The sequence below is a fragment of the Glycine max genome, chromosome 6 (genome assembly GCF_000004515.6).
Source record: "Glycine max cultivar Williams 82 chromosome 6, Glycine_max_v4.0, whole genome shotgun sequence".
Lineage (NCBI taxonomy): Eukaryota > Viridiplantae > Streptophyta > Magnoliopsida > Fabales > Fabaceae > Glycine > Glycine max.
In genome coordinates this window covers 48956314-49026955 of record NC_038242.2, presented here as the reverse complement: position 1 = coordinate 49026955, position 70642 = coordinate 48956314, and the positions used below count along the sequence as shown (strand labels likewise).

Here is a 70642-nt window from a genome sequence, read left to right as displayed (position 1 = left end):
GTGACAATTGTGTCAAATATATATATAGAGGCTTCTCTATCTACTAGAGGTTAGTAAATGGATTTGTAAACATGAAGATTTAAAAAGAATAAATAATGAAGAAAGACATTAGTAAATGGACTAGTAAACATGAAGATTAAAAAAGATGAAATAAAAGGCAGCCATGTGGTGTGGAAATGGTGAGGGAGACAGAGATGCCTCAGTTTGCTTGTAATAGGATTCTTCTAATGTCACTTTTAAAGCACTGCTGGTACTCTTCTTTCATTCTTTCTTGAAGCAACACAAAGCTGCCATTTAGACCAACTGTGTAGTTTGGTGGCTTGCTCTAGATGCTTTGTCACACAAGTTAAAAAAAAAAAATGCCTTGGCTCACATTCACACTCTCAATAAGCCAAGGATTCTTTCTTCTTTATAAACAGGAGTAAGGCTATGTGATTATGTACACACAATAAAGAAGGGGGACAAATCGTTATCTCATTCTAAATTGAAGGTGCTCATAAGTTGCAAGCTAGTGATCAACCAAAGGAATTTTAAAGAATTTTTCATTTTGAAACTTTGGGGGTGACCATTCCACTATACAAAGTAATAATGACAATATTCTTGGCTAATAGGGGCTTATGATATATAATTATAAGAGCATGATTGTCCCGCATTGCTCTAATCAAGCTGTACTATTTGGATTTTCATCTTGGTACCGCGAGACTCAATGTGTGCCATGATTCAATTTTCATAAAGAGAACTATAAACAAATTTGAAAGTGTGCTGAACAGGCTCTAGGACCCACAAAAATTACTTGCCACCCACCTTTTTTAAGATTTTGCTAATCATTCCAAAGACAAAGAAACCTAAATCGCACTGCTTTAACACGTTCAAATTCATGGACCAAGCACCAAAGAAAAAGGCTATACTCATCTATATAGTTCTTTTACTTTTAGGGGTGGGCATAATTAAAAGTTGGGTTAGTTCACCAAAATAACCCACCTTAATATGGAATCCTTCCATTCCCCTTTTTTTTAACCCCCCCCCCCCCCCCCCAAATGATTGATCTCCCAAAACAGAATAATCGACTTAATTACAAGTTGAAAGAAAAAAATATAAATTAAGTACTTTTAACAATGTGATTTTCTTGATATATACTTCCATATAAACAAACAAGGGCAGACACCAATCGTTCGGTATTAAATGAGGCCATTTGGTACTAATTTATTATCAATTATGGACATGTGAAGTCAATGTGAATGTGTGACCCACAATCCTTAATTGTACCCTAGGGCCTTTTATAAAATGCCACCATTGAGTATTGACTACCCTTTTCATGTGGCCTACTCTTTAATCCACTGCACTGTGTCTGTGTCTACAGACTAGTGCACCATGAAGCTCATTTGGGGTGGGGTGGGGGGCACACCACATTTGATTCAATGGCACATAGTCCTTGTTCAGATTCTGGATGTTCCTAAAGACTGGGGCAATAAGGGCATTTCATTTGTGCAGTTTAACTGAGTGAGAGTGAGAAAAATGGAGTAAGTAAAAGGCAATGTCATTATCAATCGCTACCATGAAAGTACTGAGTAATTTTCAGTAGTGAGGAACTACACCTGTTGCAACAAGCCGTTTTTCTAATGAAAAAGGCTATGCAAAAGAGTAGTATGATTTTCTGACTCACTCTTTTAATTGGTCCAGTAAATAAATGTTTAGCTGAAACAAATAGTATACCAAAGTCACAAGGTAATGGGTACACAAATCTAGTAATTCAATTATTTAACCGTCCCTTCAATTTCGATTTTGGATAAAGGATTTCAAAAAGTAATTGCATTTGTGAAAAGTGATCTTGGATTAATTTAGGATAATTACCAAGTAAATATATAGATTTCAGTTGAGAGAGTTCAAAAAACATTTTCTTCTTTTATCATTTTATTCATTAAAATTCAGAATTGTGCATGAAAATTTGCATTTTGCAAAAGCACTTTTTAACTTTTTATCTAAATATAGTAAAAGCAATTGCACAAGTAAAATAATAAAAAAAAGAAATTTAAAGGTAGATGAAATCCTTCTAAACTCTATAAATTTTTATATTCTTTCTTTGCATTATGTTTTTTCCACATTAATTTCTAAATGGTGACTTCACCATAAGATGTGACGGGTTCTTACTTCTTAGTATTTTTCACAGCTCAATCAATGCTTTAACTTTTCTTTACGTCTCATTTTGTAGTGTAGACATGTGCCGACAAACTACAGCCACAGTAAAGGGCTCTCCTTCATTGACCATTCTTGCAAAGTTTTTCAGCCAAGAAGAGCCAATTCGTCTATGCATAAATCACTATCTAACTTTTGTATTTTATTTTCAACCCAGAAAAAAAAACACTTTTTTTTCCATGGTGGGGGACAGACACATTACATAGACATAATCAAAATGACATTTTTATAATTGTCTCCAACAAATCCAAATTACCATCAATGACATTTTTATCACCATTCCATCTTACCTAGTAGTACCCAGTGGCTAACACATATGGCCACGCTGTCACTGTTATTTCAGCTCTAACATTAACTCTAGGAGTAATTGTATGCCACAAATAGGGAATTAAGAGGAGTGGATTGAGTAAATTTTGAATGAAATTGTAACGGGTGGGTCAAAAATAGATTATTAATGTATCTTGTATTTTGTAAGCTAGTTGAGCTAAGTCACCGAAGTGTCCATTTGGTTTATAAGTAAAATTAGTTAATTTCACATATAATATATATTTAAATATAGACTTAAAAAAATTATACTTTTAGTTCATTTATTTTAAAATAAAAACATTTAATCTTTATATTTTGTAAAATCTAGAATTTTACTCTCTTTGTTCTAAAATAGAGACAATAGTTCCTCAAACTTTTTAAAATGCGTCATTTTATCAAATTTGAACATTGACATGTAAGAATAATTTGATGTGGTTCAAATTTAATTAGTGATCTGTCATGACACCATTTATTTAACTCGTGTTATATAACATAATCTTTTAATAAATAACATTTTTAATTTGATGGAAAGATCACAATTCTACATTATCAAGAAACTAATGTTATGTTCAACAAAAGTCAAATAATTAGTTAAAAGCTAAAATGTTGTCTTGAAAGGTTGAATGATTTATAAGTATTTGATAAAATTATATGGTAAAGTAATTGAATAATATCAAATGACAAAATTAAACATATTTATTTGATATATTTATACAAATTTTAATTTTATTTTATGGATAAAAAATATTTTGAGATGTTTAAAGGGGTGAAAAAATACAACAAAATTATATTTTTGTGGTGTATTTTATTGCATCCCTTTTACACAGTCAAAACATATTTTTCGTTTAAAGGGTATTTGGGAATAAAAAACATTTTGGAACACGTGAGGGCTGAAACTAAAGACGTTCACAAACAGATCCAATCTAATAATATGGATCATAAAAACTCATTCAAAAAATAAAGAAAAACCGAACAAATCAAAAAATTAAAAATCAAAATTTTTTATTGAATTATACCGGGTTTTGAGTTTGATTTTAGAAATTGATCCAAATTAAAATTATACATATGTATATATTTTTATTCATAAATTTATAATATCACTAATTTTTATTTCTTATATATTTATAAATTATCATATAACTTATTTTTATTTATGAAAAATATATTTAATTAAAGATGTTTTTACCGATTATTTGAGCTAAGATGGAAAAATATTCTATTATTGGTTATAAAATAACATAAATAAAATATTTGATATTTTAATTTAATTTATTATATTTATTATATGTCTTACCTTTTATTTAATATTTTTAAAAAAATTAAAATAGGATTAAAATAAAAATTCAATCCAATATAAATCATTTTAAATTGGATCAGATTAAATCATAATAAAAATTTAAATTAAATTAATTAAATGATAAATTAACACAAACAAAATAATTATATCTTGAATGAATTTATTTTTCAAAACCAATCCAATCTCTTAAACTACAATAACATAGTCCGAATTGGGCCTTTATCCTTGAAGGCCCAATTGATTTAACCAAGTGCCAAGTGTCAAACATCTGGATGTGCCACGTAAGCTAAGCAAAAAACACTTTGCTTAAATGAAATGAAACTCCGCCGCCGCTAGCATGAGCGGTTACCGCCTCCACCGCGCCCTCAGAACAAAACCCAAACTGAAACTCATCGAAGAAGAAAATAATGACCAACGCTCACAGGATGTGCGTAGCATTCACCGTCGCCACATTATCCACCGCTGCCGCCGTCATCTACGTCCTCTTCGCCGCGCGAAGGCGCAAGCAGCACAAGTCCTCGCCGTGCTATTTACACTCCGAACAGAAACCACAGTGCGCCGCGTTTAAGCGCGTCGTAGCGGATAATTCCTACACTCCGTTCAAGCACCTCATCAACGACGACGGTACATTCCACACTCCGCACATTCGTTTATCTGTATTTGATTTCCGAGAAATTTAAAGGAAAATGTGAAAGAAAGTTCACGTTCTCGATCGTGATGCTTAGTCGCAGTAACTATAGGAAATACGTAATAGCTTTTTGTTTTCGCGTTTCGCATGCCTCCGATTATTCGAAGACTTTTATGTTTTATTTTTGTTTCTGTGTGAGCGATTTTTCTATCACGAGGTTAGTAAACTGAAGTAGCTTAGTTGAATTTGGTTATGCTTCTCGGAAATTTTGAGATAGGGAAATGGATTGAGGTTGGAGGAAAGTTAAATTTGAATTGATGAGTTTTCATAATTTCATTATGTAGATTTCTTTAACAAAATTGGCGAAGAATACAGAAAAGGCTAGAAATTCATTGTTATAAGTTTCTGTTGGATTTTTTTTTTATCTGCATTGATTGTGTGTGAAGGTTATGAAGATGAAGCTGAGTTTAGTTGTTTTCTTACAGAGAATGCTTCGAATTCACATCCATATGAGGCAGAGATTACGGCATTGTTAAAAAATCCTCTGCCTGAAATTGAGCTTGGAACTGAGATCGCAGACTTGGAAATGAAGGATTCATATGTTTGGGTTCATACTGAAATGCAGTTAAAGGAGCTGGTTGATGTGTTGAGCGAAGAGAGGTTCTTTGCTGTGGACACGGAACAACATAGCTTACGATCTTTTTTAGGCTTTACAGCATTGGTTCAGGTAATTTTGTGCAGTTTTTAACTCCTTGTCTCTGACTGCATTATGCCAGGAATTTGATGTTTGATAAATTTGTTAATGCATTTGTCTTTGTATGATGATATCAAGCAGATTTCTACCCGGGAGAAAGATTATTTGGTTGACACAATTGCCCTGCATGATTTTATGGGCATTCTTCGCCCCATTTTTGCCAATCCTTCAATTTGTAAAGTATGTAAGTTATCGGTTTCATAAATAGGATTTAGAAATTTGGTGGGGGAGGGGGGATGCTTGCACTAACATTAACTACTTCAATTACAATTTCAATTTTTAAAAAAAAAATAGAAAAAAGGGTTATACAGTGACACTGTAAAATGTTTTACACAATTATCGGATCGCAACTCATCATGTATGGTAAGTTTGTTGAGTTTTAAAATAACTATCTTGAAGTAATTCAAAGGATGATTTGTGATTAGATGATAGTATAAAATTGTTTTACATTACCAGTGCATAAGCATTAAACTCAAAGAGAAAAAGAGTTATACATTGACAATGTAAAAAGTTTTACATAGTCATTCATTCACAATCCATCATGTATGTATGGTAAGTTTGTTGACTTTTAAAATATAGAATAATTCAGATTTTTTTAGGCTTAATTTTACTTTTGGTCTTCAGGTATCATAATTGTGCAATTTGGTCCCTTATAATTGTGTAATTTTGGTCCCTTGAGTTGCTATGTCAGCAAAATCTGTTAAATATTTAATGGAATACCGGTGAAGCAATTGTGATACCTTGAGGAGCTAAGTTGTGCAATTGAAATCCAAGGGACCAAAATTGCACAATTTGTGATACTTGGGGGACAAAAAGTGCAATTAAACCATTTTTAAAAATAGATAGATAGGTAGATATTTGGGATAAAAACATTATCTGTTGAAAAAATATTTTAGTTTATTATTGTCAGTGTTTTTGTCATCCAATTCTATTTATTACAGTTTTTCTCTCACTCAATGGAAAATTTGTGGATAGGTGTTCCATGGGGCTGACAATGATATAGTCTGGCTACAGAGGGACTTCCATATATACGTTGTTAATCTATTTGATACTTCAAAGGTGAGCTGCCTATACATGTTGCCACTATCATGTCACCGGACCTTGTACTGGATGCCATGTACCATACAGAATTTTCTCCCCATGCATAACAGAACTGGAGAAGTTTGCCTTTTGGCATTTACTTTATTTTATTTTTATTTTTCTAAATCAGTGTGTTGTTCATGTACTGCAGGCATGCGAGGTGCTGTCAAAACCACAGAAATCCCTTGCTTATTTGCTTGAAACTTACTGCGGTGTGACAACAAATAAATTATTACAGGTTGGGCTTGATCATTCAGGGCACTATTTCTCTGTTATAAAGTTTTTGTAACATTCTTTCTAATTACCCTTTCACTTGTTTTGTTGGGTAAACTTCAATCATAATCTTCTTCTGTATGTAGAATTACAATTTAAACCTGTAAAGGAATTTGACCCCTAGCAGTTGAGATTAAGACTTGAACTTATTGAAATTACATGGCAGACTATTACGAATATGTTGGAAAAAGACATTAATTGAATGATAAATTTGTACTAGATCTTATTATTGAACTAATACAGGGAATTTTTTAAAAGTATGCTAACAGCAAATAGTTGAATGTAGCTTAAAACTTGAATAATGAAATCATTTTCACAATCACAAGGGCAGATGTTTATATCAAAAACAAAAGTTACGAAGTGGTCAGTGTAGTAACTGTAATTCAGATGATACATTTATTCTGACTTTTTAGTGGTCATCATTTAAATTGAAATTGAGGTTCTCCTCAGGGTAGAAGAGATTTCTTTTGAACTTTTCCACTGATTCGGAAGCAACCATATGAACAATGAAGCACATTGTGCCAACAATTACATTGGCAATGAATCATTTAAAATCTTGTTACATTGGTTATTAATGAAGTGCATCAATGAATAGAACTTGTGCACCTAAATATAAAATTGAACTTGCAAACTGATAGAAACCTGGTTTCATATTAAGAAAAAATAGGGATAAACCCCAATTACAAGATACAACACTGCAGAACTTCAAGTGTCTGTGCCTCTTGTTAAATTCATGTTGATTAGCTTTCTTTGTTTGTCTTATTATATGCATAAAAGCTGTTTTCTGTCTTCTAGAGTGTAGCCTACTGCCATAGGGGCACAGTTTGTGCTTTTCTCCTTTTTCTCTAAGTGTACTCAGTGTAACTTTTCTGATGTATAAATATAAGAGTAGCTAAGTGTGAAAGCAACAATTAAGTATTTTATTCAAATTTGTTTTACTCTGAACTCCTCTCAATGCCAAAAGACCCCCAATTCTCTCAAAAATTACAAGATGATCTCTCTCTCCACTCTCTTATTTATAGGCAGCATGCCTTATTCAGCCATCTTACCTAACTAATTAACTAATGGATGACTAACTACCTAACCTATTGTAACTAACTGCTGATGGAGGTTATCTAACACAAACATCTTCTCTTTCATGTAGTAATAAGAGACAATGCTATTATGATGTGTTTGGGATTCTTTTAGTTAGTGACTGGAACTGATATTTCTTTTATATGCTTAATTGTAGCGTGAAGACTGGAGGCAGCGCCCTCTCTCAGCAGAAATGGTACATTATGCACGAACGGATGCACACTATCTGTTGTATATTGCAAACTGTCTGATCAATGAACTCAAACAACTGGACAATGGTATTCACTCTAGTCTGATATTGCGAGGAAAGAACGAAAAATATAAACCAAAAATATCCAATTAATTTTAAGCATTTATCAAGTAAACTGAAACTTTGAAAATCTATGCTGTCAACCTCTTTTTCTCCTCCTTTTATATTTTCCCCTTGCTTCTGAAAAATGTGACTAAGGAAATAAACAGATTATTTTATACCAGAGATGTGCGTGCAAGATCTGGAACCCATAAATATGGTATGGTCCTAAGGACTTTGCCATTTTAACAGGATAACTTTAATGACTTCAAGAAATAAGTTTATTTTCTTTGTTACTCCTCAACTCGACAACTCTTTAGGACCTTTTTTTGTTAATATTATTGGGTCTAAATTCCGAGTTTATTATTGTGTCAGAAAACTCTTCTTCCGATGACAAATTCCATTTTGTTCTTGAGGCTAGTCGGCGTTCAAACATGATTTGTTTACAACTTTTCAAGAAAGAGATTGAAGCTTCTCCTGGAGAATCTTCTGCATTATCATTATTTTCACGTCGAGTGAGCAGTCATGGCTTTCCATCAATTTCGAATGAAGCCCAGGTTTGCTGCTTCCTGTACAGATTTGAAGTATTCTGTGTCTCTAATTGGATATATTGTTCTAATGTGATCTTCTGAATGCAGATTCAGAATATTGTGAGGCAACTGTGCACATGGAGAGATCTGATGGTCAGTTATAATATCTAAAGGCTCCTTATTTAGCTACCATTTAAGAATAATTTTATTACTGTAACTGTCTGTCTTTCTTCACTTCCTCGTGAGTGTAAGGACTGCTTTAGTTTGCAAATTATGAGATGGAACAGAAATTCGTTCCATGTTCATAGTCATTTGAGAGATCTCTTCATGCTTCTTGAAATTATGGTAACATCTTATCATGCCATCTGACAAAACAAAACCTTACGAGTAATAATGAACTAAGAAAAAGAAGGGGAATTTTACTACATACGTTGAGGATTGCTTTTTTTTTTTTTTATATGTTCAAATTTGTTATAGTTGAGACTACTTGACATTTTTTTAGTTATTAATTGGTGTGATAATTTTTCGAGTTTATTATTAATAGCAATAGAAATATTTATGTTTATATTCCTTTCTGCCATAATTTATCTCTGAAACAGATCTACAAAATCAAGTGTATTTGATTTAACTTATTTTAAAGAAATAATCACTTTTTTTTTTTACATATGTTTCGAGAGTTTTTGAAAATAATGATTATTTCCCCAGAAAAAAGTGTTTCCAGAGTCCAGAACATGTGCTTGGCTACACTGTCTTTATTATTATAATGAACTAAATGTATAAATCAAGATTGCTTGCTGTACAAACTTTGGTGTAGTGCTGAACATATTCTATTTGATGCCAGAAAAATATTTAGCAACACGATCTGATTATTTTTTTGTGTCCATACTTTCAGGCTCGTATTCATGATGAGAGCTTAAAATATGTACTGTCAGACCAGGCAATTGTTGCTTTGGCAAGTCAGCCTTCAGCGAGTCACTCTGAAATATACAACACCATAGCTCAGGCTGATATCAATATGGAAATGGGTGTCAACCCTCTCATCCCTTCCCCATCTCCTGTTGTTTGCAGTCACCTGAGTGATATCTATCATCTGCTTGCAAACAAGTTGGATAATGATATTTATTCAGTGATTCTACAGAAGTGTCTGGGTCAAAATGGGAGTTGTCCACTTTCTATATTTAATTATGCTTTGTTGGTAAACAGTAACCTAAGACCTACTTTAGCCTATAAACAACCGGGCCCAAAAAATCCTAAACAATATTCTCGGAAGGCTTCTCGAGATTTGTTTGTTAAAAAATTCTCTTGTAAATCTGCTGTTTATCACAATTGCCGGATCTATGCTAATGATGGGAGGCTGCTTTGTTATTGTGATCGGAGGAAGCTTGAATGGTTTGTGCACTTTCACTTAATTTTATTCCATTTGTAATAGACTAAAATGTGCTGTTGGTTTTTCCTTGATTAATGTTCAAATTTCCAGGTACCTTAGTCGGGATCTTGCAAAACTTATTGATGAGGAACCCCCAGCTATAATGCTTCTTTTTGAACCCAAAGGTCGCCCAGAGGACGAAGGCAATGATTTTTATATCCAGAGTAAGAAAAATATATGTGTTGGGTGTGGTGAAGGAAATCACTACTTACGGTATCGAATAATCCCATCCTGTTACAGAATACATTTCCCTGAGCATTTGAAAAGCCATCGTTCGCATGACATTGTTCTACTTTGTGTGGATTGCCATGAAGTTGCACATGCTGCTGCAGAAAAGTATAAGAGAAAAGTAGCTGTTGAATTTGGGATTCCTCTCTACCTTCAGAGGGTAGTTCATCCAGGTCAAAAGACTGAAAAACAGATTGAAGAGAGAGGTGTATCTCCTTTACAATTACGAACAGCTGCTATGGCTCTTCTACGCCATGGACCAAGAATGCCTCTCAATCGCCATGAAGAACTGACTGAGGTTTGATTGTATTTCTTTGTTATTGGTTGCTCTGACACATAGTATTGTAGTGTCCCACCTGATCATATTCAGTTATTTTGATCTAAATGTAGTTAGATAGCCAAGTGAGAATTGATTTGTTTAAGGAAGCCTTTGAAGATAGATTAGATGCATTTTTAAATATAAAATATGGGTTCTATATTGTACATCAGTAGTGATTGTCATTGTTCATTGTTGTTATTGAAGAGCTTCGTCAACTACAGGAGTTTCTGTTTATCAAGTTACTTGTTAATTTACTTGCAGATTATAAAGAGATATTATGGAGGAAGGGAGATATCCGATGAAGATCTAGAAAGAGCTTTGCAAGTTGGCATGACTCCTCATGAGAGAAGACGATTCGAGAAGAAGAGAGGGTTCTCTTTTAAACATTCTATAGGGAATACTGCTACAGTGCAAAAACAGGATAATCATTCTAGTTGCACAGCCGGAATGAGTAATGTGGATGTAGACACATTGAAAGTTGATGCTCATGATGGCTCATATGGAAATGAAGAAACAAGTGAAGTAGATAGAGAACATTTGACTAGAGAAGATGATTTTGAAAATTCCACTTTAGCTTCTGATATTACAGTTAATGGAACTGCCTCTGCAACTTCGAACAGAAATATGATCACAGTTGAAACTACAGACTACAATGAAAGCAGTGACTCTGCCATAAATGTTGATGATAGCTGTCTGAGCAGTAGGCAAGAAAATGGACTTAGTGAACATAATTCAAAACTATCACTCTTGGGACATGGACCACATGGGAAACGAGTTGTAGAATATTTACTGAAGGAGTATGGTGAAGATGGCATCCGGGCGTTTTGTCAAAGATGGAGACAAGTATTTGTGGATGCTGTAAATCCACGTTTTCTTCCCGGTGGTTGGGATGTAAAACACAGGTATGCTATGATTATTTCATCTTCTATCTTTCTAATCACAAGTTTTCATCATTTTGTCATTAATTCATGCTCAATAAGCATCTATTTCATATATTCAATATACGTTTTGAGGCATATTTTTATCAAATCCGTGGGTTACAAGAACATAAATAAATAATTCTCGCCCTCAAAAAAACAACTGAAAGAATATAAACAGTACTCCTTTGTGAACAATGATGAGTCTGGAAATATGGTCATTTTTAAGTTCATGCAAAAGAGACAATTATTAGGTTCATACATCATAGATCACGAATATTGTTGATATTCAAAATCCAGCATTCACATTCTATGGGAGTATATTTACTCGATAGAGTCTTCTCTTTTCTCAAGTCATTATTTATAGGCTTAACTATAGTTTTCTGTGCTCTCATAGTTAGTTAACTGTCTATATAAACTGAGGTGGAACTGTTTCTCATTTGGGTTGAATCTTATAACCTTTCACCTCAATTCTGTTATTGATTTTCTCTCACTGAGATTCATTTAAGTCATTTAATTTATTTATTTTACTTTTAACTTTGTCCAGTTTCTGAGGTAATTGATTATTGCTTAAATTTGTCCTCAAAATTTATATATATGCATATATTTCTTAGTTAATGTCCCAAAAGAAAATTTCTGAATGCTTGTTGTTTTATTGCCATTAGATAGTTATTTGTGGTACGCTTGTAATAGTATTTGGGTATAGCAACTGAGTTTTCATTCCTTTCCCCAAGGCTTTGATTTTGGACACTAATTTTGCCAGTGGAAGAAGGGACTTCGGGAAGTTCAGTGTATACAATCCTGACAAGAGAGGAGCTGCTGCTAGTACGTAGAGACTAGAGTGACCGTACAGGAATTACAAGAAACCTGCATATTTTGGTACTTCAACGCCATCAAAATACTCAACTTCCTCCTCTCACGGCAAAGAAACTACATAAACGTTATCTTCATTTTTTTTGTTAATTTTTTGTTAAAACAATTTAGAATTTTAGTATTTGTCTTTTTGTAACAAAAGTACAAATAGCTTTCAAGAACACTTTTGCCCATGCTATAATTATTCTAATATAAAAACACAAGCTTATGGATTTACGAAAGCAACGTTACATTGTGACTCTTGTTTCAAAGTGTAACCCACAGCATTTAATCGCCTTGTTGAGTGATTAAATAAAAACCAGAGGCAAATTCTAAAAAGAAACCTTACCTACTCATTCCAAGCCTCTACCATATGACTGAATCTCAATTAAAAAAAATTGATGGGTGAGATAAGAATCTCAATTTTTATGATACATCGCGCGCACATATATATATATATATATATATATATATATATATATATTAACTTATTTAAATAGTTACTTTATAAATTGGTTACTTAAAGAATTGATCTTAAAAAAATAATTTTTATGATGAGTCGCTTAAAGAATCGATTTTAGAAGTTAACTTGATTAGTTATTTAAATAATCAATTAAAAAGTTAACTTTTCACATCGATTAACAACAAATTTAAAAAATCTGTCTTTTCTATATTACTTACATAGACATCGATCTTGATGTAAAAGATCTTTTTTAACCGTTATAAAAAAATCTTTTCTGAAAAATTGAAATTTTAATTTCAGCTAACATTTTAAATTTCTTCTGATACATCACACACACGTGTGTGTGTGTGTGTATATATATATATATATATAGCACAAATGAATAAACGGTTTCAATGTTCAGTGGATCAATATAAAAATTTGGCTCGTATTGTGCATGATAATGCGATTTCCCTGCAATTATATTTACCGATGCGGATAAAAAAGATACTTTAGAGGTTAGATTACATATAAACGTAGAATTCATTAAATAAGATGGACTCTACAAATTTTGCAAATGTCTCTTTTCCTCTTGATGCTGTTTCTGTCTGAAACCAGTGTCCGTAGTTACAAAATTTGTGTATAAAACAAGAATCCACTTTAGTCCACCAAACGAGCAAAAATGCCTCGGTAGTTTGCATAGGATTAAAGGAAGCCATAATAGATGATTGCTCTTGCTCCATCAAGCCCTTGATTCTTCCAATAGAAATCTATATCAGAACCATTAAAAATTATGTGAGAAATTTTTTTTTACCACACTAAAAATCAGCGAGTTTAATAAGTATTACCATGGTACGAGCAGTTACAGTGACAAAAGCTGTGACTTGTGGTCAATGCCGTTGAATATGTAGGTTCCGGACATAGGTACAAATTGCTTTGTTATGAGCTGCGAGGAATATAAGTAACGTGATTCCCAACTCAAATACAGAAACAAAATGAATTTCATATTCTTTTTTTTTTATTGGCATATGTTAGTTTGTTGGAATGTTATTTTTGTTAGCAGAGGAGATCGAATCCACCATCTTTCCTCTTTTTCCTTCTCTCTTAATCATCCAACCTCTCTTCCTTTGTTAGCAACATTCATTTCAGACAATTTAGCAAGTAGTATCGCTACCAGAAACTACAGAGAATTCCATTATCATACAGAGAACAAGAGCCTCCATTCGAATGCATGGGCCATGCATTAAGGTGATTATAAGTTGCAAAAACCTTAAGTTCCTTGATATGGATTACTATTCAATGCTTCCGTGCCAATGTTCCATTATGATTCCAGACCACAATAGGGTGATTATATCTATTGTTCAGTGCATATGGCAACTATCGAGGAAAACTTTCCTTGATCATACTATTGTGTGATCTACCCTACAGTATAAACACGGGCATGGGATAAATGTAATTTATGCTTCAACTTGAAGCCCTTTTCATTGGCTCCCTGCTTCTAGACCCTCATTTTCCCTATTTTTTTCAATAGCATGCATATTCACCTTCACATACAACTGATACAAGTACAACATTCCAAGCCGGTTACTGGTTAGTGAGCAATACCTCCCCCACCCTCTCTATGCCTTAGGGGAAAGTAGCGATCATTGCAGAAGATGAGAAAATACAAAAAAAGGCCAAGTTTAGTTGACTTCTTTTTAAGCAGGGTAATTTGTATTTAGAGTCTGTTATGTACTTATGTTAACTTCCATGGCTCGAGCTTATGAAAAAGAAACAACCCTAGACAACAACAAACAAGAGGCTGTAAAATTCTCCTATTAAAAACATAGGCTAAGAAGCAAACAACCCAAGACAGTAAAAAGCTTGCAAACAAAACTACTCAAGATGAGCTAGAATTTCAAACCTTGATCACTTCTTGCGATGCAATTCCTCCAACCAAAGCAGCAACAGCATGAAGCTCTGCTGCACCAAATCGACACATCTCATTTATAAGGTCCTCAGCCAAAGTGGCTCCATTGCATCCCAAGTCAGTAAGTAGGGCAATTGCTGTGCTTTTTAATCGAGGTATATCCTCATCCATTGCACTGCAAGACAATTACCATATATGCAAAAAAAAAATCTCAATAATGAGTCCCGTCATAAAACAGGAAAATATTTAGACCTTCAATGGTGTGAAGCATTACCTGTCAAACTGTCCTGGAAAGCTGTTGTAATTAGCAGCAAACCGGTCAACAGCACGAAGCAAAATATAAATCCCCACAGCAATGCTGCCACACAAACAGGAAACCAGCTTTTCAGCAGAAGTGCAAAACAAATCATTTCCCACAGACTAATTCTTAATATGAAAGCATCCAGAAACGTTAAAATGGCATTACCTGTAATCTTCATCAGTTAGGTACTTCTGTAACTCGGGTAGGTTTGGAGAATTAAACTCATCTTCAATTAGACGGTACCTGCAAACCTACAAAATAAAGATTAGGATCTATACAGAAGGCATCTGTAATAATGCAATTGCTCTAAATATTAGACAAAGGGAAGGAGAGAAGCCACAGGTGGAAAATAAGCATTCCCAATTTACATGACTCATTCACAACAATAACAATACTCTACCACTAAAGAACTTTCTATTTAAATTGAATTGATCAGTAAGTTCACAAACTTACTTTGAGTTTTCTTGCATTTTTACAGAAGCTTTTAATTGTTGACTTTGAAATGCTATTTGAATCTCGACCAATCTTCTTCAAAGTACTTCTCACTAGACGTTCTATTACAAGAAAGTCAGCCTCAGCTTTAGCGTGATAGATATTCTGCAAATTCACATATTGCCTGCAGGAACATCAATATATCTCCTGTAAATAAACTAACAATCTTTATTTTCTAGAAAAAATAAAAATTACTCTGAAAATATGGAAAGAATTGGCTACTAACTCAGTAGAAGAAGTCATGTCTGGTATAGATCCTTCAAGGGGTGCATCCCCACCACCTTCATTTGCAATGAAATCCTGCAAAAGGGTGAGAAATGTGCCATCAAACAACTAAAGTACAGGCAAGAAATCAAGAACAATGACACAAAATGAATAACAGTAGGTTCAAAGCAGCAAAATATGACAAACACATAACAAGTAGCAACTTTCTGTTACTCCTCTAGTAGTCCAGTGTTTCAATTACACCAGTTCTAACTAATTACCATCCAATAAGAAAACAATATAATATTAAATATGTAAGAAAAATTTTCCACATCAAAGTGAAGCAAAGTCGGTTATGCAATGCCAGAAGCACCAACCTTAAGAGCTGTCACCAACACCCAAAAATCTGAAGAATTAGAGTCCACTTCAGCAGAACTATCATTTAGTATCTGTTGCGACTCCAAACCTATGAAAGTACATAACATTAGAGAATAAAACATATTTTTTATTGGACTGCAGATGTAACTGTTCCCACAATATCTAATATTCTAGTTCTAGATGAAAATATTTTTTTCCCATAGCAAGCAAAGTATGGATTTGTCATTTTTCAGAGACGAAGAACTCTCAACAAACATGTTTATAGTAACTTCATTGCAAAACTCAACAAATAGATTTTTGGAACCTTAATATAATAAAATTCAACAGTCTTCTTTAATTTTATTCTGCTCTTACCTTCTCATAGGATCATATAGAATTTAACCCTACAAGCTCTCAAAAAACAATCCATTATTATGCTCCTTATCCAATAAAACAAAACCATAGAGTGATTCTCAAAATGAAGATTGACAAAGGCAAAAAGTTACAATCAATAATCTTAAATTGTGTACTTACTTATTCCTCGGGGAGCAAATACTTTGAATGCTGAATCAATAGCTTCTTTATAATTATCTTCATCTTGTGCAACCATCCCAGCCTTAAGAAGCTCCTACATTGTTCAAATCCAAAGCTAATCATATAACTAGAACAGCAGTAGGATAAAAAGGCTAAATGATTAAACAACAAACCTTGAACTCCTTTTTTTCTTCTCTGGTTGATGGGAGCCTTCCTCCATGGCTTTTGGCCCACTCATCAGCCATCTTGACAAGAATGACAACATATGGTATGTGTTTATGAGCTACAGGATCTTGCACATTCAAGTCAATGTCATCTGCAAATCTGTGGATACACATGCAATGAAAAATTCAAGTGAAACTGGGAAAGGATCACGTCCATGGTCTCAGCTTTACAGCAATTACATAGGTCAACAGGTGAAATTGATGAAGGAAAAACCAGAACTTAGTATATAAGGGGCAAAAGAGGCTGTTTCCAAGATTTGTACCCATGACCTCCTGGTCACACGGCAGCAGCTTTACCATTACACCAAGGGACAAGGCTCACCCTAATCTTTAGTATATAAAAGGAAATAAGCTCCCAAAAATGAAGATAAAACTACTCTCTACCTCTTGAGTTCAGGCCAAGGATTATTTAACCGGAGATCATCCAAAAAATGGTCAGGCTTTGACTCAATCACAGCATGCTCCTAATAAAGCCAACAAAAAGTACTAATCAACCAAAGCATACAAATTGTGGTGATATTCAATAACACCCCAATGTTTTCTAATAAAGGTATTTTCACCTTTGTAGTACATACATATTATGACTGTAAAAGAAAATTACCCAACTTGATAATAAACCTATTGCAATACCAGACATTATTTCCCTTCTCTCTTTAATACCATTTTTCAAATGGTAACATTCAATTACTTTTACTCTCTCTGACACATCAAATATCATCACAAAATTATGTCAGTGACAAAAATTAATAAAGTTAATTCTGTGTTTCCTCAGGCATCAGATTATTCCTTGAACTTGTAACATCATCAAATATAAAATGAATACAATATTATCCATTTACCGAATTACCTTCACACTAATTCGAACAAACCCTGTAAGGCCATATGAGCGAGCAAAGATCAACATAACATTCGCCTCCCTGCAGATTCGGTCAAGCTTTATCATTGAATTTTCCACAAGCTGAAAGTTTATCAAGATTACCATCAATGAGTGCACTTGAAAAGAATACGTAAAACATGTTTTTATAAAAATAAAAAAACTGAATAATAAATCTAGATATATTGTCAATTGATTAATTGATAGGTTTTCTATCAAAAAGATAGACAAAAAATCAGAATTATGAACAGAGGCACAAAATCTAGGCTTATACAAAAACTCCAAGCATTTGGATCATAGGAGTTGTCTGCAGTATAGTAGCATACCTGAGTGGCAACAACCAAAGTAAATTGAGAAAAGAATGATGGATTTGTCTCAATCAATGTTTCTGGAGACTCTTCTACAAATTTTGCTTTAACTGCATCATTCAGCTCTTGAAGAAATGAGCATACACATTTTGCCTTTGACTTCCCAAGACTTGCTTCATCCACTACAAACAAAGGACAAAATGAGAACCAAAAGAGATTCACAAACACATAACCAGTGTACAACAAGAAGTCACTGTACCCAAAAAATTGTTTCCGAGGTCACCCACTTCAACTTTAGATCCGTCGACTACAGTAATACTTCCAACCCCACCAAGAACAAGATTCTTAAGTGTTTCAGAACCAGTAGGACCACAGTTAAGTAAGCAAATACTAGATTTCTCAAGGGCTGCCTGTCCTTGTTCGCCCCATATTCTGCATTTTCAAATAAACATTTGCAATATGGATGAGATCAGAGATGCCTCCAAGACTACCCCAAAAAAACAGCAGGATGAGCAAAAGAGACTGTTTGGCTTGAGAAAACATTTTCTACTTTCATTTTCAATTACAAAAATGCCACCATGTTTTAACTTTATTTCATGATTTTAAAAGTTTATACAAGAAACAATGAAGACAACTTTTTAATTATTTTCTGTTTCTATTATTTCCTATGCAAAACTTAAACCAAACGGCCTTAAGAATTCGATTTAATACTTGAATACATCAAATTCAAAACACACACATGTACGCGAAGACAGAAAAATCACAACAAAAGCAGCACAAGTTAAGAATCAGCACATTTCACTCAACAAGCAACAATTGTGAATATCAACTAGTTTCTACTTTGCAAATAAAAAGCAACTCAACTCCAATTTGCATCTCATCATACACAGAAAAAACTCCACTCCAGTTCATTCACGGTTCAGTACACTTAATCAAATCACCAAATCCCTAACATCGTTAAAAAAAAAAAACAAACAAACGGACCTTCAGCCATAGCAATTCAACTAATTAACAGTCAAAGATTCCGTGCGAACGAACAGCAACACACAACACTCGAATCAATTCAATTCATATACCACAACCAATAATGAAACAACCAGTTTTCCCCGCCATAGAGTTAGTTCGCTAGGGTTTTTTTTAGAAGAAAAAAAACAGTTAGGTTAGCGCGAAGTTGAAAAATTAGGTAAATGTGGAAGTGGCAAGAGTGTACCTGAGTTGGCGATCGTATTTAACCTTGGGTTCTGCCATTGTTGAGTTCAGTTTCTGCGTTCTTTTCTTCTCTCTCTCTTTTTTTTTTCACTTATTCGCTATTTATTGCTTTGCTTACTGCGAACGCTGTGTTGTGTGTATCAGTTTCAGTTTGGTCTGTCAAGGGAAAAGAAAAGGGGAAAACTTGACGCCACCAGTTCAAGAGACGACGTCGTGCGGTGACGCATTCATCAGATATTCAGATTCCTGGATCACTTTTTTTTTTTTCTTTTCCGGCAGGCAAGGACCATGGATTAAGGGAATTTTCTTCCTCCACCCGGCACATTTTTTCTACACCTAATATAATTTTAAAAATTTCAACTTTACCCATGTTTATTTCTTCTTCGTTGTTCGTTCCTTCTTTCTTTTATACCATTCAGTTGCGGATTTTTTTTTCTGAGCTTCTCCTTCTGTGTTGTGGTTGGTTCGATGATCTATGATCGCGGCGATTTGTTTGCATTGAGTTTGTGGTTGTCCTTGTAGTGAGTGTTGTAGTGCAACAGCGCAGGAGGTTGGTTTTTTTCATCTGCAACTTCGATTTGTGCCGTACAAATTAGTAATCCATAAGAAACATGAAGATTTGTAATTCATATGAATCATACCGATTGACAACCGTATAGGTCCAATACTCAGAAAGAAAAAAAAACACAAAGGGTGACAACGAAACTCACAAGGCTCATGGCGACGATAGCGGGACCATGGCGGACACCAACGAGAAGCACACACGGATTGATGAAAATGAACCACAAATTGGTGAAGATCAAACATAGATTGAAGAGAAGAAGATGAGAGAATTTGAGATGAGAAATCCTGTAAGTGTGAATGAATGGTGCAGACGGATTCTCAATCCATATTTCACATTTTAAGCCTAAATAAATGAGGGACAAAATTAGTTTTTCACTCCATATGTTAGGTGTAGAAAAAATGGTGCAAGGAAGAAAATCCCTAGATTTGTTAGACAAGTGGTCTCAGATATCTTAAGAAGTGAGGGTTGAATTAAGATATTTCAAACTACTTCCCCAATTAAAAATCTATTTCACTTTTTATTCAAGTTATAAAATTCCCTTAACAATGAACTTCTCAAATATTATTCAAATAAAACAATTTGAATATGAATATAAAGCAATAATAAACAAAGGAGATTAAGGGAAGAGAAAGTGCAAACTCAGATTTATACTGGTTTGGCTACACCCTTGTGCCTACGTCCAGTCCCCAAGCAACCCGCTTGAGAGTTTCAGTATCTTGTAAATTCCTTTTACAAGTTCTAAACACACAAGGACAATCCTTCCTTTGTGTTTAGAATTCATTTACAACAAAAGACCCACGGTCTCTTAATCCCTTAGAAAATTAGGAGAAGAAGAAGAATGAATCTCTCTAGAAAGAGATAGATTTTACAGATTGAGCACTCAAATAATTCCTTAATGAATTGCAATTGAATTGGCCAAGGAATTCTTAAGAGGATAATATGATTTTGCTCTTTGAGAGGATAAACACTTGTTGTTCTGAAAAACTCTCTAAGTAAATTCGTGTTATAAGTCACATATATATAGACCATTGGTGGTCATGAAAAAACCCTTTGAGAAGTTGTGACTCTTAGAAAGATTTTTCTGAAAATCTTGTCTGGTAATCGATTACAGGAATTGTGTAATCGATTACAGCTTTTAAAATTTGAATTAAAACGTTTATTAACTGCTGGTAATCGATTACCAAAATTGTGTAATCGATTACACAGTCTAAAATTTAAATTCAAATTTTAGTAGCTGTTGTAAAGCATATTTGGCCACTGGTAATCGATTACATCCTCTAGTAATCGATTACTAGAGAGTAAAACCTTTGAAAAACACTTTTTAATTTAAATTACTTGGCCAAACCTTTTGCTAATTCAATTAGGAATTCCCTTCCTAATATACTAGTGATCATCTTGATGTTGTGACTTGTAATCTTGAAGTATTGTCTTGAATTTAGTCTTGAAAAGCCCATTTGCATCAATTGCATCATATCATCATGATCATCATCAAACACCAAAGGCATTTGCATCTACAAGATTAAGATAGAAGAACCCAAGAAGAGTATCTATCTAGGGCCCATGTTATTCTCACTCGATTTTTGCTATTCTCACACCCTAATTTTTTATATTTTAGGCAAAATTGCGTTTTTGGTTCCCTTAGTCGTCTCCAATTTCGATTTTGGTCTCCCTTTAAAAATTTTGTCGCATTTAGTCCTCTAATTATGTTCAATCCCGTAAATGTGGTCCTCAAGTTCAGATTTAGACGTTGACTATTACAAAGGAACGTTGATTGTCACATGTCACATTCTAATTGAACGATGACTGTCACGTGTTACGTTCTGATTAGATGTTGACTCTATGGACGATGAAAATGTATTGTTGTTGTTAACGTTCAATCAGAACGTGACATGTGATAGTCATCATCCAATTAGAACGTGGCACATGACAGTCAATATTCATTTGTAACGGTTAATGTTTAAATCTAGACTTTGGGACCATATTTACGGAATTGGACATAATTGGAGGATTAAATGTGACTAATTTTAAAGGGGACCAAAATCAAAATTGGAGACAACTAGGAAGACCAAAAATGCAACTTTGTCTATATTTTATACTTTTGATAAAAAAAAACTTAATATTTTTTCATGTTTTTAATATATTTGTTTTTCAATTTACTATCTTTTTTTTTTATTTCACTACTTGTCCAACTACCATTATCTAACAGATTGGCCTAAGAGAGTGGGAAAAGTTGGTCTTTATGTCATTAATTACAAGCAAAGCACTCTGTGAGCATATATATGTGGCCATCCTTTTTATTTACACTTTTTGTTCTCAATTCAATAATAGCAACAATAAAATTCAAAGAGAAATTAGTTCCAATGACAACCTAAAATCTAATCAACATACTAAGGCCATGATTTGTCGGCAACATGGAATTAACTAAGGAATCATTCATCATTGTACAGGCACAAGTTTACCACCCATATCTTTATCACCATTCTTATCTCCAATGTTCTCCTTTTTTATGCCCTTTAAACATTAGTGACGATGAACTACCATTGACGAACATCGCACTCACAAGCTTTAGTCACGTTGATTACAACAAATGTAACCTCCATATATAGAGTTCAAGCTAACTAATGGATAAATCCATTTATTCTCCTCCACTACCACATCGGTGTCAAAGCAGAATAGGAGCTTTAGGAGTCAACTGAACATATGTGGTAGTTGTTGGAGCTTCTTGCTAACGATTTTCAACCGTGCCCGAAATGGGGTTCCCCTTACTAGCGAGGAGTTGACATATAAGAGGTTGTTCACCGAGTGGAAGGAAAACTTATGGAAGAGAGGGGAGAAAGAGAAAAAAAGAAAAACTTGTGTATAAGGTACACCATATAACTGTGTGAATGAGATTATAACTGAATGATATTAATTTTACGATATACAAAATTGGACCACAATTTATTTGTTATGAATTTTTCATGTAGATAGGTGTAACTAAGTTTTAAAGTAGTAATTGGAATTGTGTTTAAGTTATTTTTTAAAGGACCAATGTATAATCAGACAATTAGGAATTAAAAATTCAAGTTTATAAAATATAGTTATCAAATGGTTGTGTTGAATGCATAAAATAAAAACAAGTAAAGGGAAGATTGAGCAAACCAATTGTAATAGTATTGTGAAATTGATAGTTCGGACAATCGGGATTGGACTCGATTTTTCCTTTTATACAATAATTCCTAAATTAGTTAGTTAATGACGTATTTTATGTCTGATTGACAGTTGTATTTCTAACCTTAATATCTTGAGTGAAAGACTCTAAGTAATTTGGATTAATGATCAATATCTTGATCAACTAATCCAAATAACCAGCCTTAATGTTTAAGAATCACAAGGAGTTTGTTTGGTATTTACCTATGTTTGAAATCAATCCCAAGTAGGTATTATTCCTCAATTATGAGCATTGAGAGAATAAGAAGAAGATGAATTGGAGAAAATTACATGAATTCAAGATTAGTCCGTCCAACCTTGATAGGTGAGGTGATTAGCTACTTATAACTTGATTACAATTTCAAGAATCAGAAATAAAAATGAGGTAATGAATCTAGTCCAAAGTCCTGAAAAGTAGTTGCCCTATTTCTCATATATCTTAGCTCAAATCGCACTAGCAAACCCTTTAATCGCAACTCAATTCCTTTATATTATGATATGGGCTTAGGCCTGATGCGAGAAGCTTGCTTAAGTTTGTGAATCATCTTGCTCAAGCAAGGCCTTTTGATAAAATCTTAGTTCAACTACTAACTATCTCCGCTTAAGTGAGGCCTTCATGTTCTTCCTTTACTTTATTTATCTTGCTCAAGCCTCTTATGGCTTGAGCTTAAGCGAGGACCTCTAGTGAATTGAAGTTGACTTTCTAACTTGGTTTGCTTAAGCCCCACCTTGCTCAAGCTTAAGCAAGCTCAACTACATTCATTATCTTCATGATTCATCTCGCTCATGCGTTCTAGATGACTCGCTTGAGCAAGGCATGTCAATGTCTCCTCATTTTGATTTTGACTTGGCTCAATTAAGTGCACAACATGCCTCACTTAAGCGAGAAGGCTTGGTTTCTTCACCTGACTTAAATTCTTGCAAAATCTCCACAAAAAACTTCAAAAAGTCTTAAAGACTTAAATTATAAAGTTCCTATGTGATTATTTACAATTCACCATAATCTTAAGGTAAAACAAGGCTTAATATATCATAAATGCTAAATAATCACATCAAATCATATGTGACATTAAGGTACATTTAGTGATTATGACTATTCAATTGACCCACCATAGCCTTCATCACACTTATATGGGTTAATATATTTGTGATGTAATTTAGGGAGCTTATTAGACTACCAATAGGAAATTGACATATCAATGAGTGAAATCTAAATTTATCCGTTAAGAGATAATAAAAATTTTAATAGTCTAAAGTTCTAAGCAATAAACATGATTATATAGCACTCAACACACCAAAATCAAAATTACATCTCATTATTTCATTTGAAAGAGAAACATAAAATCTAATTTAAGTAATCTAATAATTTAATTGAGAAAAATCATTATATTAATTGTTCTCTATGTCAACCGTTAAAAGTTTATTTATTTTTATTTAATTACAACTATGACTATTTATATTGTTGTTATGGATTCATATATGTTTTTTTTTAATTCTTAGAATATTAATTTTCTAATAAGGCGATGATTTTGGAATATTTAAGAATTTTCGTTTGGTGAGTTACCTTTAAGAAATTAAGTCTCTTTGTTTTTTAAATACCAACATGTTACTCCTAATCAACTTATTGAAATCAAGGCAAAATGAAAATGGAAATGGAAATTGGATTGCCTCTTCGCTACCCTGGAAAGTTCTTCACAAATATGTTGAGACACCTCAACCAACATATTTGTACCAATATAGCTAGTGAAATAATTTTAATGAACATGATAATAAACTACTAACAATAGTTACACTAGCAGCATTACTAAATAAAAACCTGAAATAATTCAACCCAAATTTAATGGGAACATTAAAAATGATACTAATATACTAGGTGCATCGAGAAGGACAACCTTAATCCGAGAGGTAGTAAAATGATACTATGATGAATTAGATAATTACTTTTTATATATATCATAAAAGATTATATAATATACTGATAAATTAGATAATTATTTATTGTACATAGGACCACAGATAAAAAAAATGTAGAGAAATGTCAACGTTTGTGCTGGGCACCCTGCCCCCAGGGCCGTGTGTAAGAATTTTAGGGCCGAAAGCAAACCTTTTATTTAAAAAAAATCTAACTTTTTAAAAAGACCGAATGTAAAATTGATAATAACTTTATGTCTTTAAAAGATTTTTTATTTATTTTGAAGATGAAGAAAACTTAAAGACAGAAAAATGACACAGTCAAGAAATAAAAATATTAAATTTTATATAGTATATATATCCCTTGGTCTTTTTTCTAAATAACTAGTAGTTATTAAAATTGAAAATAGGTAAAGTTCACCGGATAGCATTTTCAACAGTAAAATAATTTTAATTCTCATTAATTGATTGTTATTAATATAACATTGTTTCAATGCGATTAACTGGTATATAGCTCATTAATTTATTATTACAAATTTTAAAAACCTAACAAAATTCCACCTCGTTTTATCATAGCAAAATAAAAAAAATCTTTTTTTTTTTAAAAAAGAAACAAAAAATTAAGATTACGCAACCTATTTGAGAGAGCTGACTTAGAAATAATCAACGTTGTATATAGGGCACTTTGCATTAGACAAACTAAAATTAAATGTACTTTGTCGTCTTTCTATTAATCTGATTTGGTTTGATATATAGGGGCATCTAATATAGAGGTTAGTTACGTCTACGACAACTTTATAATTGATCCTAGAAATAGAATGAATTATCAATTACTCAAGAATGCATAAATATTAAATGATGCACGATTCTTTTTATTTTTTACATTTAAAATAATTTGTAAAGTCAAATGTAAAATATGTTTTTAAATAATCTTAATTAAGAATCACAATAATATTATCACTGACATTTAGCTTTTGAAATTTAAATAAAAGAAATAACAGACAATAAAATATAATAATAATATTTAATTAGTCAAAAACTAATTCAGTTTGATTAAATAAAACGTGTAAATGAGTATTATAAATCTTTTAATGTTATTTTTGATTTTTATAGATAAAAAATTAATCAAAATTTCGATTTCAATATTATCATTCAATAATTCTTTCAAAGTATTTATTTGATGTGCCCCAAAAATTTAGTAGTACTTTTTTTTTTTCATTTTAACTTATATCACTTATGGAGCATATAAAAACATTTATACACGTTAATTATGGGAATAAAATTACAAATTATGGACATAAATAATAAATAGCAATGCATTAATAATATTATTTTTATATATTTTCTTCTAACCATAAACGTTATAATCATTTTCTTAACTTTTAAATTATCCTTTTAGTTAAGGAGGTTTAACTTCTTAATTGATTGAATAAAATATATAAATTATTGTAAAATTCTATCTTACATTTTCTAGAATAAAAGAAAATCCTTTTATTCTTTATCATTACTACAACTTTTTTTTTTAGTCTTTTATAGTTTAGAAATCTAATTTTAGTTCTTAAATTTATAATTTCTAGCCTTTTAGTTATGATCGTTTAAAAACTGTTAAATCCATATCCTTAAAAACTATTATAAAATTAAAATTATCTATTTTTTTCACAGTTTTAATATAATTTATATATTAAAAAATATTCATGATTATAAATTTTAGTTATATAAATAAATACTTATATTATTTATTACACAAACTAAAATATTAGCTAAACACTTAAACTCAATTCTTCATAATAATAAACATTAACAAGCTCTCAACTCATCGTTACATTAAATATAATTATTTTTTTCATAAATTATGGAAACTATATTATGTGTCACACAGAGATTAAATAAAATCATAAACAACGTTGATTCAAAGTATCTATTAATTTCTCTTTTTCTATGCACTTTTTTTATTGATTAAAATTTATTAAAAAAATACATTTTTGATAAATCTTACTTTTTTTAACTAAAGAGTCTCTATCTTAATTTCATATACTTTTAAAAAGGGTACTTGGTAGACAAGTAGCATAGTTTATGTCACCTCACAGTAGTAGTTAATAGAACTCAGCCTCAATGTTGCCATTGCTATAACATCCCAATCAATTGTCATCACGAAGGCACGCAGCCCTAGTTCAAATTCACACACCCTTCCATCTCTCTATCGTTGTCGTTGCAGCAAAAGACGCCACAAAACAAAACCGCCACCACCCATCCTTATCCTTCCTGCCTCCGAATGCGTGATCACTGATCGTCACCAACATGTATATAACAACGGTCTCTTCGCTCCTCAGAGCAACCAGGCCTAAACTCTTCTTTCCCTCTCCTTCTCCTTCTAGAACCTTCGCTTCCCGCACTTCTTCCTTCTCCGCCGCTCCTTCCCTCCTCCGCTGCTCCGTTCCGCGCTGGAGCCACCGCCTCCATTCCACCTCTCCGCTCTCTCCCCGTCCTCCGATCACCGCCGTCGCTCCCGTCGTCGAACGCTTCCATCGCCAAATCGCTACCATGGGTGCTTCACAACTCCTTTCTCTCACAATTTTTGAAGCGTTTCCTTTCTTTTAATTTTTTATTCTTAGGAATTGAAGAAAATGTGAGAGAATTCATAACAACTCACGCACCTACTCAACCAAGTCACTCAGCTAGACCCTTTGGCTTTTATTTTATTTTTTTGACCTCTTATTTGTTAATTTTTCCATTTACGTTTTGAATTTTGCATTTTCGTATCTATTCTTTTGTATTCTGTTTAGCTTTCCTATTCGAGTATGCGTTGACCGTTGTAGTGATTTCCCCCCCCAGTTTTTTAAAAGAATAAATGATATATCCACCTTCTGTGTAAATGTTTTTTTACACTAAACCGTCGTCTAATCATACACTATCATATATGATAATATTGCCCCACCTTTGTATACGCTCATGATTCTGACGAAGATTTGTCCAATTTGTCCCTGTTTTCGGTAGAGGCAACTTGGTACAAATATCATGGTCAACAAAAAAAAAATGATAAGATCGTTGACTTTTACAGAAAAAAAAGAAAATTTCTTATTGATAGCCATTAGCAAGTGTAAAAACTTTTACATGTGACAGTGTATGTCTATTAAACTCTTTAAAATCAAGGATATAATGTATCTCGTTTGGTTGAGTGAGTAGTGTAATTTGCATTATCTTGCTGTCATTGTGTGAATTTATATTTATAATGCGCGAGTATGTTTCTAATGTCTAGTGCTGAATTTTGTGTTCTATTATTGTTCATTTCAGCCAATGAAAATCCTTTCAAAGGAAACTTGACCAGTCTCCCAAAGCCTGGTGGCGGCGAGTTTGGAAAGTTCTACAGTCTTCCTTCTCTCAATGATCCGAGAATTGGTAATTTGCTAACTTTGCTTAGCCTGATTTTGTTCATGGTTTGAACATGTTATTTGTTAAATGTGATGGAGTCTTGATTAAAATACATGATGTTGGTACTTTCATGTTTGTTTTATCTTGTGTTGTGTGTGACAGTTTTGTTACTGATGGTATCAACTTTTTTGCCTGTATAAAACAGACAGGTTACCATATTCCATCAGAATTCTCCTTGAATCTGCCATTCGTAATTGTGACAATTTTCAAGTCAAAAAAGAAGATGTTGAGAAGATTCTCGACTGGGAAAATAATTCTACGAAGCAAGTTGAAATTCCTTTCAAGCCCGCTCGTGTTCTCTTGCAGGTATCTTGTTAACTTCTGGAACCTGGATATATTGAAATAGCTATGCTAGGCATGGGTGATAATGAGTAATATGTTTTGTTCTTTTGAACTTATTTCCTTTCCCCAGGATTTTACTGGAGTCCCGGCTGTTGTTGACCTGGCCTGCATGCGTGATGCTATGAATAAGCTTGGCAGTGATTCAAATAAGATCAACCCTCTGGTATGCTTCTTTCGTACTCTAGCATGTGCTTTTGCTCTGTATAAATTCATTGATCACAATCACCAAAGAGATTTCAAATTTTTAACTCTACATCAGGGAGTAATACATGTACTTTGAACTCATAATTCCTTCTGTAATATTACATCTTATTTGTTATTCACAATAAAAAAAGTTTTGAATCTCCTTCATTTAAGAAAAATTAGCTTTTATCTAGATGTAGCCATTTATGCCATCTTTTTATTATAGCTGCTAAAAGTTCTGTAATTGATAGTATCTGAAAAATAATATATCTAGTTGCCCTAGTTTATTTTTATAGCTTTTGGTGGAGTTTGGCAATCTTTTTATAAGGGTCAGAACTAATCAAGATAGAACTAGTATCTTAAATGTCAAATTATACTTACATGTCTAAAATTTGATTAATTTAATGACAAATATTGTGTGGTGAATCATTTTTGAAATTGTAGACAGTAGAGGAAGAAGAGGAGACTAGTGGGGAAAACTTCATATAAATAAAACATGATGGAAATTCTTCTAAACTAGTTTGACTTAAATGTACTTCAAAGTTTGAGTGACTACCCGCACAAAATTTGTCAACTAACTCCATTTTCTATGTAGTTATTGGGTTTGAGAAAACACCGTATTAGACATATTTTTCTTATAGTTTATGCTTGTTAGAAGTACTCTAACTTCTAAGCTATAATTGTGGACAGGTTCCTGTGGATCTTGTCATTGATCATTCAGTTCAAGTTGACGTTACAAGGTCAGATAATGCAGTGCAGGCCAATATGGAGCTTGAATTTCAGAGAAACAAGGAGAGGTTTGCTTTTCTTAAATGGGGGTCAACTGCATTCCTTAACATGCTTGTTGTTCCTCCTGGTTCGGGTATAGTACATCAGGTAAGTTTGGAAACAAAAATGCAAAATGATTTCATGGAATTTAATTGTTCTTTTTATCATTAATGTTGGGGACTTGTGGTTGATGTCTGGAATTCCAGGTCAATCTTGAATATCTTGGAAGGGTTGTATTCAACAATGAGGGCCTACTCTATCCTGACAGTGTAGTTGGGACTGATTCACATACAACTATGATAGACGGGCTTGGTGTTGCTGGATGGGGAGTTGGAGGTATTGAAGCTGAGGCAGCAATGCTTGGTCAGGTAAATTACCCTGTGATCTTGATATATAAACATGTATTGCCATGAATGCCAATCTTAATTCTATTCAAAACACGACTGATTAATGAATTTTGATGGCGTATATGACTCTCTAGAAGTGTTTATTTATTTTCTTTATCTTGAAGTGTGATGATTGATTTGCTGTGTGCTATGATACTTAACAGCCTCTGAGCATGGTTTTGCCTGGTGTTGTTGGGTTCAAGTTATCTGGAAAACTACACAATGGTGTTACAGCAACAGATTTAGTTCTAACTGTGACTCAAATTCTCAGAAAGCATGGTGTTGTGGGGAAATTTGTTGAATTTTATGGTAATTAAATTCTCTTGAGGCCTACTGTTGCATATTTTTTCCTTCCTTTTTCCAACTTATAGTGATTGTCCTTGCTGATTAATAGTTATTTGCTTTGTTCTCTAGGTGATGGTATGGGTGAATTATCTTTGGCTGACAGGGCCACTATTGCCAATATGTCTCCTGAATATGGTGCCACCATGGGCTTCTTCCCTGTGGATCATGTTACATTACAGTATCTCAAGTTAACAGGAAGAAGTGATGAGACTGTAAGTACCATATATCAAACTCATTTATTATATTCTGATGTGAAGTGCTTATAGATCTATTGATCTTCATTTTGTCTTGATTCAGGTGGCCATGATAGAGTCTTATCTCAGGGCAAACAAACTGTTTGTTGACTATAATGAGGTAATATTAGTAGAATGCCATTGCCCTATACACTTATCCTTTTTAACAAAATGACATATGCATACATATATGTTGGAGGTATACAATGCTAATTTATTTTCAATAAATTCAGCCGCAACAAGACAGAGTGTATTCATCATATCTTGAATTAAACCTTTCTGATGTTGAACCATGCATTTCAGGACCAAAGAGGTAAGATCCTGTATCTTTCATGTGTTTCCCTGTATTGCTATGTAGGTTTTATTTCAACTTTTATCCTATTAACAATGTAATAATTCATACTAAATGATATTCTTTGTAGACCACATGATCGGGTACCTTTGAAAGAAATGAAGGCCGACTGGCATGCTTGTCTTGATAACAAAGTTGGGTTTAAGGTTAGTAATAATGTGATATTAAAAAACCTTATTTTTTTATGTTTTGGTCTTATAAGAAGAAAAATTAATTCTGTAGTCTATATGTTAAATTAACTGTTGATAGTTGTAAGAAAAATTGCTATTTCCTACCCATTTGTTTTTGTGATAAAATGCTAATTGGGTTCTCAGTCTCACTTTCAGTATTTGTCTGCTGTAATGGACAAACTAATAGTATTGCTTCATTGTCCATGGTTGCTTACATGGATTTTCATAGTTGAAATTGTTACTTCTAATACAAATTGGTTTTCTCACACGAACTTAAAATCATTTTGTTAAAATAACTAAACATAAAACATCAACACTTTTTCTCAATTTTTTAAAAATTGTTTAACGTCATTTGCAAACATCTTTAGAATATACATGGCCCGTTTTTTTAATGCTTCATCAACTTACTCAATGCCCAAAGCAGTTGATATCTTACTAATATCGGGGTCTTCATCAACATCAGTTCTGTTCCATTCACCTGTTCATTATATTTATCAACTTTTGGTGGCTCTCACTAGCTTGAGCACCAAGCTATTAGTGACCACTTATGCATGATATGTTTTCTGGCCTTTGAAAAAGTCAAGACTCGTTCATTCTTATCTATGACTCATGTTCCTATTTTTGCAAGACTTTGTTCTGGGGACCTTAACAGCAGCAATGATGTCAAAATGAGTGTTTGGGAGATCCATGTAAATGGCTGGAGGGGATCTCCCACAGTATAAGACATTTTTTCTTCATTGTAATTGAATATGCAGAAGTGTAATCATCCATGTTTCATTGACTGTTGTCTGATGAGAACCTTATATAAATATAAGATACTGCATTTCATATACAGGGATTTGCTATACCAAAAGAGGCACAAGGAAAAGTTGCAAAATTTGATTTCCATGGGCAGCCAGCAGAGCTCAAGCATGGCAGTGTTGTGATTGCTGCAATCACAAGCTGTACAAATACATCAAACCCAAGTGTAATGCTTGGTGCTGGTCTTGTTGCAAAAAAGGCTCATGAGCTTGGTTTGAAGGTTAGGCACTTATAGAATAATATCAAAAACTGTAACAGTGCTACTTCTCTCCTTTTCAGGATGGAGTCCTTATCTTCTGGTGTCTTTTTTCGCTTAGCATAATAAAAGGAAAAGATTGTGTGGTTCTTTTCTTTTCTTGATTCTAATTGTTTACTGTTTTCACTGTTTTGCCAGGTCAAGCCTTGGGTTAAAACAAGTCTTGCTCCAGGCTCTGGAGTTGTTACAAAATATCTACTCCAGAGGTATTTTGTGCTTCTTATGCAGTGATTTGTATTATAATGTAGTCACTTCCCCTCTGCACAAATTAGGGAAAATATATTCTAATTTTGTATTTGTTTCTGTTTTATTGGCAGTGGACTGCAAAAATATCTAAATGAACAAGGTTTTCATATTGTTGGATTTGGCTGTACTACATGTATTGGCAATTCAGGAGAGCTGGATGAGTCCGTTGCTTCTGCCATCTCAGAAAATGGTCATATTTTGTAACAAAATACAACTTGAACTGAAGCTGATTTCTCTGCAACACTTACTTTTCTTAGATAATTATTTTCTTGATTGTAACTTTTAGATATCCTACCAGTCTCCTAGACACACTGATATATATTAGCTTCCTCAAATATTTTTTTTCTTCTTTTTTATACCTTTAGATACCCTTCTAGTCTCCTAGACATATTCTGCTTTATATTGCCTTGTTGATTTCATTTTTTGTGTTATGATGCAGACGTTGTAGCAGCTGCTGTGTTGTCTGGGAACCGTAATTTTGAGGGTCGAGTACATGCATTGACAAGAGCTAACTACCTTGCTTCTCCTCCTCTAGTTGTTGCTTATGCTCTTGCTGGCACGGTATGTATGTCTAATTCATAATCATAATGTGTATATAATTTGTTTTTTGGTTCTTTCTTTTTCTATAATATTATCTGATTTTCTTCTCTCTTTGTAAAGGGTAATAGTTATTTGATTCATTCTTTGTAAGTAAATAAACAGACAAATCATAAAATTATTGCAGGCTACTCACAAGCTGTTGAGTCTATTGACTGCTAGTTAGTTACACAATCTGCATCATTCTCATTTGTATGTCTGAATAAGCAGACTTGACTATGTGTAATGTATTTGGACTCAAGTAGATTACAAATGCTTTGTACAATCCTTTCTAGTTTTCTCATAACCAATATGGTGGCTTTTATCTAACTTTTTTGGATACGTAATCCAGAAGTCTAATTATGGACTCAAACATACAATAATAATTGCACGTGTGTGCATATGAAACATTAAGGACCTGTTTGGTTTGATAAAAAAATTTCTGTTTTCATTTTTCTTCAAAAATAATTGCAAAAAATGCCACTTTGTTTTATGTTTTCAAAAATTTGTACAAGCATGGAAAACAATAAAATCCTGTTTTCTCAAATCAAATAGGCACTACTATTTTGGTCTTTGTTTTTGTGTAGAGAAAAAGTGTCTGACCATGAAATTTGGTATTCATATATTTTTTCCTGACAGTGACAGATAATGTAATATCATGAACTAATATTTTTCCAATTTTCAAATGTTCTTTTATTTATTGACTGTAAGAATTATTAGAACCTTCTTTAGTTGGAAGGATACTTATTTTATTTATTTTTATTGAAATGATGATGAAATTTAAGTTAAAAAAATAAAACCTTCATATATACCTTTGGGTCAAATTTCCAGGTTGACATTGACTTTGAGAAGGAGCCAATTGGGACAGGGAAAGATGGAAAGAATGTCTACTTGGGGGATATCTGGCCATCTACTGAAGAAATTGCTGAGGTAATTGATGCCTAATTTTGATAATTCTAAGCACACTCAACTTCTGGATTTTTTTTTTAATTTATAAAACTAAGGAATTTACACAGAAACAGTGAATACCTCTTGGACACCAGAAGGATATACTAGTAATTGTAGTGAATAAAAATGCAAGAAAATATCCACCAATTGCCAGAATCAAGTCCAACCCCACACATTTGCTGAAATTTGCATCAAAATTCTCATCCCCCCCTATAACTAGCTTTGCTAGCTCCTATCCTTCTCTCTCTTTCCATTTCTGTTACTAACTTCCTCATCGAGATCCTTCATGTGTCCCTTTATTCTTTCTAGTGGAAACCTTTCAAGTCCAAGGCCCTTGACTAATTTGCTCTACCAATTCGTCCATGCCGTCATATCCTCTACCTGGTTTGGAGTGTGTGGACTATCAAATTTGCGTAATATATAAAATTTAGTCTAAATATACTATGTCATATATTGCAAAATTAACTTTGGGTGACTTTTATTTGTAGGTTGTCCAATCCAGTGTGTTGCCTGACATGTTCCGAAGTACATACGAGGCTATTACCAAAGGGAACCCAATGTGGAATCAACTACAAGTTCCTGCTGATGCTCTGTACTCATGGGATCCCAACTCAACATATATCCATGAACCCCCATACTTCAAGAACATGACAATGGATCCTCCTGGACCTCATGGTGTAAAAGATGCTTATTGCCTGCTGAATTTTGGTGACAGTATAACCACTGATCATATTTCTCCAGCCGGAAGCATTCACAAGGATAGTCCTGCTGCCAAATACCTTGTTGAGCGTGGGGTGGAACGCAAGGACTTCAATTCTTATGGAAGTCGTCGTGGCAATGATGAGGTGATGGCAAGGGGAACTTTTGCCAACATTCGCCTTGTTAACAAGCTCTTGAAAGGGGAAGTTGGTCCAAAGACAGTTCACATTCCAACAGGGGAAAAGCTTTACGTGTTTGATGCAGCAACGGTGAGTTATGTCCTCCTATGTCCTACTCAAATATGGCATGTTTTTATTTACTGCTTTTGAGCTTTTCCAATGGCAAAACATACTGTATTAGTGTATTCTATAAATATTTTCTGGTGATGATGATTTTCTTTATTTTCAAAATACTAGCAGAAAATGTTTTTTTGACATTTTTTTTAATTACTACACTTCTAAGAAATTCGTTTACTTTCATACATGTATCAACTATCGAGTATTGCTTGTTCCAATAGATAACAGAGACTTTTAGTTATAAGCACTGCAAAGCTTGATATTCTGACTAGGGCAGCTGAACATTATCTCATGATTTGGTAGCAATCCTTTAATGACGTGGTGGAGGGCGTTATTGTGGCTCTAAAATCTAAATCCCCTGCATATTATGCATTAAATACAATTCCATTTTTTCTTCTTTCTCTCTCTTTCTAAAGAAAAAAGAGAATTAGTGAATCCCATTGACCATCATTAATTTTAGCTCTGTTTGAGTTTCTAATTCCCTGGAGTTGTTCTCTCATGGCAGAGATACATGGCTTCTGGGCAAGACACCATTGTGCTGGCTGGAGCTGAATATGGCAGTGGAAGCTCTAGAGATTGGGCTGCCAAGGGTCCAATGCTACTGGTGAGTTCCTTTATATATTATAATAACTTGCGATTAAATTGAATTTCCTATTTTTCTTTCTTAAAGCATAAAGGTTAATATTCCTGGTGGCTGATGACAATTGCATTTCAACAATAGGGAGTCAAAGCTGTGATAGCCAAGAGTTTCGAGAGAATTCATCGTAGTAACTTGGTAGGAATGGGTATCATTCCTCTTTGCTTCAAACCCGGTGAGGATGCGGACACATTGGGATTAACTGGTCATGAACGTTATTCAATTGACCTACCAAGTAAAATCAGTGAGATTAGGCCTGGCCAAGATGTGACAGTCACAACCGATAATGGAAAATCTTTCACCTGCACAGTACGCTTTGACACTGAGGTAGTTTAAGCTTTTCATTGATCTATTTTTAGAACCTTTTATCGTGGTTGCTTACTAAAGCTACTTGCTCCCATGATAACCTTTGGATTAGTGTGTAACATTTTATTTATCGGCAAATATTAATTATTAATTTTTGTTAGTAGGGAGGATCAAACCCATGACCTTTCCTCCCTCTCCTCTTTCTTATCCATCCAATCAACCTTATATCTTCATTGGTGTGTAACATAACACTGTTGTATTTTCAGGTCGAACTTGATTACTTCAACCATGGAGGCATACTTCCATATGTCATAAGGAACCTCATTAAGCAGTGAAGGCCATTGTCGATGGAAAATTCCAAGGTCATTGTCCCAGTATGCTTTTAAAGTTGTAAAATGTGAGAATAATTTTCCCAGAGATAGGAAAAGATCCCCTTTTCTAGAGGGAGATTTTGACACCAGACCAGTAAACAGTGATTCATTTGATTGTGCTATAACACAGCCCCTTGAAAATGGGGACAATTGTGTAAAGCCGACTTGAAGTGTGAACCCTGCCAATTGCGCGCGGCACTTGGTCTGCTAAGTTGCTAAGTATAGTGTTTAAGGTAGTAAAAATTTCTTTCTTTTCAAGGCTTCCGCTTGGATATTCAATGAAAAGCTGAGTATAGTAGAACAATACGTAGAGAATAGAATAAGATTGAGTTTGAATGAAAGGTTAGGTTAGAAATTTAAGTTTGAATAATTTCATTCTGTGAACGTTTGTAAAAGCAACTCTCATTTTTTCTATCAAATTGAGTTTTAGGGTAAAACTATGGCAAAATTTGAAATTGTCTTAAGAAGCATATTACCTCTATACTTTATAGTTTATAGTGATTAATATGCTAAGGAATTTGAGGAAGCTTATGTTTTATTATAATTTTTCTTATAAAGATTAACTTGTATGGATGCTTGCACACCTTATACCATAGTAATCAAACTCGACTTGGTTGGTTCGACTTATTGATTCAGGAATCAAACACTAATTAGTTCGAGTTGTTAAATAAATCGATGATGGAATAGATATGTATGATCTGATTTGACTAAGCACCTTATGAAACGGATGAGTCATCTTATGAAATCGATGGGTAACTGTGACTTGATGATTCATGTATTTTTGGTATTTTCTTTACAGTAAAATAATTTAAAAAATTCAATTTATGTCATGTTAGTTTTATTATTAACAAATGCAATTCTACTATAAATTAAAATATTATTTAATTTAACAACTAATTTTATTTTATATTGTTAATTTTTTTATAAAATAGAAATGCAAAAGAGTTTCGAGCAAGAAGGGTTAAGATAATTAATACTTAAAATTTAGAGATGTGATTTATATATAATAATTTAATTAATTGGACTAAAATATTCCTATTTGTATTGATAAACAATTAATTAGAAGAAAGAACATACATAAGAGTATTAATAACAAGAATAATGTCATTAATGAATATTTAAATTCATATGTTCATCAATTAATTATTAGGCATTCATTTATTATATTTTTAATTCATATATTAGAGATGCCATAAGCATAAGCAATTTAATACAACATTATCTTGTGTTTATTTTTTTCTCCAAGTAGGTATTATATTTCAATTTTAAATTTATCTCTTTTTTCTCTCTCTTATGTATAATTTGTTGAAGTATGGTTTATCCAAAGGAATGAAAAGAAAATGAACCAAGATGGAAATTTTAAATCCAAGTCAAGTGTAAAAATATAAATCTCATATTATTTTAAAATTCATTTATCTCATTTTTTCAGCTCTAGCTCTCAACACACTGACAAGAAAGAAAGAGTGTTGCTTGTAAAAAAAAAAAAATGAGAGCATGGTGACGTGGCACGTAGCCCTAGTTCACGTTGGTTCTCCACACGCCCGAGAAAAATCACCAACTTCACCCCCACTCGATCTCACTAGTCGCTTTCTCTTCTCTCGTCCCGCAAGTATTCCTCCAATCTCCGTCGATCACCACCACCATGTCGTGGCTCCTCCGATCCACCAAGTCTAAGTTCCTCTCTTCCTCTTCCTCTTCTTCTCTTTCTAGAACCTTCCCCTCTCTCCCTCGCCCTCAGATTGGAGCCATCTCTCCCCTCCCCGATCTCTTCCACCGCAACACCGCCACCATGCCTTTCGGTGCTTCACCTTTCCCCCTCACTTTTTTTTTTTTTTTTCAATTCGTTTATTCGTTGCTTTTTATCTCATCAAATCCATTAAGCTATTTTCCTTTTTTTTATTTATTTAACTTCCGTTCTGATAACGACGTAAATTGAGGAAACAGAAATAAATAGGTTATCGGTAATAATCACGCGAAGAGAGTAAATAGGTTATCAGTCTTGATTTTTTCTAATTGAGGATTTTCTTTATTCGCGTTTCGTAGATTTGGTGGAATCGTGTGATTTGTGTTGCTTTACGAGCTTAAATTTGTTTCTAATAGCTGGAGCTGAGAATTTCTTTTTTCTTCTGATTTGGTCGTTTCTTTTGATGCTAATGCCGTTTCAGCGAAGGAAAACGCTTCCGGTGGAAACTTGACCGGTCTTCCCAAAGTTCCCGCGAATAAGCTTGGCAGTGATTCTGATGCGACCAATTCTTCGGTATGCGTCTTTCTCGTGTCGCTTGCTTGTGCTTGTTGTTCCCTGTGAAGTAACTGATAAAGAAATTTCAAATACTATGTTTTATGTACCTTTAACTTGTAGTAATTGCGCTTGTGTAAAGTAATGATAGCAATACCGACAGCACCTACCAGGCCCAAAAGGAATGTTTCGAGACCCACTTATCTGAAGGACTACAACACTTAGCACTACGAGAGAGCTTCAACAATTTAACTTATGCATAAGCTAGTTTTAGCTTTTATGGAGAAACTCATTTCATTTTTATCGAAATAGGTCCTAAGAGAAGTTGTCTTTGCTGCTGCAACTTTGATTTATTTAGATTAGTCTGATTAGATGTAACCATTTTGCTCCCTCTTTACTTTGTAGCTGCTGAAATGTTCTCAAGTTGATATAAGACTAATGGATTCTAGTCATGCATATGAAGTATTTTAGACTCAGAAGTTGAAGTTAGTTGCTGTAGTTGTCCACTAGTTCTGGTTACTATCATAACTTTTGGGGAGGTTTGGCAAAATTTGAAATCTGAAATTTGACTGGATTAACGACAAATATGAATTTGAAATTTGAAATTGTTAGAGAGAGAGAGAAAAGGAGACATGTTACTTTGATTTAAATTGCTGGTAGAAAGCAACTTCATGACAGGTTTATTTTGAGCTAGTTTCTACTATGACATTAGAACCGGTCCTTCAATTTTTGAGTGATAACCAAACCTTAAATTTCAAAACTAATTTACATCATACCTATTCATTGGGGTTTTGGTCCCCTAGACATTTTTATCTTGTATGTTATGCTTATTATCTTATATGTGGTTCTAAGCAATAAATGCTGATTGCTACTTGTTGTCATAGTAGTTAATCCTGTGCAATTGTAATACTATAGTTGCTATCAGCCTGACATAATGAGTTTTCAACTTTTCATGGCATTAATACTTCAATAGTGGATGCAACTTGTAAATGGGATGAAAAACTCCATTTGTCCTTCAAAACTGTTAACTTTGTCATTCAGGGGTGTTTGGTTGGTGGTCAATATTATCAACATCCCCCTCCCCAGTAATTGAATCAAATGGTTCAAAATGAAACCCTAGTTTTCATTGAATCTTGTCACTTTGTCAGCTCTTTGGCTGAGTGAACCACCCACATCCACTGCTTTCTGGTGCTGTCTCCGAAATTCTCTGGTGACATTGTCTGGTTTCCTGCCAATCATGGCTTCTGTGGCAACGCTCTGTTCTCTTACAGTGCTCTGTGCCTCTCTGTTCTATATCCAAGATTGTGACTGTTGGGATTTCACACATTTTTCATCTTTGATTTTAGTTGTTTGTGTTCTCTTCTGCCCTCTAAATTTTTTATTATGTCTTTAATTGATTATGTTTAATTTTTTGAGCATTTTTATACATATAATATAATTCTTTATAATTTTTCTGTAGCAGTTTCCCAATATCTGCTATCCCACTATAATGTTTTTGGGAGTAGCCATTACACACTGCCATGTGGATTGATAACTAAGATTGTTGCCATCATTGATAAAATAATATTTTGCTAAACCTTCTGCATGATGCTCTAACTAGGTTGTGATTTCTTTTTGTAGATTTTGTGGACAAAGTTTTTTTTTGTTCTATTGATGATTGTATTTGGACTAAATAGTTGCCAATAAATAGCAAGCTGTGTCAAGGGAATTAAGAGCTAGAAAAGGAAGGAGAAATTTTCTCCCCTCAACAGGGCTAGACACTAGGCAGTCTAGAGTCTAGACTCTAGACTGCCTAAACTTAAGTGATCTACTTTTAAATGTAAATTACCTAAACTGATGTGATATGATTTACTGAATTATTATCTAATAAAAATAGGAATCAGATAATAATCCTAACAGTCAGCTGGAACCAGATTTCCACACCTTTTCTTCTGTGTGTGTATCAACTATCAAGTGTTTCTTATTGCTGATAAAAAAAAAAAAGTGATTTCTTATTGCAAGCATTGCAAAACATTATGTTTTGCCAAGGACATATGGAGCTGTGAACTGTTTGTTATCTTTAGGTTCAGTGGTACTGGTACTTCCTCTTTTGAGGACACATTGAAGGTATAATTATGAATGTAAATCCACAGTCTAATCTTGCCCCAAATATAATTTTTTTGTTTCTTATCTTTTTTCTATAATACAAAAAAATTGAACTGGTGCATATCATTATACCTGAAAGTGTGGTACACAATCATTAATTTACCTCTTTTTAGTTTCTAATTCCTGTGGAATTGTTCTCCTTTGTCAGAGGTACAAAGCTTCTGGACTGAACACCAATGTGCTGGCTGGAGCTAGATATGTCTCTAGAGTTTGGGCTGCACAGGGTCAAATGCCATTGGTGAGTTCCTATATTATAAGTTATCTGTGATTGAGTTGAGCCCATTTGGCTTCTGTTACTTGGCTGATCATATTTTCATTCATTAGGGAGTCAATACTGTGATGGCTAGAAGTTTTGAGAGAAGTATGGAAGCTGGCACATTGGGAATGATTGGTCATAAACGTTTTATGAGTGACATCCCAAGTAAAACCAGTGAGACAAACCCATCTGGTTTTCGTCCGTTATCTCCTCATCTTCCTCTTTATCAGCCCCAACTTTCTTCGACCCTCTCAATTTTCAATAGAATTGCTGGAGCTTTCCTAGCTGGTGTCATTTTGGTTTTTTATATGATCTATATGAAGTTGGGTTTGGTTAGCCTCACCTATGACTCTTTCTACCAGTTCATATTTTATTCATCGAAACTCAACCTACTTGTCATGGAGATTTCTGCCTTAGCCGTGTCCTATCATCTGTATAGTGCAATTCGTCATTTATTCTTATGATTTGAATCAGCAACTGACGCCTGAACTTTAGGTTTGAACCTGAGGTAATCTACGTTGCTCTTTGATTCATGTTTAGTTTTTTGTTGTTGCAATTATTAGCGCCAGGTGTGCTCTGTAAATCAGGGTTTGCCTGGGGTTGAGTCATATTTAGCTTTTCAAAAAATATGCTTGAGGACCATTTTTCTTACACATGTATAACATGTATTTTCAGGTGGAACTTTGCATAATTCGACCTTGGAGGCATACTTCCATATGTCTGTCAGTCATAAGGAACTTCATTTAGAAATGTGATTTTGCTTAATTGTAGTTATGTATTATCGGCTTAATAATTACAATTGTGGCACAACTTAAGGAGTATTTTGCACCTGACATTCGGTCATGCTTTTTTGCTGCCCTCTCAAATTGCATGCAAGTAACTGTTGCATTTAATAAATGCATTTGAGTTTTGGTGACTCTTAACTTGTACAATTCAAGACATTATTCATTGTTTTTTTTTTTCCGGAAGAAATATGAATGAAATATAAAGTTAACTAGGAATAGTGGAAAACACATTAGAGATTTGAATAAAATCAATATGGTAGTTAGGTGAGGGGAACATTTTTTAAGGCATGAACCACTGAGGAGAAAGAACAGTAAGATGAAGACAAAAAAGCCTCAACAGCAAATGATGATTTTAAGCCTAGCCTAAATCCCCCACATTGGGCTTTAACAATCTCAAGATTCTAAAAGTGGAATTTTAACAAAAAAATAAATTCTAAAAGTGGAATATGGGGACAGCAAACTTACACGGCGATCAGTTTAAATGTGGAGATAAAGAAACTCCTCTATGCCTCTCATGGTCAAAGGCAATCAAAAGCCCTTACGTTGTGTTTGGATGAGGAACTTTATGGGGGTAAGTCTTTTTTTTAGAGAATTTAAATTGCTTAGTGGTGAAATATGCTTTTTAAAAAAAAAGTTAAAACAGTCCTTAAATCAAGGTCTACAAGAGTTTGAATTTCGAGGAACTTCCTCAATCCAAATTGAATCACGAGAAGAAAAAGCCAATCTAGAAAGGCTATGTGCAACAGTGTTTCCTATTCTTTTGGTGTGTATCAACAAAGTGTTATGTCTATGCCTCAACACTCCTGCAAAATCTCTGCTAAGTACATGTACATTGATGTTGCTGCTTGTGATTCCATGGTGAAATATGTTTAGATAGGAAATTTCGAAAGAATTAGTCATATTATATTTGTGAGGTGTATTTGTGGTGGCTGCTCAAGTAATGTGTTCATGAAAGAATTCTTTACTATGAATTTAATTAGAATATAATAATATGATGGATTTTTATATTATTATTTAATTATAAATTATTATTTTTGTATAATTAAAAATTATTAACTTTCATGATAATTATACTTATATATATACATACATAATAATTACTTTAAAAATATCAAAAGTAAATTCTAATTAATTTTGCAATATAATAATCTTTATAATAACCATGTGTCAAAACAAATCTCATTTACTATTTACATTTTTTCTTTTTCTATTATATTCTATGAATCGTTACAAACCCATTTTCTTTCTCAAAACTTCATTTAATTAAGGGAATTCAAATCCTGCACCTCCATTTCCGTTTGAAATTCCCCAACCTTAACACCTCCCACCTGTGACGGTTGCCTCCTCCCCGTTGCGCCATCGTCATGACGTCATTGAAGGTAAGTTTCTTTCTTTTTGGTGTGGGGTTGGGTTTGGGTTCTATGGGGTTCGGGTTGGTTTTTGGTGGGGATGGGTTTGCGTCCTAGAATTTCCTTTTCGGAATAGCTGTTCCGGAATTCCTGTTCTGGAATGGGTATTCCAGAATAGCCATTCTGAAACACCTGTTTGGGAATGACTATTCCAAAATAGAACCCTTGTGTATGACAGAGATGGAGAGGAAGCTCTTGGAGTTTCAAGGAGGATGAGGAAGGTATAATATATTGGGAGGTGCTTACATAAAAGGGTAGTTTTGGAATATATAAAAATTGGGAGATGCAGTCGAAACATTCTCGATGGTCTCATAATGATATAGAAGCATTTTTTCTGTATGCTACTATCAAACTCATAAGTTGCTGCAGCAATTAATGTCAATTATTATTACTATTAATTATTTTTTTGTCTTTCCCAGAATGTGTTTTCTACTTTTAACCCATCAGCATTTGGGGTACCCTGTGTGTGCTCAATCAATAATTTAGTTTTCCATGACTTGCATTTTGATCATCCAAAGTGAAATTCCCTTGACCCCGCTGGTAATACCAATTATTAATATTGATTGTCAAGTTTTTTTAGGATTACTTGCATTATTCCTGGAAAAGTAAGTTAATGACAATTGAAGTGACGGATCCGGAAACCTTATAAAGGGGTTTGAATTTTTTTTTCTTTATAATTATTTAAATGTTTAACTTTTAATAAATAATAATTAAAAAAAAAATTTACACATAAAATTTTAAAACTAATTTTTATATTATACGATGATAGGTCTTAATTGTTATTGTAATAACAGTAAACACACAATTAATTTTACACAATTTTATATTAACATTAATCATTTTTATAATAATAACATACAAAATTAATTTTATAAAAGTTTATACTAATTAACTTTCATATATATATATATATATATATATATATATATATATATATGAAAGTGTTTGTTTCAAGAAATGAAGAAAGATTTGAGTACAATGCTTCATGTGACTTGGAAGTTGTTATGGATGCTGTTCGGTACAATGCATGGACCTGGTGCAGGGCTTATATAAATGGTTTTGATCCATCATTATACGTGTGGAGTATGGGTGTTGCTAGGTGCACCCAACAGTATTTTAGATGCACTCAACATTTTCTTATTTTTCCAATTTTGCCCTTCACTCTTACAGAAGAATTTCTTCCATAAGAATTTTACAGAATAAGTTCTTCCGTAAGAGTTTTTTTTTTTTTTTTTACGGAAGAATCTCTTCCGTAGAAATCTTACGGAAGAACCATAGAAGATGCTCTTCCGTAAGAGTTTTTTTTTTTTTACGGAAGAACCTCTTCCGTAGAAATCTTATGAAAAAGCTTTTTTTTTTTTTTTTTTATTGAAGAACATCTTTCGTAAGAGCTTTAATTTTTTTTACTATTAAAAAATTTAAATATATATTAAATAATTAATGAAACATCAATAATATATATTAAATTTTGTAATAGTAAATATTTTTTATTTTTAAAAAAATATACGAATTAAATAATTCGTATGATTTATATGAAAATTAATTATCAAAAAATTTATTATTTAAATTTACATGTGCATTAAATATACATTAGAAATTTTAGTGTTATGTATAACAATATTATTTATTTTATAACATAATTGACTCATTAGTTCAGTTGGTTAAAACGTTGTGCTAATAACCTGAAAGTCACACGTTTGAGTCTTGTTTGAGCCATTAATTTTAAATTAATTCTTCACAAATATTTTTTAAGAAATTCCATAAAAGTAAAGGATAAAATTAGAAAAATGGGAAAATGTGCTAATAACCTGAAAGTCACACGTTTGAGTCTTGTTTGAGCCATTAATTTTAAATTAATTCTTCACAAATATTTTTTAAGAAATTCCATAAAAGTAAAGGATAAAATTAGAAAAATGGGAAAATGCTAGGTGCACGTGCAGCAACAATAGTGTTGGGTGCACCTAGCAACACCCGTGGAGTATAGATGTTGCAAGCTGTATTGAGGAGTGGGATTAAATTGGATGGGTCGCTTTTATCAATAACCCAAATGATATATTTTCACCTCTCTTTGCTGCAAATATGTTATAACCGTAGGCTTATTTGTAACTGGTACCAGAGGCACCTGGTTTGCTTATCTTTACTAATATTATTTGATTTGCCGATTGAATAAAAAATAACCCAAATGATATATTCTCTGAGTTGTAGAGAATTAACGGGCTTAGGTTATTATGTTCTAATTCTCATATATACTTTTTTGTACATGCAAAGATCTTTGCACAACATGGGTCAAGTATCATACTAATTAATAATAATATAAGTGGTTTGCTGTGCAAAAGAAGAATAAAGATTTAAGTAAAAGTGAACCTGAAAATATTACATTTTCATATTTGATACAAGTTTAATAAAAATATTTTCAAGAATAATTGATTCCCAAAAATATAAATTACTCGTATACTTGTCTTGCTTCTTAATTATGTCTATGAAGAAGGATGAATATATTGGATTTTCAGAATAGAAGTTACGGATTATTTTTAAGCAAATGCTAACCAATAAAAGTTACGTAAGGAATAAAAGGAAAAAGTGTTATTAATGTTTCCCAATGAATAAAGTTTTTTTAATTTATTAATTCTTTAAACAGTGTCCTTGCCCGTAACCTTATTTTTATGGTACCAGCTTGTAACTAATAAAGTTGTTAGAATGAGTTAGGATTTAGCGTTGTTAGTTGAAGTCCAATTAACTACCTTTGGATACACCTGAAAATAATAGTACCTTTTCCATCAATGCGTTGATTTTGATTGAACAATATTAAGATTGACGTGAACTCTGCTTGCACTTTACTATTAAATATGTATAACCAAAGTTTCTTTCCAATTTCACTACCCACTACTCATACTAAACAGTTATTACGTATTAGGTTTCCTTCTCTGTCCTCAACAGAGAAAAATGACATGCGGTAGAAAATGACAATTTTTTCTTGTTTGTTTCTATTGGTATTGGTATTATTGTTACTTACTGAAGTTTGATGTTTTTATTAGAACAAGAGGGAATGAGGCATAAAGGAGATCGCTGATTTTTTTTCAATCCGACATAAACTAAAAGTTACTTTCATTAATAGCAGTGGAACATAATTATTTGCAGAATTATGATGACCCTTTCTTATTAAAAACATGTTTTTCGTCATCTTTAGGCAGAATCATCAATCATGTGTTTGTTGATGGTTACATTAAGCAGTGATATATAGCTAAAATTATATGAGTAGAATAATTCTCACTGCAAGACATAATAGTATTTGGACAAAGCTCATTTTAACAGTTGTTGGATCAATTGGTCGATTGTTATCGAGTTCTTATTGAATCAGTTGTTGACGTCTAATTTGATAAACTTTATGTTTGATGTATATGTTGAAAATTTCACATATAGTAATAACTTGACCTTTATATAATAGCTCCGAATAAATTAAATACATGTATTAAAATATCAAGGTTTTTTATTCTGAAATCTTAGTGAAAGACTAGATTTATTATCTTATGTTTGCTTTTTGTGAAAAATATCAAAGAAAGTGGATGATTTTTTCAAACAAACTGGGTCAATTATTCAATCAAATGATATTGAGCATGTTTCTCATCTTTTCTCGAGAAATAAATGGACTATTTCTTTGCAAAATTGTACTTAATTTCATATGTGACAATTCCGTCATGATTTCTTCATTATTTGGGGGAAGAGTTCGCAAGAATCGGATTTTTTGAGGAGCAACATATCCAGAGAGAATTGGATTTGGTTAGACAATGTGTGGTTGATAAGCAAGGATCAATTTTTTAACACTATACCAAATGTATCATCAAATATTCTATATGATTCCACGATATCTAATTTCATTCAAGTAATGGGTTCTAACCAATTGAAATGATTTTCTAATCAATCCAAGGATTATTTCGATTCATTTAGGAATGAGAATTTTGAAATATCGATCACACATTGATCAAACAAAGAGAAATTCAACAACTAAAAGAAAGATCGACAAAATTCTTCGAGGAGTTGAAAATAAACGTAAATCTGGGGATTACTCACAACCCGAGGATTCATTTTTGTAAATGGGTTTCTAGGTGTGAAATAAGGATCATCTTGCAAGATTAAATATTCTTGAGTGATCGATAATGAAACAGTACCGTGACGAGAAATTTCAACTTTTGAATTTCGATTAATCGAATCTTTTGCTCCCAGTATTATTTTGAGATGTTAGAGAACATCTATCTTCTCACAAACTAACTTTTTAGAATTTAGTTAAGATTAAAATATTAATTGTCAGATGTTTTACTTTCTTATGACTCACTTTCATCTTATGTTTCTTTTTTATTTCTCTATATTTTTCATCATATATATCCCTTATCAGATATATCACTTCTCTCTATCTCTCCTCTCCTTCCACTCCAATCCACCCGAAAATGGGGTCGATGATTATCTTGTACTAAGCATAAAAATCTAAGAGTTATAATTGTGTTAAATAAAATAAAACTTTTCCGAGGGCAGAAAATTGTAGATCATGGTTCCTATTTCTTAATGCCTCATCCCAACAAAATTAGTCTTTTTCATGAATAAACCCATCAAAATTCACAAGCTAATAAACACCAGATTTCTATTATCAAGTAACATTGTAACTACATCATTTATGTGGAGTTCAATACATCAAATTTAAAAAAAAAGTGTAATAGTTAACGGAGTTGGATTGCTAACAAAAATGCTACTTTATAAATTTATCAAGCCAGTGATCCTCTGGAATACTGTCTAAAGATGGCTTCCAAGAAGAATTCAGTCCCTGATCATCATCAAATTCACCAACCTCTGAAATTTTTCCTCCTCTCAACTTCACAGCATGTAATAATTGCTCCAATGAAGTGTGTTCATCCTTGCACCTCATCATCCTTTTCAACTCTTCTTGAGTCATTACCACTCTAATCCTCACACTTCTAGAATTACCCTCACTTCCTCTCTCACCTTCATAAGTACTATCATCATTTTGCATCTTGAATCTCACCTTCTTCATGCCTTGTTGATCCATCCTTGGCGCTTCTTCCAACTTGGACAATGAAAGTGCCTTTACCTTCTCAACCTTTCCATCAATTACTGGGGCTTCTGCATAGTTCTCATGATCTTGTGATGATATTTTGTTGTTCCTCAAACAGTTTCCCATGTTAACAATATTGAAAAATTGTAGCATTTAACTTAACAAAGAACAAGAAATGTGAGAGAGGCTATCAAAAGTGTGTTATAAATAGAGAATGGGGGAAGAGAAAAGCACATGGGGGTATCCGATTGTTGCGCCGGGTAGAGGAAATACAAAAAATAAAAATTAAAGTGGGGATTCTCTTGCTTGTTATCTTCATCACCATCAATTATTAATATGCATGCTTTTTCCTTTGTTTCATACTACATGAAATGAATATTTTACTAGCTAGAGGAGACGCGTCTGTTACCTTGAGCTTAAATCATGATTTGTGGTAATAAATATAGTATCTGAGTTACAAATGAAAATATTTTATTTGAGATTCGAGAAGTTACCAAAGAATTTTTTTTGTTGGTTTCAAATTAAAAGGGAGAGAGTCATTTTAAACTTTCAATAATTATATGTAGATGGTGATTTTTATTGATAAAATTAATGAATTGTAACTGATACATCAATGATTTGTGTTAAATCTTGTTTTTTTAATAATAATAGGTGGATTTAAACACTTTAACAATATAAGTCTTATAATAAATTGTTATGTATACAACTATATATAATATAACTGTTATTTATGAAAAGAAAAACTATATTTTTTTATAATAATGATTTAATAAGTTGTTTTTAGAATAATTTTAATTGATTAATAATTTATTAAGAATACATGAAAATTATTGTCAAATAGTAGTTCTGCTACTAATAATAATTGAATCTTACTTTTTAGGAAAGTAACGTTTGAACTTTTATTACGTCGTTTTCCCAATATAACAGAACATAGGATTAGGGCAATTATATTTAGTCCTGCAAAGTTCCAATTAAAGTGTTAATAAGGTCGACGTTGATGCCCCCAAATCACCGCTCAAAAAGCGCTAATCTTGGTTCTTCTCAAGTGGAATTCCAAAATCTTAGTTACTTTTAACATTTTTTAAAAAAGTTGTTTTTTCCCTAAAATATTAGATCATTCAAAGTACTCTTCTTTGTTCTTTTCTTTAAACTTAAAGATGCATTTTTTTTTCTTAATTTATACATAATCGACTCCACATTACATAAAAGGGGATGGCGAAGTTTACTGTTTTCTAATTTCTCACAATGCATAAAATAAATTCTGACAATGAACCAGTGTATTTATAATTAACATGGTGGTAGAAAGAGAGCAAATACAAAAACAATACTTCTCATTGAGCAGTAAGGCTGATGGGAACACCACACAACAACGTTAAAAATATCAATATGATACTTTTTTTTGGGGGTGAAAAATATCAATTTGATACTTTTTTTTTGGGTGAAAAATATCAATATGATAGCTTGCCCTTTAATTCTAGTGTCCCCCACGCTAAAGTTGGGGCCAATATGTTGCACCCAATTAAAGATGGTCAACCATGTTTTCAATTCCTGTCCATAACAATTGTATTTCAATTCCACCGAATATAGTAAATTAACGAACAAAAAAAAATGAAGAAAAACTTTTGTTTTGGATATTAATTGGATAGCAATTACCAATCCTTTTTCAATAATCAATTATATGTTTTTCAATGAGCACACCTTAACCATACTGTACTTATATTTTAGTCCACCTTCAGCTGACTCTACAACGTGGAGTACCTTATTGGCTTATTCTTTTATGCAAATTCAAACCTCATTATTATTACTTGGAACGAATTTAGACCCTCCCAAGTTAAAATTAATGCACAAATGTTGCGTTACTAATTAAAATAATTCGAACTAGCGTAAAGAAAAACAAAACTAGTCTAACCCTTGAAACGTAAGTTTCATTCTAACCTAAGCAAATTGAGAAGGAAATTCATGTATTGCGGTTACCTACAATGAATGTTGGCACATTTTAAGAGTCAAAACAAATTTATGTTCCCTGGATAAGGCAATGAAATCTCACGTGAAGGCGAAGGATAGTGAAACTAGGTTATAGCACAAGACATCTTCAGCCTCGGGACACCATTTATTTTCCAATCACTGTATTTGGCTCCATTTAGTATTAGAGTTGTTGATCTGTACGTTTAAGGGTCTTACGTGTAGAAATAGTAGCAAATGCCAGCAAAGATGGGGGCATCTCTTCACATGGGATAACTACCATTATAGTTGCACACGAATTGTTGGAACCTTGTAGCTCGATCTATAGTAATTGGGAGACAAGTACTATGCTTCCAACTTGAGATTGTTTCATCTTTGGCCTGTGTGAAATTTTAGTTTATTAGTAGCTTCTAGGCAAGTTCTCTTAGAACGTGAGTCATGAGAGCTTTTAAGTGTTAAATTTGCATGAATGAATATATGTGAGTGATTCAATAACAATGACTCAATAGATCCAACAAATCTCATTAGGATAGATTTTAATACATATTAAAATATGAGTTATGCGTCTAATTTAATTTTATAAAACTGATTTATCAGGTGAAAATTATCTTATATATTATAATTTAATCATATTATTAGTTGATGTGATATCTCTTATAATTTGAATTTTAGCAAAGATGAAAAACCCTTGGTTTCAAACAAAATTAATTAAGGCATATTTAATTTGCTCACCAAGAACCTATAAAAAGTTATTGCAGTTGTAATTTTAACAATTGGTGTCAATTAATTTTGTTTTTATTATATTTTATAATTAAGTTTTGACAAGTATTTGATTTTTTTAATAGATATAGATTATTACATTTTAATTAATAATTTATTTATTATTTTATAGTCAATTTTGTTTTTAAAAATAATAATATTATTTAATTAATTTGTAAAAAAAAAGATATTTAAAGTATAAGGTTCGAGTGTATATATATATATTGTGGTTAAATGTGAACACAAAAAATAATACTTTATTATTGTATCGTCCCATTTTATTCATGCATGCCAAAGCCAATAACAGTAACAGCTCTCGCATATGCCATGAATGGCGCTAATAATCCTTAATGATTAATCAAATGGGAGAATGAAGGTTGATGGAAATTAAATGATTAATGGGTCCATATATAGTGTTTTTCATTGTTTTCATGAAGGTCACAAATAGTGGAATTTGAAGTCTTATCCAGTGCTCGTAATGATCGTGAGTATAACTAAGCCAACTCACATCTCAGGTCTTAATATTATTATATATATAGTTTTTAAATTATACAATATATTAAGTTTTTTTTACCATAAATTCACATATAATGCATTGAATTTGACTCTTTCAAAATAATAATAATATATAAAATATAAAGTATTTATTTATTTAAAATAAATTCCTTCGTAAATTTTATTTAGTATATTTTAAATTTAATTAAAATATAAACACTCTTATTTTCATAAATAAATAATACATGCATAAGTGTAAATTATTTATATACTTAATTATAATTCAACATGTGTAAAGTTGATTTATTTTTTAAATAATTATCTTTCAAGTCATATTAGAAATAATTTCAATTTTTATTATTATCATGTTATAAATATAAAATATGTGTTATTTAATTTTTGTTAAGAAATTTAATTGACATTTTTTTAGTAAAGTATATTATTTTTTATTTTTATTTATGAGATTCAAATCCAAAAATTTGTGTAAAAGATTTGAGTTATGACAGTTGATTAATAAAAAAATAAGATAAATAATTAAATTTGTATGTGAAGATGTAATGTAGTGAATAACTGGTCCATAAAAAATGAAAATATAAATTTAGTGTCTAGTATCTTTATGGATAAATTTCACTATTTAACCAAGAAGAATATAATCACATGTTTATTAAAATCTATTTTTATATTAAAAAACAGAAATGGAAATATTACGAATACAATTGATAATGTATTATAATATAAAATATACTCTTTAATTAATTATTTATGATTACTTGCATTGAATAGAAAGACTTGTTAAAATGTGGGTTTGGATTTGGTTTCTTGAATCGAATGGTGCGTTGTTGGTCTTACTAGCATCGGACGGTTGAAGTTGTTTGTGGATACTGAGACAGCAGGTAACATGGGATTAACTAACCAAACTACCTCTCCACATGGCATCCAATCCATCACGTGCCTCTCACGTGATCATCCCTGATAATATGCCTGGCAAGTTGCAAAGCTCTCTCTCTCTTCTCTCTCTCAACTCTGAACTCAATTGTTAGTGAAAAACAGTGAAAAGGGGTTTCTTGCATTTTCTTCACTTTGCACTTCACTTCTCTATCTCTCTCTCTTTGGTTGCATTGAAGCTTTTTTTGTTTTGAGATTCTGAAGTGAGGAGCAACTTTCTTCTTAATGTTCACTTTGGGATTGTTGTTCATTTTCTTGGTTGGTGGCAAGCTGAAGCTATGAAGAGATTATTGCTCTCTCGCAGTTTCATTCTTCAAATTGCTGTCTCTCTTCTCCTTGTTCTTCTACTGTGTATGTATTTATTATTGCAGATATCTGCATGACCCTTGATTGCTAATTTAACTCTTTATTGCTTAATTTGTCACTTAGCCTTTCAAGTTTGCATCTTGATGGTATTTGGTCACTGAATTTCTGTTAGATATGATAGTGAATTTGCAATAAGCAATGGAGTTGTGCTAGCATCTCAAGTAGAATAATGTGTATTAATTATTGATGTGAAAAAGGAAAGCTTGATACAATTTTATGAGACAGTGTTCTTTTCTTGTGCATTGTAGAATGTCAATGAGGTATCAGAAATAGTAACTGAATTTGTTGTTCAAGTTGACTTGATGTATAAATTTTCTGCATGTACTTTATAAAATAATGCAGTGTGTTTGTTTGATATCTTAATGATGAAAGAGTTTACTTATTTTGAGGCCTGAGGCAATGTAGGAGTATTTCATTTTTCTTCTAGAAATATATATTCTTCCACAAACATAATTCCTTAGCTGAAAATTGCCTGTAATGTATGCAGTTATGAACAAGTCTCACGGCTCTTCAATCAGGTTCGCAAAATATTCGTTTTCTATCACTAATAAGGTTGATGCACTGCCTCCTGCTATCTCTCCAAGTAGTACACAGCCACAGCCCTTTATTCCCCTTCTAGCTCCTTCCCCATTGATACCTTTCACAAATAAATCGGTGCCGAAGTTATCAGGTACGGTTTAGTTTTCCTTTTCAGTCTGTCAGTGTGAGAGCTAACATTGTGAATCTTTGTTTGCTAAATTCTTGTTTTCACAAGTACCGCCCACCCTTTGTCTCATTGTAGTTTTTGGTTGTTGTATTGAAATTATGGGGTTTTAGGTATAAAGGGTGGAAGAGAGGTAAAAGAGAATGAAGCACTAAATTGATATTAACTGAGATTTATTGATGAGATGTTTATAAAACCTAGACCACTAATCGTTATTAATTTTAATCATAACCTTAATTATCAGGGAAATAAATCATGATTAGATAAGGAAATATGGTGACTAATTTTAAGAGAAAATGAGAAAACAGGGACACTAATTACAGAGGTAAGATAGGATAAGATATTTTTTTATATTCTAATGTACTCCAAGGGAGGCCAGAAGTAGATTGAAATTTCATAAAATATCTAAGCCAAAAGAGAATTGAATTACCATACAATTTAGGAAAGAAGAATGAGGACTGTTGAAGGATGCAGTTTGAAATTAGAGTGCAGCAGTGTAACACTGGTGAGTTCAATGCTATGGTAAGGTGCAACAATATGGGTTGACAATATGAGTTTGTACCTGAAGACTGGTGCTATTTTTTCCGAGTAGAAGGTGAAGTACAAGTGCAATGAAGTGAAGATTCAGTAGCATTGGTGCTATATATGGGTTTGTGTAAGTACCATGGTGGCTAGGGGTAACTCTACAATTATTCCTAGCTTTATTATATGATAAAAATCTATCACTGTGGATGGGACTATAAATGACATCTTGCAAGCAAACAGTGAAATCACTTTATTTTTTCTTGAACATGCTATTTCATGTGCATCCTGAGTATGTGTGTGTGCTTATCTTGGAGTGCTTTGTATTACAAACCTTTTTGGTTATTGAGATGACTTAGAATTCCTTTTTACTTCCAGGCCATTGTTCATTGAATTTCTCAGCTGCTCAAGATATAATAACCACAACTGCTACTGATTGCTGGACTTCCTTTGCTCCATATTTGGCAAATGTTGTATGTTGTCCTCAATTTGATGCTATGCTGGTGACCCTCATAGGGCAGTCTAGCAAATACTCTGGGGTGCTAGCTTTGAATATAACTCGTTCTAATCATTGCTTCTCTGATGTTCAGAAGGTCCTTGTCAGATGGAAACCATAGCTTGCCTGGGCCGACCGCTAGGATCAATGATTGCAAGAATATTGTCCTTCGTTGGCTGGCTAGTAAACTTGACCCATCCACTGCAAATAGTGTTTTTAGAGGACTCTCAAACTGCAACCTAAAAGAAGGTGAGCAAGTAGGAAAAAAGAAGAAAATAAAAGAAAAATACATTCTCCTTATATCGCATTCAATTATTAATTTTGGCTAATTTATTGAAATATAAAGCATATGTCTGACAACTTTCAATGTTGTTATAATAGTTAACTCAGTATGCCCATTGGTTTTTCCAAATGTCACAAGTGTTGTGAAAGAATGCGGGAATCTCATAAATAACCAAACAGCTTGCTGCAAAGCCATCAAAAGTTATGTGTCCTATTTGCAAGAGCAGAGCTTTTTAACCAATCTGCAAGCCTTGAAATGTGCTACATCACTTGGAAAGAAATTGCAGGAAGCAAATGTCTCCAAAAATGTTTATTATCTTTGTCGTATAAGCCTGAAGGACTTTTCTCTTCAAGGTTGGCATTGTCATATTTCCCTTGCTTAGGAAACTGCTATTTTACTCTTTTCGCAAGTACTGATACTGATACTGACACTTCTCGTGTTATGTTGCTAATGGCCGATGGACTTCCCTTGGATCAATCAGTTGGGTTGCAAGGTACAAATATTTATTGATATATTGCTTTGCCAAGCTGCTTAAATAAAGAAAACAATTGTATTTTTCCTTGTTCTTTTCACTCATAAAAAATATGGTGTTTTTTTTTTAAAAAAGTTAAATTTAAATTTCACTCAATTGAATTTAATTTGGGCTTACATGTTTAAAAAAAATGTAAGTAAACTAACTTCATTTAGGTATTGCAACACAAAATTCATGGAGAAAAATATACTTGTTACTTTAACTGATACTTTTAAGTGATATGAAAGTATATCTATGAACTTTATATATCATATTTTTCCAGACACTGCAGCTAATTTTACTTGGTTTTGCAGTATCTAACATTAATCAATCGTTTTGATTTCATCTAGAATCTGGCTGCCTTTTGACGAGTTTGCCATCAAATGCAGTATTTGATGGAACTTCTGGGATCGGATTCATTTGTGACCTTAATGACAACATTGTAGCTCCATGGCCCACAACATCATATTCACTTCCATCCTCATGCAATAGAAGTACGTATAAGCTCCCCCCCCCATATCACAATTTCTCCATTGTCCTTTGTAATATTTTTACCGTGACCAAACCAAAGACATATCTTCACTATGAACAATTTCTAATTCATTTGTTCCTTTTATTCATGGAATTGCAGCTACAAAACTTCCATCTCTTCCTACAGCAACGTCTTCACAAAATGGTAAGAACCATACTACTGTACTTCTACAAACTGGTTTTTCAGGTCTGATCATCTCTTCATTTCAAAGCAATGGCAGTTGTAAAATATAGGGTCAGTTAGTTTTAAATTGATTTTTCTCTCAAAATCAATTCTACTCTTTACAAAATTGATTCTTACAACTCCAAAATCTACCCAAGCAATCCAAGTACTTTTAAAACCCTTTTTCAAGGATGAGAACGTGATTATGAAGTCCAACCAAACATGTACATAAAAGGTTCCTTCTCTCTTCTTTCATGTATGATCCATATAATCATTAAAGAGGCAGATGTCTAATATATAAGAGCTATGAAATCAGTTTGTATTTTCATTTAATGTGAAGCACATGTCTTCCTGCTATTCTTGAAGAAAAATGAAACACAAAAAAGATGAAATGAAAAGAAATATTTTATATCTTCTTAAGACTTTAGCCAAATCATTGCAGGACTTTTGTAAGGATAGATTGATTATTAGACAATTTAATTAAGTGCACTGGAAAACTGTTCAACTTGATCACATGAGGAGCTTACCTATGTTGGATACCTATGCATTTTCATTGATGAACTTTGAATTTCCCTTTGTTGAAGGTCTTTCCATTAATTCATTGGTTTTGCCTCTCCTCTTTACCTCTATACTACTTCCCAAGAGGCTTCTTTAACCTTGGAGTTCTCTATAAGTTCTTTTGGCTAAAGGGATTTTTCCAGATAAGTTGGTTATTCTTTGAGGTTCTAAGAAAGGACTAAGTCCTTATTTCTTATCCAATCATCCAATATGTTTATATTGTCATTAGTTAATGAGTAGAGGAATCCAACTTTGTATTCTAATATTTGGCCATATCATTGTTTCAATATTCTTTGAAATTGTAATAAGTTTTTGTTTCCTTGTAAAGAAATAGTATAAATACAAAAGAGGATTATCTTTGTGTATAGTGTATACTATACAATTTCGTTGTGGCCTATTTGTCCCTCTTCCACTCAATAATGATATTGCACGAATTGGATGCTTATAATAATGAATTGGAATTTCTTTTCATGAGATTCTCACATGATGAGAGAGATATGTATGTATACTTCGCTAATAAAATGATTTTGTCATACATTGGTGTCACGTGAGAGACTTAATTCTGAAATGTTTTTTCAGTTGTTTAGGCCATAGATTTATTTTTGTGTGGTGCTGCGGTTGTGGCGTTGGGCCCTTTCCACGCCCAAAACATTGACAACGTGATATGAGAAAATTTTGTGTTTTCCATTTTTCATCCCGAGTCCTGCCATTGTGTTTATACTTTATAGATCTTGTAACTTATAAGCAACATATATTTAGGTACCATTCGGTAGAATGGAAAGAAAATGAAATAAGATGAACATTTTGAATTAAAATAGAATGTAAAAGTGTGAATTTTATTTTATTTTATTGTTCATTTCTTCTCATTTCCACTATGTTTCTTTTCAAACAAATAGAACCTTAATGACATCAGTTCGGACTCATGTCCACAAGGAGATAAGTTTGAATTCTATTGCTATTAATGATAATGAGAGAATTTTGTTAATAAATAATGTGTAAGTACTTCTACAGGGTTTTGAGTATGAGATTTATTTATATTTACTTATCACATATAATTATTTTGGATACTACCATAATTTAAGTTTAAAGAAACTTTTAAGTTTAAAAGAAGTTAGTTTAATTGTGAGCATGACATGACACTTTTTTTAGGTAAATATGTAATTTCGTGTTTAAAAGGAAGTGTGATGTATTGATATGATCCTTATACGTTTTTTTTCTTCTAATCTATCAATTTTATGACAAATTCATGATAATTTAGTTTTTGAATTTATTAACTTTGTGACAAATTTATTCAAGTACATTTAAGAGGATTAATTTGTCATAAATTGATCTATTGAAGAATAAATTGTTTACATACAAACTTTTATCGTAACTTCTATCACTTTCAAGGATAAAATTGTATATTTATTCTATTTTCATTTAGTTAGAAAATTTCCTTATACTGTGCTGTCAGCTATGCCTTTAAAGGGGAAGGCTTTAATATTCAGTAATATAAGAAACTATGTGTACTCAAATTTGGTTAACAGAGTACAATGACTTGCTTGATAAATGTACTCAAATTTGGTTAACGAAGTAAATTAACGGGCTTTAATATAATGACTTGTTGTTAGTTTAAATTTTAACAGAATTGACTTCAAATGAATAAAAAAATATTCATTTATGTTTTGAAATGACATTTTAAAAAATTTAATGATAATACACTAACGTTTGAGAATATTTAAATAATTTTATATTATCATCTAATCATAATTTTATATTATAGAAATAAATAATTATTATAAAAAATAACTTCCAATCTCATGAAAATATAATATACTCACCTCTCACACCATGAGGATATGAACATTTTATATTCTTAGTAATTAACAATTTTTGAAAATATTTATTCAAAAACTGCATCGAAGATAGAAATATGACATTTTCAAGTTCACTTTGCTTATCCTATTTAATATCTTAAAACAAACAAAATCTAAATATCATTTCATAACTTCTTGTGGAACTAATTTGACTCATCTCAGTCACAACTTGTGAAAATTCTCAGAATGCCTTGCACTTGCGCACTCACCATGGCATTTCCGTCCTTTCATTCAAATTTATTTATTTTTCTGTAAAGATTGAAGTATTATAATTTGTTGTTTCTATAGCAGAAATACCCATTTTTGGTTTATGTGATCTGGTGAGGCAAACTAATCGTCATTGATTTCGTCATAAGAACAATTATATGGAGGGGCTTGTCGCTGTCGATGAGTTAGTGGCATATGTGATATATACATATATGATGCAATTAAATAACAGTGAAGGTTCTACACTTACTATGAAGAAAAAATCTGAGAGCAACCAATGAAAAACAAAACAGAAATTGTTCACTTTCTGGGACAAATTAAATCAAACTATCTTATAGAAGTCTGAATACACTCGACTCAATCTTCCTGAAATACACTTGGGAAGGGACAAGAAACTTTACACATCATTAAGTCTTTGATTAAGAATTAGTTTTATAGTCGATTAAAAGAACACAAACTTATATCAAGAATTAGTCTTATATCTTGGGACAAAAAACCAAATACCCTAATTATGGTGATTGAAAAAAAAAACTGAATTATATCTGATCATTGGAGGAATGCCAACCTCACAACTAGTTTGGATTTGGTTATGATTTGAAATGTGTGCTTATAAATTATAGAGGACTTAGACTTGCATATATTGGAGACGTGTTAATGTTAGATTCGTAGTCTAAACATCTTAGGAGTCCGGAAAAATAGAGAATAAACACTGAGAACGATATTCCATTAACAGCCAGATATACAACTTTGAATTTGCATTAACGTAAATTAAGACTGAACAAGACTAGACAGCTGATCTTTACCTGCAATATTGGTGGCTGAAACTTTTTAAGCCACCATTTCTATTAAACTTAAATAATTTGTTAAAATAAGGTTCGAAGATTTCATTATGAATTTAACTGTCTGGCTTTTGATTACCGCTTGAATTAAAGAAAACTTTCAATGCACATAGCCACATACTGGTTCTCACATGCTTTCTTATACTGATTTGATGATAAAAGAGATTCTAGAACTCAATTCTTATTTTGAATTTTTTTGTTTTCGTGGTGTCGAATCGTGGATCGCGGCGGAATGATAATATAGAAAAAAGAAAAAGTGAGTGTGTTTTCCAAAAAGGAAAACTTGAGAGACACTATCAACATTTGTTTAAGGAAAATGTCAAAAAAAAAAAAAAAGAGTGATGTACGATTTAAGGAAAAAGAGAGTTTGATGACTTTTTACGCATTAAAAAAGTATTAATACCTTACATGTTTATCATGAAGTTAATAACCTTTAATTGAGTATAATAAAAATAAATTGACTTGTATTTTTTTTTTTTTAAAACATGAATTATATTTTTATTTATTTAGAAAAAGAAAATAATTTTTTATTTAAAAAAGAAAGGATTCTATGTTTCCTAGTTTTTTTTAGGTCGACAAGGGTCTACCCTCACTCTTAGTATCCCAAGTGCAACTAAAAACTCATACTTATATAGTTCTTTGTAAAAAGATAGTTTGTGTGTTGGGTTGATTTTATCTTCTTTTCTTTGAAAGATTTGTTTCAATTGCATGAAAGAGAGTTGTTAAGGCGTTGGACCTTGAAATAAAGTTGAATTTTAAGAAAGAAAAAATCAGAGATAATTATTTAAGACATTGGACCTTGAGGCGATCTAAGTAATGTGTAATTTATGTTAAGAAAAAGGAGAATTGATTGATCATTTATTTGAGTATTTTTACCTTTTTTAGAAAAAAAAATTAATTTTGTAATAAACTTTACGAAGTCAAACAAGTCGAAGATCTAACATAACATTCACAAAATTTACTCACATTTTATTGAAATACCTCCAAACACGTTAGAGGCCCAGTGTAAAGTGTACGGAACGTGAAAAATAAGAATTGAGTGATCATTTATTTGAAAATTTTTTTTTAGAAAAAGATTTTAATTTTATAATAAACTTTGTGAAATCAAGTAAATAAGAGATCCAACATGACATTCACAAAAATTACTCACACATTATTAAAACACCATCAACCAAGTTGGAGACCCAACATAAAATACACACAACATAAGCGTGTACTTAACCTAATGGGTTCTTAACTCTTTTTTTTTTCTTTTTTCTTTTTTTTTTTTGGTTACTGTTCTGTTTTTTTTTTTTTTTGACTCCGACAGAATTAGAATTAGGGTCTGAAACGTGGGTTTAAACTAAAGGGATGCTAATTGTTAACCATGTAGATGTAGCCCATTTGAAATACTACTAATTGAAAAACTTCAGGACAGACCATGATGGTGTCTAAATTAACTCTAAATTCTTCTCTTGCCAACCATTGGACTCACGTCACTTGACAATGCAACATGCATGTTTTTAAAAGCAGTAGCATCCAGTGAGAAACTTTTAAGTTGTAACTAATTTCCTACTTTGCGTTTGCAAATGAATATTTTTAATGTATAAAACTATACATGTGTATAATATAAGTGCACTGTTAACACAATTTTATACACATGTGTAAGTTAAAGTTCCCACCCAATAATTACCAGCCTCAGCTGCCGCATATCCATGTGCTGCGGTGCATCTCTATCTGCCAGAATTCAGGTTATCATTAGATCATGAGTAGTCAAACATCAATTACTTTGATGAACTTATCAGATTATTTTAGTTTAATTAATAATTTTAAATTCAATTTTTAAAAGTTATAATTTCATATTAAACATTTAAAAGAAAAATTTTATGAACAAAATATTTGTAGTACTTAAACATAAGGATCAAATCTCTAAGTAAATATTTAAAAAACAAGATTATTTATCATCCATATCACATCATATAAACTTATCTCTTTAATCATATTATATTTTATAAGCTATATAAAATTTACTAGAAATGGTTTGATACAGGTTACATATCACTAAATAATATAAATGATACACCAAATTAAAACTTCCTTTTTTGAAGAAACAAAACCAAATGAAATGAAAGAATTAAAAACATATTCTCATCCAACCCTAAAGTTCAAAACACCCTTTTGTGGCTGAGCCTCAAAGCCTCCTCTGCTGCAGAACAAGAAAAAAAAGGGCTTATAGTCCACAACATTTTCCAAACACAAACAAGTTAGTTCCCAAATGGATTCTACATCAGTTCACAAGGACATAGATGAACCTTTGCTGGTCTCAGAAGAACCTTCATCACCACAACCACCTTCTTTTACTCAATCATTCAGCTCAAGGCATGGATCAGATGGTGAACTTGAGCGAATACTCTCAAACACCAGCGTCCCTTTCGCGAAGCGTATTGGACCGGCAACATGGGTGGAGTTGAAGTTCTTGTTTCACCTTGCTGCTCCTGCTGTTATCGTCTACCTTATCAACTATGTCATGTCTATGTCCACACAAATCTTTTCAGGCCACCTTGGTAACCTCGAACTTGCTGCTGCTTCTCTCGGAAACACTGGCATCCAAGTCTTTGCTTATGGCCTCATGGTAGGGTACTACTTACACACCCTGTTTCCCTCCATCTCACGCTTCCTAATTATGTTCACAAATTTCATTGTGTTTCTTGATATTAAAATGAAATTATGAACAACCGCGATCGATGCAACCACAGTTGCAGTCTTAGACACTCCAAAAACCTTGAAGTCGTACAAACCGTTTTTTCCAAAACCTTGATTATGTTCTTGAATTTATGTGCCACTCATATCATCATGCTACTATATTCACAATCAGTCCAAATATTCTGAGATTTTATACTAACCATGCATAAAATTAGTCTCTTCAGAATGAGAAAATAGTATATACATCAGATTTTACATTATCATTCAATTACAAACTGTCATATATTATAAATTTGTTAATCACTTATTATTTTTACCATAGTTTCTGATTGATTAACAAATGTATAGACATTAAACTCATTCATTCATAAAGAGTATATATATATATATATATATGAATTTAATTAAAATTAGCATGTTTTTCCAATAATTCACTCATGATTTTCACAGTTGGGAATGGGGAGTGCAGTTGAAACACTATGTGGACAAGCATACGGTGCTAAAAAATTCAACATGTTAGGCATATACTTGCAAAGATCAACGGTGCTTCTCACACTAGCAGGCATTCTTCTAACCATCATATACATCTTCTCCGAGCCCATCTTAATCTTCCTAGGAGAATCCCCAAGAATCGCGTCGGCAGCAGCACTTTTCGTCTACGGCCTAATCCCTCAAATCTTCGCCTACGCTATAAACTTCCCAATCCAAAAATTCCTCCAAGCTCAGAGCATAGTGGCTCCAAGTGCATACATTTCAGCAGCAACGTTGTTGGTCCACCTCGTATTAAGTTATGTTGTTGTGTATAAGGTGGGGCTTGGTCTGTTGGGTGCATCTTTGGTGTTGAGTGTTTCGTGGTGGATCATTGTGATTGCGCAGTTTGTGTACATTGTGAAGAGTGAGAGGTGTAAGCACACGTGGAGAGGGTTCAGTTTTCAAGCATTTTCGGGGTTAGCAGAGTTTTTTAAGTTGTCTGCAGCTTCAGCGGTGATGCTGTGCTTAGAAACGTGGTACTTCCAAATTTTGGTTCTGCTTGCAGGATTGCTTCCTCACCCTGAGTTGGCTCTGGATTCTCTTTCTATTTGGTGAGTCATTCTCTTCACATATACCACTACGAGTCACTCATACCAACACATGCAATATCTAACACACGTACACCTTCAATTATGTCTAATTTCATTCAAAATTATAAAATCTGAACACCCATAATTAAAATTTGATGTTTTTCAATAAATTTTAATTAATTAAAAAAATATATTCAAAGATGTGTGATAAAGTGTGTGTTTCTAGCATTTTTCATGCTACTATTTTCTAAACACTTCCAATAAGTGTTAGAAAATCTTTAATATGTTTACTTTTTTCTTCTTCTTCTTTTCTACCTAACCTCTATTTCTTTTTATTTTTTTATCACGTTTATTACATATGTGATTTTCTCTTTCTAAATTTATTTATTTTATAAAAAAAATGTTTTTAGTTTGTATACTTCGATTAAACTTGGTTGACGTGCTTGTGCTTTTTTATTGATAAATGTAATTAAATTTATATTTATCAATACAAAAGTACATGGAGAGGGATGAAAAGCTGTATAAAAATTGAAAAAAGAATAAGAAGATTTAAAAGGAAAAGAATTCATTCGAAGTAGAAAAGTTGGGATGATGTCTGGATTATGTATAGGAAGAGTCTAATTCTTACCTTTTAGATTTAGGAAAAAGAATCTAATTAAAATAATAATGGTGTTTGTCAACATTAAATAAAAATTAAAAAATTGTGATAGTAATATAAAAGTAAAAAAATAAATGGAAGAAAAAGTTGTATTTGAATCCAATTCCAATTTGTAGGCCATAACTAATCCAAGGATGAAATAGCCTGCCACATTGCAACATAATTTGGCTTATGCTTGTTGTACTTATTGAAATTTAAAAACAGAAATCTTCATGGAAAAATTATTGACCCTTATAAAAAGTAGAAAACAAAACCCAGTTTTCAATTACGTCACAAATGACTTGTACTTGTCGAGTAGCAACCAAGTAAGTAGTAGTGCAAGAAAGAGATGGGGTTGGTGTCCAAGGACAAAATCTATTCCTCATATTGTGCTGCAACCTGCAATATGCAATAGTGACAACACAAAGTCTTTCCGTCGTACATTCTGATATTTTTAAATAAAAAAAATTACATTATAAGTTTTATTTAAAGTATTATACACTAAATTATAAAATGATGAGTTAAGTAATAAATTTTATGAAGTTATAAAATTTCATTAATTGGTTTTGTAACTTAAAAAAATATCATAATACTATTTTTGAAAGGAATATCGAAATGAATTCAATATTCTCTTAATTTATTTTGTTAATAAGCTTTTAGTTATTAAATAAAAATAGATATCAAATATTTGTATAGTTCAAAATATTAATCTTATTATTTATTTTATTAAGTATATATAGACATATTTTTATTTTAAATATAGCATTGATGTATCCTTAAACGTTACCATTCATGCACACATTTGGTAGTGTCATAAGAAATGAGATTTCAATATTAAGAGAACAAAAAAAAAAGGGAAATAGAGGTTAGGGTTATATTTGATAAGATATTTTAGTTAATTTTTAATTTTTATTTATTTATTTAAAACCTCGGTTGTCTGTTTAATTATAAATAATTTTTTTAGTAACTTTTTAATATTATTTGAAATAGTATTTTTTAAAATATTAGTTTCTAATTTTTTATATTTCTTTATTTTTTATCTTTAATATATTTATCAAATTTCATGGTTTTTTTTAAATATATCATGATTTTATTATTTTTTATTGTTTTACACATTTCAACTACTTTAATAGTTAATTTTACTAAATATTTATAATTTAATAAGTTATTTTTTTAATTTTTAATTAATTATTAAGTTTTTAGTTAATTTTTTTGAACATAACTTACATCATCTAAATGGCCACACCTCTTAAAATTATATGTATAATGAGTTAGAATAAAATAACTTTATTACTATTTAAATGTTTATTGTAGAATATTTTTTTAAATAAAAATATAATATAAATTTGATAAGCATATTTTATCGAATTTTGTTTAACACTAACTTATTTTTTAAATATAATCTCGTAATCATAATGTTATTCTAGTTTCTTTATTTTTTCAACTTTTAGTATTTTAAATCTAATTTAAACGAGCATACAATAAACATGTTTAGTTTCTTATTTTATAACTTAATTCACGAAAAAAATTCCATAAATGAATTTTCACCTAAGTCAACGTTTTAAGTTTTTCAAATGAGAATAAAAAAGTAGCATGATGGTGTTGCGTTTCGAAACAAATCTCCTCATATCAACTCGGGACTCAACTCGTGGAATTATTTAAAATATTATTTTTTCTTTTAGGGTGTGTTTAGAAGAAAAAATAAAAATAATATTAGAAAGAAACTGTGTATTTTTAGTGGGACTCATACGTTGATACTCTATTTTAATTAAAAAATATATGCATATATGTGGTTTATGTATCCTTATGTGTCACACTCAAATTACTGTAGGTTAATTAAGTTATCTCTGTTGTCTCTTGAATGTAACACTTAGTCATATCTTGATTAATCTAATTAATGTTCCTGCATGCAACACTAGAAAACGATTATTTTTAATAAAATAATCGTTTATATTTTTAAACTTTTTTTTTTTTTACAAAAAAGAAGGTGATTATTTTTCTAAAATAAAGCAATTGGTTAAGCAAGTTTTAATTTCTGTTTGATTAACATGTATTTGTTATTGCAGTACCACATTTTCTGGATGGGTTTTCATGATCTCAGTTGGATTTAACGCAGCTGCAAGGTTTGATACTCCTTTCTATGGAACTGAAGTTTTGAAATTTTTTCTTTCGTTTTGCTTTCATTTTAATGCTGTTTTTTTATATTTTAAATTACATAAGCATTTGTTGAAAAATACTCATGTTTATTCTCCTGTGTGCCACGCTGGTTGTCACTGTTGTGTTGATGATGAAAAATATTCGTTTCTATGTTTGGTAGAAAGTAATGCACGTTTTGACTATTAATTGACTAATGACTACGATTAATTGTACATCATCATTGACCAAATCTAGTGACGAACAACATGTATAGAGGAGGATAATCAATTTCCATAAATTAACATCTACTGATTAGTATTCCATATAATTGAGAGATAGTGAAAAAAAAGTCAATAATTAACACCCAAGAAACTATCATGCTCTTAAAGGCATAAAGAGAAAATTCTATACTAAAATATATTTTTAGCTAGGTTATTACATTATTAAAATACATGAATTGATACAAAATTATTTTAATTTAATTAATGATCCAAAATTCGAGTCATGAATATAAAACTGATATAATTACCATTGAAAAAAATTGAAGGAAATTAGGATGACATGATAATAATAAAACATGAGTATATGTTTTAACTATTCTTCAGTTGTGAATACACATTACGCCAAAACATGTCCCTCCTTGTTTCTCCGTTTTTATATGGGAAAGTGAAAAACTTTACGCCAAAACACTTAGTCCTTTAACTGGGTTTTGAACTTATTCCTACGATCCTTTATAACATTAAGTAATTTTTTGCAAAGTAATTTTTGCATTAGATCAATCATTTTATACTAGATTATATTATCAACTTTTTTTATAACAAAAATATTTAAATATAAATCATATCATTTTAAAAATTAATTTTAAGCAAAATTAAATTTGTTAACGTTAAATTACACGTATATCATGTCAATAATTTTAAACATTATTTTTGTCTGTCATGAATGCAGTGTGAGAGTGAGCAATGAACTAGGGGCAAGAAATCCAAAATCAGCATCATTTTCGGTGATGGTGGTGACATTGATTTCTTTCATAATATCGGTGATTGTAGCACTTGTGGTGCTGGCAATACGAGATATCATTAGCTATGCTTTCACAGACGGTGAAGAGGTGGCTGCTGCTGTCTCAGATCTTTGTCCTCTCCTTGCTCTTTCTATTGTTCTCAATGGCATTCAGCCTGTCTTATCTGGTAATATATTCTTTTGACTTTGATATATAATAATATTCATTCCAATCACTACAAATAAAAATGTTATGCACATGAATGATTGGATTAAACCATTGATGTAAAAACTATACAGATAATTTCATGAATCATGCATATGACACGAAACCATTGTATGTCTTGGGGTCTAGCCTGTACTATATCCTATAAACAGACAATATTATTAGTTTAGAAAATATGTACAATTGATAAATATATAGTATCACATTGTTATGTATAATACTATCATTGTATATTTATAATATTTATACGACATAAGTATATTTTTAATTATTACAAAATGAATGAATCATGTAGTATAATTATTTATTTTTGTAATAATTGAATACTTTAAAAACGACATTTGAGGTGTTTAATTTCTAATTGCATGGTTATAATAACGTAAACTCATAAAGGAATTTACTTACTCCAATGACAAATTTAAAGAATTACTATCGATCTCAGTTCTAAGTTTTAAAATTATTCTTTCACCGTCAGATTTTAATTTAAATAAATGAATGATTGAGATTAGAAATAACCCTTTAAACTTATTCAATTAGTACTAAATCCCTCCCCATAAATTACATTAACGAAAGTTAAAGTTTTCTGTTAACATACGACATTTTTTTTATCAAGGTGAATGCTAGGAATTTCTGAAACTAATGCATGTATTATAACGTATCTAAAGGGGTGGCTGTTGGATGTGGATGGCAAACTTTTGTTGCATATGTCAACGTTGGTTGTTATTATGGAATTGGCATACCATTGGGTTCGGTTCTCGGTTTCTATTTCAAACTCAGTGCTAAGGTATGTTACTCGATTGGTGTTGTATACCTTTCTCATCCAAAAGCTAGCTCTGATTTAATAATGCAAGAAGAGGTATATGCATATATTTAATTTGCATGCACGTATTGAGGACAGTGTCTGTATGCAGGGAATATGGTTGGGAATGCTAGGTGGCACGGTTTTGCAAACAATTATTTTAGTGTGGGTCACATTTCGAACGGATTGGAATAATGAGGTAAAAAAAAAAAAGAAAAGAGGTTGTATATGTATATGTATGAAGGGAATGAGCTATATAGTAATTTCTAATCAATATTTCTTGATTGTAGGTTGAAGAAGCAGCAAAGAGGTTGAACAAGTGGGAGAACAAAACAGAGCCACTTGTGAACTGAAGCTCCTTGTTTCTCAATGTAGCTTAGTCTCACAATTATACAATAATACAAATCAGGCTTTACATCTCTGATCACAACTTTTTGTTGTAAATAAGTTATATATAACATTTGGCTAAATTGATAATTTCACTATCATAGTGTGTTGGTCTAACCCGAAGGATTGGTGAAGCTATGTTTGAATATCCGTTCATTTTCCTCCAAGCATACGTTCAGAGCAAAAGTAATCTAGGGATTTTTCTCTAAATGTAGGTTGAAAATCCCTCCAACGCATTCCCAAAAATACACCTAGTGGTTAGGCATAATGAGGTTACATATTGTGGGATGATCTATTTAACAAAAAATTTCTTATTTGATTCTTGAAATTTTAGACTTATGACCGATTATCATATATAAAAAAAATTGAGTCTTTTGAAACGAAGAAATGCACTTTAGAGAATACAATACCCTTATAAGTGATGATTAGAAAATTGGTTGAGAATTGTGACAAAATCAAAAGCATATGTAACAAAATCTAAAATTAATTAGAATTTTAATATCTAATTTTCTATATAAAAAAAATAGATATCATTACACTTTATCTTTTAAAATGCGCTCTCATGAGAGTCAAATCCTACTAAAAGAAATAAAGATGTTTAACCTCGAGTCCATTGTTTGAAATGAAGATAGTTGCTCTTATTAAGAAACCATTGAACCTTGTACCCTAGCTACCTCCTCTTCCTTTATTTATCTAATATATTTTCTTTGCTGATAAAAGAAAAAAAACATTAAGCAAATTATTTGCCACAAAAAAAATGAGTACGTACTGCAATAATATTGAAGATTATTGAAAGCAGGATTACTATAGATTATTCTAAAAGAAAGAAGTAAAACCGTTTATAAAGTCTAGAGGCTTAAATAAGTTTTTTTTTATCTCTAGTAAACATTTTGGTTTTTGCATTTGTTACATGATTTTTTTATGTTATTAATTGGGACTATAAAATAAAATACATTAATATATTATGAACTAAACACAAAATTTAATGATTTATTAATAGGTAAAACAAAATATCAAAAAAAAAAATTTTATTAAAAAATAAATGTTAAAATTAAGTATTTATTAGAAATTAAAACATATTTAAGTAAGTTGGAAAGTATATGATCTCACTCAATCCTAAGGTTCAAAACACCAGTTTGTGTCTAACCCCGAAGCCTCCTCTAGGTTAAAAAAAGGCTTAGTCCACAACATTTTTCAAACATAAATATGTTAAAATTTTCTATTTCAATAATTATTGTGGACTAATATTATAAGACAATTTTATTAGTTAGTTATCATTAGTAAATTTTATTTTATGTGATCGAATTAATTGAGCTAGTTAGACAACTAAGGAATAAAGAGATTCCAGTTGAGGAAGAACCATAAATCATCGATTACGATGTTGTTATCCATTTTCTCTACACCATTTTGTAACAGATTCTAAGAAGAATATATAGATTAAAAATCACATAAGAATTCATATTCCGCTGCGTTTGTTTGATCAATCATTATGGGTTCAGGTATTCTAAAACTCTTCTTGATATGAATCATGTCTACGCGAAACCCTTGTATGTCTTGGTCTAGATAAACTATATTCTTAGAGTGTACAATGTGAGAAGCCTAACTCAACCCCAAAAGCTAGTTCAAGGGTGAGAATTGCCCCTCACTTATAAAGTCTAATATGGTTGGTGGGTGCTTGTCACCACAAGCGAAGGTTAACGGAAGCGTGATCAGAACCTACTCTGATATCATCTTAGAGTGTATAATGTGAGAAACCTAACTCAACTCCAAAAACTAGCTCAAGGAGAGGGGGTTATCCCTCACTTATAAAGTCTAATATAGTTGTATTGTTAACCGATGTGAGACTTGGATTATTTTTAACATATATCCTACTAACAGACAATATTATTAGTATAGAAAATATGTACAATTGGTATATTATAGTATCACATTGTAGATTTATAATGTTTATATGACATAAATATATTTTTAATTATATATTATAAAATGAGTTAATTTTAGTTTTAGCTTTTATTAAAAAAATATTTTTTTATTTTTCTAGAACTTAAAATCACCATTTTTGGTATATGAAAATTAATCTGAGAAAATTTTACTAATGAAAATTAAAGAAAAATTTTGTTAGGACCAAAACTAAAATTTTGCTGGCCATCGATATATTTAAACTTATTTATATTACTGGTTTTTTTTATTAAATAAAAATTTAATTTAAATATAATAAAAAAATGATCACTGTTGATCATTTTATTTCATGGATTATTATGTGTGGCAAAATTATTAATATCTAATTGGTTAATAATAATGATGCTAGCTAAAAAAATTGGTTAATAATATAAAAGAAATAAAAAACAATGTTTTAAAAGTAAACTCATTAAAGTTTACTGTTAACCAAAAAGTCATTGTTATATATCATTGTTGTACTGGTTTGTTATGAATTCGATCTCCTTAAAAAATTTGAGTGTTGTAGATAAAAAAAGAAAAAAGTAATTAGAAGAAAAACCTTCCTAAAATGATATTAGTCATCAGCTAAGAAGCATGAACGCGAACGCGGCTGCGGAGGGGCGTGTTACATGGACGCGAACTCAACTCGCGTGCGACAT

The 70642-nt window shown here is 31.9% G+C and overlaps 7 protein-coding genes and 1 long non-coding RNA gene across 15 annotated transcripts; 6 read left to right on the top strand and 2 right to left on the bottom strand.

Annotated features, from left to right (window-relative positions):
* Window positions 1-4135: 4135 nt before the first annotated feature.
* LOC100791485 (protein RRP6-like 3) lies at window positions 4136-12365 on the top strand. 3 transcript variants are annotated; one of them, XM_006582292.4, is made up of 12 exons: window positions 4136-4420; window positions 4910-5151; window positions 5260-5358; window positions 6154-6237; window positions 6410-6496; window positions 7763-7883; window positions 8270-8451; window positions 8533-8577; window positions 9317-9813; window positions 9902-10376; window positions 10659-11299; window positions 12078-12365. In XM_006582292.4, exons 1-12 carry the CDS (start codon window positions 4204-4206, stop codon window positions 12145-12147), a joined length of 2760 nt encoding a protein of 919 aa, XP_006582355.1. In that variant the 5' UTR covers window positions 4136-4203; the 3' UTR covers window positions 12148-12365. The 3 variants fall into 3 exon arrangements, with proteins under 3 accessions (XP_006582355.1, XP_006582356.1, XP_014632315.1); XM_006582293.4 differs by having other exon boundaries at window positions 4144-4420; window positions 12049-12365; XM_014776829.2 differs by lacking the exon at window positions 4136-4420 and having other exon boundaries at window positions 5009-5151; window positions 5260-5362.
* A 694-nt stretch (window positions 12366-13059) lies between these two features.
* LOC100793799 (NEDD8-activating enzyme E1 regulatory subunit AXR1) lies at window positions 13060-19435 on the bottom strand. Its single transcript, XM_003527446.5, has 15 exons — window positions 19022-19435; window positions 18071-18243; window positions 17830-17993; window positions 17477-17587; window positions 17014-17093; window positions 16579-16729; window positions 16406-16499; window positions 15892-15980; window positions 15537-15610; window positions 15272-15434; window positions 14984-15069; window positions 14792-14875; window positions 14512-14692; window positions 13457-13554; window positions 13060-13378 (listed from the first exon to the last, which is right to left on the bottom strand). Exons 1-14 carry the CDS (start codon window positions 19057-19059, stop codon window positions 13471-13473), a joined length of 1572 nt encoding a protein of 523 aa, XP_003527494.1. The 5' UTR covers window positions 19060-19435; the 3' UTR covers window positions 13060-13378; window positions 13457-13470.
* Window positions 19436-26788: 7353 nt separating this feature from the next.
* On the top strand, window positions 26789-36466 carry LOC100793264 (aconitate hydratase, cytoplasmic). The gene is made up of 20 exons (XM_003527445.5): window positions 26789-27230; window positions 27977-28081; window positions 28260-28420; window positions 28527-28619; window positions 29330-29515; window positions 29614-29775; window positions 29958-30102; window positions 30208-30350; window positions 30436-30492; window positions 30605-30684; window positions 30794-30869; window positions 31729-31914; window positions 32089-32156; window positions 32268-32386; window positions 32636-32757; window positions 33604-33702; window positions 34209-34688; window positions 35221-35319; window positions 35437-35679; window positions 35925-36466. Exons 1-20 carry the CDS (start codon window positions 26984-26986, stop codon window positions 35991-35993), a joined length of 2940 nt encoding a protein of 979 aa, XP_003527493.1. The 5' UTR covers window positions 26789-26983; the 3' UTR covers window positions 35994-36466.
* Window positions 36467-37579: 1113 nt separating this feature from the next.
* On the top strand, window positions 37580-41589 carry LOC100527396 (succinate dehydrogenase subunit 3-like). Its single transcript, NM_001248559.3, has 5 exons — window positions 37580-37828; window positions 38195-38286; window positions 40559-40648; window positions 40735-41174; window positions 41342-41589. Exons 1-4 carry the CDS (start codon window positions 37672-37674, stop codon window positions 41128-41130), a joined length of 735 nt encoding a protein of 244 aa, NP_001235488.2. The 5' UTR covers window positions 37580-37671; the 3' UTR covers window positions 41131-41174; window positions 41342-41589.
* Window positions 41590-42631: 1042 nt separating this feature from the next.
* Window positions 42632-43261, top strand: LOC121175090 (uncharacterized). Its single transcript, XR_005892113.1, has 2 exons — window positions 42632-42830; window positions 43039-43261. It is a non-coding gene; the product is annotated as an uncharacterized lncRNA (long non-coding RNA).
* A 4337-nt stretch (window positions 43262-47598) lies between these two features.
* Window positions 47599-48048, bottom strand: LOC102670552 (uncharacterized). Its single transcript, XM_006582291.3, has one exon. It carries the CDS (start codon window positions 48046-48048, stop codon window positions 47599-47601), a length of 450 nt encoding a protein of 149 aa, XP_006582354.3.
* Window positions 48049-52147: 4099 nt separating this feature from the next.
* On the top strand, window positions 52148-56581 carry LOC100790956 (uncharacterized GPI-anchored protein At1g61900). Of its 6 annotated transcripts, none has more exons than XM_006582287.4 (8): window positions 52148-52434; window positions 52937-53119; window positions 54053-54147; window positions 54265-54419; window positions 54552-54806; window positions 54935-54946; window positions 55315-55458; window positions 55596-56581. In XM_006582287.4, the coding sequence occupies exons 3-8, from the start codon at window positions 54143-54145 to the stop codon at window positions 55727-55729; spliced, it is 705 nt and encodes a 234-aa protein (XP_006582350.1). In that variant the 5' UTR covers window positions 52148-52434; window positions 52937-53119; window positions 54053-54142; the 3' UTR covers window positions 55730-56581. The 6 variants fall into 6 exon arrangements, with proteins under 6 accessions (XP_006582350.1, XP_006582352.1, XP_006582353.1 ...); XM_006582289.4 differs by having other exon boundaries at window positions 54053-54419; window positions 55596-55640; window positions 56243-56581; XM_006582290.4 differs by having other exon boundaries at window positions 54053-54419; window positions 55354-55458.
* A 4621-nt stretch (window positions 56582-61202) lies between these two features.
* LOC100790437 (protein DETOXIFICATION 40) lies at window positions 61203-68081 on the top strand. Its single transcript, XM_003526279.5, has 7 exons — window positions 61203-61729; window positions 62251-62882; window positions 65565-65621; window positions 66583-66821; window positions 67525-67643; window positions 67771-67857; window positions 67949-68081. The coding sequence occupies exons 1-7, from the start codon at window positions 61373-61375 to the stop codon at window positions 68009-68011; spliced, it is 1554 nt and encodes a 517-aa protein (XP_003526327.1). The 5' UTR covers window positions 61203-61372; the 3' UTR covers window positions 68012-68081.
* The last annotated feature ends 2561 nt before the right edge of the window (window positions 68082-70642 follow it).

Excerpts from the sequence above, each read along its gene's own strand:
- LOC100793799 (XM_003527446.5), bottom strand. The coding sequence starts at position 19,059 with ATGGCAGAACCCAAGGTTAAATACGATCGCCAACTCAG. Across the intron at positions 17,094-17,476 it reads TTGTTCGAATTAGTGTGAAG|GAGCATGCTGTGATTGAGTC; the intron begins GTAATTCGGTAA and ends TGGCTTTATTAG. Across the intron at positions 15,611-15,891 it reads TGTTGGTGACAGCTCTTAAG|GATTTCATTGCAAATGAAGG; the intron begins GTTGGTGCTTCT and ends ACCCTTTTGCAG.
- LOC102670552 (XM_006582291.3), bottom strand. The coding sequence starts at position 48,048 with ATGGGAAACTGTTTGAGGAACAACAAAATATCATCACAAGATCATGAG.
- LOC100527396 (NM_001248559.3), top strand. The coding sequence starts at position 37,672 with ATGTCGTGGCTCCTCCGATCCACCAAGTCTAAGTTCCTCTCTTCCTCT. Across the intron at positions 37,829-38,194 it reads CACCGCCACCATGCCTTTCG|CGAAGGAAAACGCTTCCGGT; the intron begins GTGCTTCACCTT and ends ATGCCGTTTCAG. Across the intron at positions 38,287-40,558 it reads CTGATGCGACCAATTCTTCG|AGGTACAAAGCTTCTGGACT; the intron begins GTATGCGTCTTT and ends CTCCTTTGTCAG.
- LOC100791485 (XM_006582292.4), top strand. The coding sequence starts at position 4,204 with ATGACCAACGCTCACAGGATGTGCGTAGCATTCACCGTCGCCACATTA. Across the intron at positions 5,359-6,153 it reads CCAATCCTTCAATTTGTAAA|GTGTTCCATGGGGCTGACAA; the intron begins GTATGTAAGTTA and ends ATTTGTGGATAG. Across the intron at positions 11,300-12,077 it reads GGTTGGGATGTAAAACACAG|TGGAAGAAGGGACTTCGGGA; the intron begins GTATGCTATGAT and ends TAATTTTGCCAG.
- LOC100790956 (XM_006582286.4), top strand. The coding sequence starts at position 54,257 with ATGTTCAGAAGGTCCTTGTCAGATGGAAACCATAGCTTGCCTGGGCCG. Across the intron at positions 54,420-54,551 it reads AAACTGCAACCTAAAAGAAG|TTAACTCAGTATGCCCATTG; the intron begins GTGAGCAAGTAG and ends TTGTTATAATAG. Across the intron at positions 55,459-55,595 it reads TCCATCCTCATGCAATAGAA|CTACAAAACTTCCATCTCTT; the intron begins GTACGTATAAGC and ends ATGGAATTGCAG.
- LOC100790437 (XM_003526279.5), top strand. The coding sequence starts at position 61,373 with ATGGATTCTACATCAGTTCACAAGGACATAGATGAACCTTTGCTGGTC. Across the intron at positions 66,822-67,524 it reads CATTCAGCCTGTCTTATCTG|GGGTGGCTGTTGGATGTGGA; the intron begins GTAATATATTCT and ends ACGTATCTAAAG. Across the intron at positions 67,858-67,948 it reads GAACGGATTGGAATAATGAG|GTTGAAGAAGCAGCAAAGAG; the intron begins GTAAAAAAAAAA and ends TCTTGATTGTAG.
- LOC100793264 (XM_003527445.5), top strand. The coding sequence starts at position 26,984 with ATGTATATAACAACGGTCTCTTCGCTCCTCAGAGCAACCAGGCCTAAA. Across the intron at positions 30,103-30,207 it reads GAAATTTGTTGAATTTTATG|GTGATGGTATGGGTGAATTA; the intron begins GTAATTAAATTC and ends TTTGTTCTCTAG. Across the intron at positions 32,157-32,267 it reads ACAAAATATCTACTCCAGAG|TGGACTGCAAAAATATCTAA; the intron begins GTATTTTGTGCT and ends TTTTATTGGCAG.